Below are 72,089 nucleotides of genomic sequence, written 5' to 3'. Positions count from 1 at the left end.
CTGGTTTTGTCGAGGCAGTCCTTCCTGTAGAACTCTCTCTGTGGAAAAAGCTTTTTCCGTTCCTTTGTTTAACTTTTAGGCTCATCAATCTTCCGATTATCCTAATATCGGCTTTCACCTTCATCTAGTTTTTGTCAGGAGTTTCATACCAAAGTAAATACCACATCTAAGCCAACCTCGCCGTTGCGCGCCTGTAAATCACAATCACACACAGGCACACTGAGTCGTAACTGGGTGGCACGGTAGGAACATTGACCGTAAAAGGCAGGCTTCTTGGTTCAAGTCCCGGTGAGGCACTCTTTTGAAAATCTCCAGGACGTTTCAAAAAATTCAAATCGTTCTAAGCAGTATGGGACTTCACATCTGAGGTCATCAGTCCCCTAAACTTAGAACTACTTAAACCTAACTAACCTAAGGGCATCACACACATCCATGCCCGAGGCAGGATTCGAACCTGCGACCGTAGCACCATCGCGGCTCCGGACTGAAGAGCCTAGAACCGTTCGGCCACAGCGGCCGGCAGGACGTTTCATATTCTAGTCCTCCCCCATTAAGGGTACTCTTGCATCTACATATATATACAGCGTCAGTTAGTATACATTGCAAGGTAGGCGTGGGGTGAAGGACCTCGGAGTAATATTAGTGATGTCCTCTTGCTATGTAATCACGTATGAAACGACGGAAACTGACTCTCGGAATGCATCTCTGCGTGCCCTCCAACATGTAAGAGGTGTAATCGAGGCGTGAAACTGTCGCACAAAATCTTAGATACCAATGTCTCTAATCACCGGACTGGGTTTCACGACTACTAAATTAAATTTTCATCACCCTCAACAGGAACTGTGCTATAGTTTCATACAAACCATACAGACGTTTCAGGACTATAGCAGGATAGTTCCAACAAAACTTTCTATTCGCCTTGCCTACTAGCGATTGTATGTATTTGTACCAGTTCATACTGATTCATAGTCACACTCCTTCACATTTAATCGATATGCCAGCCTCTAAATATTTATCACTGACATGCAACAAATTACGATCTCTTCCTTCCAATCTGATTTCAAAGACATTTTATCTACGTCGCCCTTTGTTTACCAGAGTCGTCCAAAGGTGATACTTTCCAGTTGGCTCTATAGTTGTAAGCGAAACATCTGACGAGGTTGTTAACACTAACTGACAAATAATTTATGCTGAAAACGCCTATGGATCTGTTAAATTTCTTTGGCGTACACGATAAGTTACTTCTGGTTTTGTTGAACCTTCACTGTCCTCTACAACTAACTGGTTTTATCATTCAAATTTTCAAAAAGGTAATTGTATATCTCTAAACTTTATAGGGTCAAACCTTGGTTTCAGTCTTCCACATAGCATGTTTCAAAGAATTTTACAAATCAAGGAAGACGGAGTCTTCCTATTGACCTGTTTCTACTATCTGGCAGAAATAAAGCTTGATAATGTGAGCCGTATTCCACCGGAGTAGTTTTTTTATGAAGGTGGTATCTGCTCTTTCGGACATGTCCGAAAGAACAGATACCATCTTCATATAGTTAAGGCTAACCGGCCATTGACCTTCTTCTTCTTCTGCACAGGCATTTCCCGAACTCTTGCGGGACTCGGCAAGATTCTGTGCCGTGAGTAGAGTGTAATGGGCAGGGGCAAAACGAATGTAGCGTGTGGACATTAAGCTGGGAATGTGTCTCTCACGGGAAACGTGCAAGGGATAAATCTCTGCAGTCGCACTGTCTTCTGCACCCTCGGTGGCTCAGATGGATAGAGTGTCTGCCATGTAAAGAGGAGATCCTGTGTTCGAGTCCCGGTCGGGACACACATTTTCAACTGTCCACGTTGATGTATATGAACGCCTGTCGGCAGCTTAGGGTCTTCATTTAAATATCATTTCATTCGGATTAGTTTTTGGTGAATCCTTTACGAATCATTGGGAATTTCCATCCACAATAATCATGCTTACTATATCCTATAGAGTCATGAAAGAGACAGGCATTAGGGAGACCGTCCTATAGTGCTGAGCGACAGCTCTTTCATCCTTACAGCGCTAAAATAATTACAGATGTGGAACTTTCTCGCAGATTAATATCTGTGTGGCGGTCCGAGACTCGAACTCGGGACATTTGCCTTTTGCGGGCAAGCGCTCTAACATCTGAGCTACCCAAGCACGACTCACGCACCGTCCTCACAGCTTTACTTCTGTCAGTACCTCGCCTCCTACCTTCCAAACTTTACAGAAGCTCTCCTGTGAACCTTGCAGAACTGGCACTCCTGAAAGAATGGATATTGCGGAGACATGGCTTAGCCACAGCCTAGGGGATGTTTCCAGAACGAGATTTTCACTCTGTAGCGGAGTGTGCGCTGATATGAAACTTCCTGGCAGATTAAAACTGTGTACCCGACCGAGACTCGAACTCGGGACCTTTGCCTTTCGCGGGCAAGTGCTCTGGTAATTACAGATACTTCTGTACACACTACTTGATGTCCTTTGCCCTTCCAATGGTGAGGATTTTCTATAGGTCTGTTCCTCACCTATTCTCTTCATTAAGTCTTCGTTTCTTATTGGATCCACCAAGCAGGGTGGGCCAGGGGTTAGCACAGTGGACTTGCATTTGGGAAGACGACGGTTCAAAGCCGTCTTCGGCAATCCAGATTTAGGTTTTCTGTGATTTTCCTAAATTTTTCAGGCAAATGCCGGAATGGTTCCTTTGAAAGGGCACGGCCGATTTCCTTCCCAATCCTTCCCTAATCCGAGCTTGTGCTCCGTCTCCAATGATCTCGTTGTGTCTGCAGCTCGTGGTCGTGCGGTAGCGTTCTCGCTTCCCACGCCCGGGTTCCCGGGTTAGATTCCCGGCGGGGTCAGGGATTTTCTCTGCCTCGTGATCACTGGGTGTTGTGTGATGTCCTTAGGTTAGTTAGGTTTAAGTAGTTCTACGTTCTAGGGGACTGATGACCATAGATGTTAAGTCCCATAGTGCTCAGAGCCATTTGAACCATTTTTTGAACCTCGTTGTGACGGGATGTTGAACATTAATCTCCTCCTCCTCTTATTTGATCCGTCCGCATAATCTGTAAGAAACCTTTCTCCACAGTATCATATTTAGAATGTAGCTTTTCCTTCTCTGTTACCACAGCGAATCACATTTCGTTCCCGTACAAAGCCTTGCCGTATAGAAGTACTCTCAGCAACGGCAGGATGTTCGTTGTTCCGTCTGAATGTAAACACATTGTTTATTGCATCAGGGCAGGCCCACATAGCCATTATGGTTCTTCTGCAGGTAGAAGTCAGTCAGGAGAAGATCCTAAGGGTAAAATGATTGACCTTCAAGAACATATTCCTCGATTTCTCGTCAATATTTTGCATCTATTCCTACGTCTCCATTGTGGGTCTCTTATGGGGGATGCATTTCTTAGGCTGTGAAATCTGATATTTTCTTTGCTTCGGTCATACAGTGTAAGTATAGTTCATAAATAGGACAGTTATTTTACTTTCTAAATAGTATTTCATCTCTGGTTTGACCAGTCTTAACCCATACAATGTGCTGCATCTCCTGTCTATGATATTAAATGGGATTTTCACGCTTACTTACTTACTTACCAAATCACATCCAACATAATCAGATGCAAATTTTCGTGGTTGTGATTTAAACAAAATGGAACTATCACTTATTATGTAAATCCTAAAGTTCGCCTCAACACGAAAATTTGAAGCTTCTCGTTTCGTTCCCATAAAAAGCCTTGCTTCAGACAAGCACTGTCACAAAGAATACGATGTTCTTGCGTCCGAATTATAACATGTTACGTAAATCGTAAAGTACTCCGCAATCCGAAAACAAATTTAAACACTATATCGATTTATTAGCAAGTCCTATTCGAGGTCTTGTCTTCACCCGGAATTTGAGCTGTCTTCCCAAGCTACTTTAAGGGGATATACAGCTTGACTTGGACTCAGGAATCACCGTGACATTTTCCTCGAGCGCTGTTACGGAGAACGTTAAGAAGATTAATAAGTTTGTACGGCGGTTTGAACCGCTGTCGTCCTGAAAGCGATCCCAGTGTCTTAAGCGGGACTCCATCTCTCTCGTCAGTGTCTTTCCAGTAACCTCCTGTATTTCACGCGATGATCCCGTAAGGCGTAAGACATTTATTATTGTGTTGAGTAGCGCTGTTCGAATGACGCATATTAAAATACTACGAAAGGACATACCTGGAGCGTATCAGTATTACAAGTCGTTTTCAGTGGCCCAAATGTGACATCATGTTTTGTCATTACTACCAAATCTTGCATGAGAATCCACCATGTGTTAAAGTTAGTATATTTACCCTTATTAACGTACTAGTCAGTTTCAAAACATTAACCAGCATAACAGTGAGATAGTCACTTGCGCCCGGGCTACTTATAACCGGTGTTGCATGTACACTGTAAGTTAGAAGGGGAATTCTAGTACTTATCCAACACTTACTGCCAATATAGTGAGATTATAATTTGAATCACTGCCGTAGGATCTCGAGAGACCATCATATAACATTTTACAAAACTATATAGGTAGAGCCTTACAATGAATATAGAAAGAAATATTCAATGCATAATGTTAGTAGCAACTGCAGTCTTTTCCACAGGCAATAAATACAGTATTCTACCACAAAATTTTGATGTGGCAAAAATTGTAATCTTATTCAGTGAACACCGGCACAATATCAGCACGGCTCGAAGAATGCTACCTAGCTTTTAAGTGGAGAAATAGGTAGCAAACCCTCTAGCAATACTTCAGAGTGTGGTATCCTTTAATTGCAGTATTAAAGGTTCACATCTAGTTTCGGTCGTTTCAGGCAGACATTTGGGATTAGCCGTCTTTTGAGATGTGAAGTGGAATGACAATACAGCCCAGCTCTAGGTAGCACGAATGGCAGGGTTCGACTCATTCATAGGAGAGATAGGTAACAGAAATGTTGAAAATTTTAACTAGCGGACACTCAATCAAAGATGTTGCACACATCTCGAGCATCTGCTTCGGAAATTTTTAGTTACTTCTTTCAGGGTAGAAACTAAAAATACTCGTCTGTCCCCCATGATTCTATCCTAGGGATGTTCCAGTACCAGCCTTCTCGAGATGTTTGGTATCGAAACAAATACTTAAAACCGTAGTGCATTTCGATAAATATAAGAACTATTGTACCAATATTGACAGAACCAGAGGTATTTACTGGTTTTTCACTCATTTTCAACGTTTATTTTACACATAAGTGGAAATTTGGAAATTATTTTATCTTTAGATTTATCATCCGGAGGATAAAATAAAACGCAGACGTAAGCAGTAAATGGCAGCATTTCAACCATAATAAAATATAGCCTTTGGGAAACATTTTTTTTTCACCGCAATAGATCTTTGATGTGGAATACAGTTTTAATTTGTCAGGAAGTTTAAGTACTGTGTATTTTTAATTAAAAGTATATCACTAATATCGGAGCGTCGCTAATCCACCACATATAGATCAAGCAGACGAAATTAGACACGAAACACCTCACACAGTAGTGAAAAAGTATTTATCATCACTCTTCACCTGTGACTAGAATGGGAAGATATTAAAATAGATGTTGAAATACATCGCAACATCTGCCACGGAGTTAGTAATGATTTGCATACTATAGACCCAAGTGTGGAATTCTAATACAGAACCAACAGAGTCCTCCGATCATAGACATTTTCGCGTACACTTTGTGTGTAGTGGAATCACCATTATGGAATGCACACTGTGGTCTGAAGGAAGTGAGCGTTAGAACAGTGTTTATCAACTGAACATCTCTAAGAGGCGGCTGAAGATGACGTCAAGTTAAAGAAAGGTTCCTTGGTGTCAAATACATAAATGTTTTCAGTTGCTACAGTTGTCACATGTATTTGCGTACCAAATGCTACAACTGAAAATAATTATACATTTGAAGTAAATAAACTTTCGACTTCATATTGTGTTGATCCGTGGCTTGAAAGTGGTCGCCCGACCGAAACTGGATGTTTGTGATTAAACACACCGTTGTGGTCGAAAAGCCTATGCGTCACCTTAGGTGTTGCGACTGGTGAGCACCTCTCTGTTGTAATGTTGACGCTAGAAGCTGAGATGGTTATGGATCATAAGGTAGGGACACCTTAAAACGCCCCCTTAGAAAAATTAATGAGTCAATGCGCTGACAAACCTCTACGTTATTTGATTTTCAAACAGCTGAGCAAAACTGAACGTATTCAGACATTACTCTCTTTACTTATTCTGATCATCACTAAACTGACACACATATTTTTAGCGCTACGCAATCTGACTTTCAATAATCCCTAGAAAAGAATGGCCATGACTAACAATAACCTATACCTTTCATGAATCACTTACCTCACAAAAATCTTCGTTACTCGAACTACTGCAATACAGCGAGCGCCACTATTGGCAGCTAAACAAAAGATTCTAACTACTGAAGGCACTAACTACTGATAGGCATAGTTAGAAAATGAAAGATTTTGGTAGAGAACAAACAATGTATATACCTTAATAGTGTTCAAAACTCATTATATATATATAGATAGATAGATATATCAGTCCATGATATTCAGTATTAAAAAATTACTCTTTCTGTCGGACACACGACCAGATAGTCCGCTCTTAAAATTCTGCCATCTCTCTCCCCACATTCATCAGTGCTGGCGGCTCACCTCCAACTGCGCAACGCTATGCGCTGTTCACATCCAAGTGCCCAACACTACAATAGCGAATATTTCAACAAAGCCAACCAGCCACAGACTGCAGACAGCACAGTCTGTGATTTTCATACAGAGCGCTACGTGGTGTTACCAACATAAAAACCTAAACAGCCTACTTACAACCTGTATTGGAGTCAGTTTATTGAGAATATCTGGCAAAAGGGAGATCCCATGTGTAAAACAGTGAGGTTCAGTAGTTACTTATTTTTGTCTTTGAACATTAACGACAATACTAGAAGTACATAGGCGGTGGAGATGGTCTGCGTAAAGAAGCACTGTAATGGGTATAGTACTCCCAAGGGTACTCCGGAGAGGCGAAACGTCAAAATCCAGTTTTTCATTAGCGGTCGGTAATCGACAATCAGAGGTTCTGTGCGGTTGTGCCAAAGAATATATGGTTTTACAGGCTATGATCTTTCTTCTCCGCCGGCCGTTGTGGCCGTGCGGTTCTAGGCGCTTCAGTCTGGAACCGCGTGACCGCTACGGTCGCATGTTCGAATCCTGCCTCGGGCATGGATGTGTGTGATGTCCTTAGGTTAGTTAGGTTTAAGTAGTTCCAAGTTCTAGGGGACTGTTAACCACAGATGTTAAGTCCCATAGTGCTCAGAGCCATTTGAACCGTTCTTCTCCACTGTCGCCTCAGGTGGGAACAGGAGACCAACACCGCATTAAAAAATGTTAAGAGTATTACGGAACTATCGGATGTGTGCTCGTCTCTCTTCATCCGTCACCACGAGGGCGGGTACCTTCCCCTCTTATTGTATAAATAATATTAAGAATTGTGTTCGGTGGGGGCGCGGCTAACTGTTGGTATTTGTTCTTTGATGGAGCGGGATCTCACTGCTTGGATGACTTCAGTCAGTGCTCCCAAGTATAGAAGAGTGTCGTATTATGACTTCGCACGTGTAGAAACTATAGCAATCATATGCTTACAGCAAGGATAATGTGACTGTGTCACTCTGCATTCTCACCGTGACCAAAGGCCGATTGTTCAGGATAAGAGCTGACTTCAGTACCTCCGTCCAGCCGAGCCACTGAGGCAGTTCCTGCGATAGAATTGCAGTAGGTGGGACCCGCAGGAAAAGGGTTTGCGGCCCTACTCACTGCTCATCAGCATCAGTTCGCGCTTTTACTTCCACCTCTCCGTTTCTCACACAGTAACAATGGCTGGATGTACTCGCAAATCACAACACTAAATTACAATAGCGTTTGGCTGTTCTCTGCCGTCTATTAATACTCTGAAACTGTGCAGTAAAATCGAGACGTCTGAAGAATGTGCTGCACCAACTTGCAGGGAGCCTACTGCAGCGTGTACTTGTCGGCCCGCAGGTGTTCGCCGTGGTGATCCTGGGCGCGGTGGCCGCCGCCAGCGCCGCCACTGTGCCAGCGGTGCCCGCCGGCACTAGCGCCATCCAGCCGCAGCAGCAGTACCAGGCCGTGGTGCAGTCGCAGCCCCAGCAGGTGGTGGGCGGCCGCGTCGTACCCGCAGTCTACCAGGGCGTCGTCAGCCCGCACGTCTACTCCTCCGGAATCGTACCCAGCGTCTACACCCCTGGAGTCTACTCCGGCGTCTACCCGAGTGCCGTCGTTCCCTCTGTGGGCGGAGCCTACCCGTACTACGCAACCGTCTGAGCTCCCACATGGCCCGTCAGCTGATCAGTTCTACGACGTCTTCTGCAGTTATGTGTCTCTGAAGGGACGTGTCCAGTTTGCGTGAATAAATTTGTGTCTATGCCATCATAATGACGAATTTTTTTATTTAATTCATCTTCCATTTCCCAAAACCTACACTTTTTTCATGTAATTCTTCCTGAATCACGTATTCTAACATTAAAATAAGCTAAAATTTTAAAGTCACCAATTTGAATAAAGAGCTATCATAAAATTTTTCTTTCAACACCAAAACATGAAAAATGGCACTGATATTGTGTGCGCATGTGTATGTGTGTAAGTGCTACACCTACAAAAATAATATATACACTGCGCCAAACATGTGGTGTGTCTATACAACAGTGTACGAATCTTCATCGGATGAGAATTGTGAGTGAAAATTCCTTCATGAATTAACAGCACAAACGGATTAAAGCAACAACTGGCAATTACCAGTCCACAACTATTCAGTTGAGATGGTGATCATTGATTTGGTGCAGCATTCGTTGCTGCCAATTGAACACAAAGTCTGAAAATGAATCCATGCTAATACTGTGGCATTTTATTTTATAGGTCCGTCTGGATCACACAAACTTTTACACTTCCCTGTAACCATTTTCCGCTACTGCTATCTTCACATCATAAAATATTCTGATGTAGGGATCTACGTCAAATTATACATGTAGGTACATAGTAAGTGAGCACAATGTACTTACATGTATAATTTGATGTTGATACCTAAATCAGAGTATTTTATGATCTGAAGATTGCAGTAGCCGAAACCGATAGTAGTGAAGTTTAAAAGTTTGTGAGATCAAGATGGACCTTTAAAATAGAATTCATTGTTGTTTACATTGCGATCACTGGTCTTATTACCAAGGAATATCTGCTCACACTTTTCTTCAGAGATATGCCCTTTACCTCCCTTCTGTTGTACTCGACAGAGCCGCACACCCACTATATATATATATATATATATTACTACACCAAAAAGAAATGCAGATGATATACAGGTACTCATTGGACAAATATATTATACTAGAACTAACACGTGATTGCATTTTCACACAATTTGGGTGCATAGATCCTGAGAAATCAGTACCCAGAACAACAACCTCCCGCCGTAATAACGGCCTTGATACGCCTGGGCATTGAGTCAAACAGAGCTTGGATCGCGTGTACAGGTACAGCTGCCCATGCAGCTTCAACACAATACCACAGTTCATCAAGAGTAGTGACCAGCGTATTGTGATGAGCCAGTTGCTCGGCCACCATTGAGCAGACGTTTTCAATTCGTGAGAGATCTGGAGAATGTGCAGGCCAGGGCAGCAGTCGAACATTTTCTGTATCCAGGAAGGCTCGTACAGGACCTGCAACATAGGGTTGTGCATCATCCTGCTGAAATGTAGCGTTTCCCAGGAATCGAATGAAGGTTAGAGCCAGGGATCGTAACACATCTGAAATGTATCGTCCACAGTTCAAAGTGCCGTCAGTGCGAACAAGAGGTGACCGAGACGTGTAACCAATGGCTCCCCATACCATCATGCCGGGTAATACGCCAGTATGGCGATGACGAGTACACACTTCCAATGTGCGTTCACCGCGATGTCGCCAAACACGGATGCGACCATCATGATGCTGTAAACAGAACCAGGATTCATCCGAAAAAATGACCTTCTGCCTTTCGTGCACCCAGGTTCGTCGTTGAGTACACCATCGCAGGCGATCCTGTCCATGATGCAGCGTCAAGGGTTACCGCAGCGACGGTGTCCGAACTGATAGTCCATGCTGCTGCAAACGTCATCAAACTGTTCGTGCAGATGGTTGTTGTCTTGCAAACGTCCCCATCTGTTGACTCAAGGATCGAGTCGTGGCTGCACGATCCGTTATAGCCATGCTGATAAGATGCCTGTGATACGAGGCCATCGGGATCCAGCACGGCGTTCCGTATTACCCTCCTGAACCCACTGATTTCATATTCTGCTAACAGTCATTGGATCTCGACCAACGCGAGCAGCAGTGTCGCTATACGATAAACCGCAGTCGCGATAAGCTACAATCCGACCTTTATCAAAGTCGGAAACGCGATGGTACGCATTTCTCCTCTTTACACGAAGCATCACAAAAACTTTCACCAGGCAACGCCGGTCAACTGCTGTTTGTGTATGAGAAATCGGTTGGTAACTTTCCTCATATCAGCACGTTGTAGGTGAATGCTCTGAAAAGGTTATCATTTGCATATCACAGCATCATCTTCCTGTCGGTTAAATTTCAGGTCTGTAGCACGTCATCCTCGTGGTGTTGCAATTTTAATGGCTAGTAACGTAATATGTAACGGTCAGCAACAATTTAAGAGCATTATAATAGTTTTGCTAAATAAGTTAATAACCACAGATACAAATGGCGTACGCAGACACAGCATATGGATCCATGGAATATGAGATCCGGCTAAAACTGAACTCGGATTAGATCAGAAAAGATACTATGCACTGAAGTTGTGCCAGGATCAAGTGATACATAATATTTATGTTACCTGACATTGTTAATATATTTACATCAATTGCTCCTGATAGGAAGTTAACTAGTGGCATAAGGCAAGTTGGCAATTAATCAACCCTTAAGGATTAACTCAGTTTGATCTCTAGTAGTAGCTGAACTTTCTGTCGTTAGTGACAATCTACCAAAACTTATTTTCAGTTGTCCTGTCGAGTACGAAACAGTCGCCTAAGAAACTGTACGAAACTGCACTGTATGTCGTTGTCAGCTGCAGTAAAAGGTGGCAGTAGTGTTGTGGGAGAGAGAGGAGGGGACAAAGAGCATAGCTGTCTAACAGAGGATGAGCAGATGTCCCACAGATATCATTACGTAAACAAAAATTAATGCCAAAACAGAGATTGCTATCACAGTTAGAATGTTGTCGACGCGTAATTGCTAGTTTTTTATTTAATCCATTTCTACTGTTAATCAATAAAGAAATTTTCGCGGATGATAGCATGAACAGCTAGCAGTTGCTGTGTGGTGAAAAGTACTATTCTGTCGGGGAGACACAACTTCTCTGTAAATGTGTAGTGCTGTGTGGTCAGTAGTTATTCCTCGGGGGCTGTGTTACGTAACCCTCTTAGCGCCTATACACTTCATTTTGACTCTGTGGGTCATTCACCAGCCACTGTAAGATGGCGTGCTCCAATAGTAAAAATTATGTTAGTCAGTGGCATACGTGTGAAGATACTGTACCTGACGTAACTTGGCTATCGCTCTACTACGTAAAGCAGCGTCTAACACCTTTAGGAAATCTAAGAAGATGAAACATACCCATTCATCAGCTTCCACTATTTGCTAGACATCGTGTGTGAATATGGCGAGTGGCTGTTTTAGATTCTGAACCTCTACCAGCTCTTACAGAGGTACTTCTTTTCCTTCAACAATGTAGTAATGTAGGAGGCACGAATATACTCGATGATACTGCTACTGGTTGATGTTAGATATACTGGCGTGTATTTTGTGTACCCATTCTCGTACCTATTCTGTAAATAGTTATTCTGCAGTGTTCTCTGGACAAGATTTTCGATAAATATGTCAAGAGATGGGCTAGTGCCGAAGAACATTTATTTAAAAATAAACTAATATATGTCTACATACAAGAACCATTCTTGGAAAAACTAATTAGTTCAAAAATGGTTCAAATGGCTCTGAGCACTATGGGACTCAACTGCTGTGGTCATTAGTCCCCTAGAACTTAGAACTACTGAAACGTAACTAACCTAAGGACATCATACACACCCATGCCCGAGGCAGGATTCGAACCTGCGACCGTAGCAGCAGTGCGGCTCCGGACTGGAGCGTCTAGAACCGCACGGCCACCACGGCAGGCACTAATTAGTTATGCAGTGGAATTGTCCATAAGGAATAACGAACATAATGTTTTGCAGTAATTATTTCGTTCTTTTTTTACGTTGGCAAACACTGAACAATTATACCGCAGCAGTATCATAATGATTTTCCCCACATTTATTAAAACTGACATGGGCTTTTACTTGTAGCTGCATTGGAGAGGAGTGTGTCAGTTTCGGCACTAGATGTGCTGGAAATCTCCGGATCTTACACTACTGGCCATTAAAATTCCTGCACCACGAAGATGACGTGCTACAGACCTGAAATTTAACCGACTTAATTTGCTCGAGTATCATGTCGTTTTTGGAAACTCAGAATCTACTATGTAGGAATCAACATGGATTCCGGAAACAGCGATCGTGTGAAACCCAACTCGCATTATTTGTTCATGAAACCCAGAAAATATTAGATACAGGCTCCCAGGTAGATGCCATTTTCCTTGACTTCCGGAAGGCGTTCGATACAGTTCCGCACTGTCGTCTGATAAACAAAGTAAGAGCCTACGGAATATCAGACCAGCTGTGTGGCTGGATTGAAGAGTTTTTAGCAAACAGAACACAGCATGTTGTTCTCAATGGAGAGACATCTACAGACGTTAAAGTAACCTCTGGCGTGCCACAGGGGAGTGTTATGGGACCATTGCTTTTCACAATATATATAAATGACCTAGTAGATAGTGTCGGAAGTTCCATGTGGCTTTTCGCGGATGATGCTGTAGTATACAGAGAAGTTGCAGCATTAGAAAATTGTAGCGAAATGCAGGAAGATCTGCAGCGGATAGGCACTTGGTGCAGGGAGTGGCAACTGACCCTTAACATAGACAAATGTAATGTATTGCGAATACATAGAAAGAAGGATCCTTTATTGTATGATTATATGATAGCGGAACAAACACTGGTAGCAGTTACTTCTGTAAAATATCTGGGAGTATGCGTGCGGAACGATTTGAAGTGGAATGATCATATAAAATTAATTGTTGGTAAGGCGGGTACCAGGTTGAGATTCATTGGGAGAGTCCTTAGAAAATGTAGTCCATCAACAAAGGAGGTGGCTTACAAAACACTCGTTCGACCTATACTTGAGTATTGCTCATCAGTGTGGGATCCGTACCAGATCGGGTTGACGGAGGAGATAGAGAAGATCCAAAGAAGAGCGGCGCGTTTCGTCACAGGGTTATTTGGTAACCGTGATAGCGTTACGGAGATGTTTAACAAACTCAAGTGGCAGACTCTGCAAGAGAGGCGCTCTGCATCGCGGTGTAGCTTGCTCGCCAGGTTTCGAGAGGGTGCGTTTCTGGATGAGGTATCGAATATATTGCTTCCCCCTACTTATACCTCCCGAGGAGATCACGAATGTAAAATTAGAGAGATTAGAGCGCGCACAGAGGCTTTCAGACAGTCGTTCTTCCCGCGAACCATACGCGACTGGAACAGGAAAGGGAGATAATGACAGTGGCACGTAAAGTGCCCTCCGCCACACACCGTTGGGTGGCTTGCGGAGTATAAATGTAGATGTAGATGTAGATGTAGGAAGATGATGCTGTGATATGCAAATGGTAACCTTTTCAGAGCATTCACCTACAACGTGCTGATATGAGGAAAGTTACCAACCGATTTCTCATACACAAACAACAGTTGACCGGCGTTGTCTGGTGAAAGATTTTGTGATGCTTCGTGTAAAGAGGAGAAATGCGTACCATCACGTTTCCGACTTTCATAAAGGTCGGATTGTAGCCAATCGCGATTGCGGTTTATCGTATCGCGACATTGCTATCTGCGTTGGTCGAGATCCAATGACTGTTAGCAGAATATGGAACCCGTGGGTTCAGGAGGGTAATACGGAACACCGTGCTGGATCCCAATTGCTTCGTATCACTAGCAGTCGAGGTGACAGGCATCTTATCCGCATGGCTATAACGGATCGTGCAGACACGTCTTGATCCGTGAGTCAACAGATGGGGACGTTTGCAAGGCAACAATCATCTGCACGAACAGTTCGACGACGTTTGCAGCAGCATGGACTGTCAGCTCGGAGACCGTGGCTGCGGTTACCCTTGACGCTGCATCACAGACAGGAGCGCCTGCGATGGTGTACTCAACGACGAACCTGGGTGCACGAATGGCAAAGGTCATTTATTTCGGATGAATCCAGGTTCTGTTTACAGCATCATGATGGTCGCATCCGTGTTTGGTGACATCGCGGTGAACGCACATTGGAAGCGTGTATTCGTAATCGCCTTACTGGCGTATCACCCAGCGTGATGGTATGGGTTCCATCGGTTACACGTCTCGTTCACCTCTTGTTTGCACTGACGGCACTTTGAACAGTGAACGTAACATTTCAGATGTGGTACGACCCATCGCCATACCCTTCAAATGGTTCAAATGGCTCTGAGCACTATGGGACTCAACTGCTGTGGTCATAAGTCCCCTAGAACTTAGAACTACTTAAACCTAACTAACCTAAGGACAGCACACAACACCCAGCCATCACGAGGCAGAGAAAATCCCTGACCCCGCCGGGAATCGAACCCGGGAACCCGGGCGTGGGAAGCGAGAACGCTACCGCACGACCACGAGATGCGGGCCCATACCCTTCATTGGAGCCCTACGAAACCCTACATTTCAGCAGGAAAATGCACGACCGCGTGTTGCAGGTCCTGTACGGGCCTTCCTGGATACAGAAAATGTTCGACTGCTGCCCTGGCCTGCACATTCTCCAGATCTCACACCAATTGAAAACGTCTGGTAAATGGTGGCCGAGCAACTGGCTCGTCACAATACGCCAGTCACTACTCTTAATGAACTGTGGTATCGTGTTGAAGCTGCATGGGCAGCTGTACCAGTACACGCCATTGAAGCTCTGTTTGACTCAATGCCCAGGCGTATCAAGTCCGTTATTATGGCGAGAGGTGGTTGTTCTGGGTACTGATTTCTCAGGAACTATGCACCCAAATTGTGTAAAAATGTAATCTCATGTCAGTTCTAGTATAATATATTTGTCCAATGAATACCCGTTTATTATCTGCATTTCTTCTTGGTGTAGCAATTTTAATGGACAGTAGTGTACTTCGACTGTGTTTCTGAATAGACGGTCTTATTTCCGAACTGTGCGTTTTATGATCACATATTGCGACTTAACTGATTGAGGTGTGAGGGCATGGCACAGCGTCTTACCACTACCGCACCTTAATAGGTAGTAATCAGTAGCAGCGATGCAATTTCAGCCCCCATAACAGCATATATCGAGGAAAGATTTGAGAAACGGAATTAAAAAGTAGCAACAGGCCAACTACTATCAAAAGCAGCTAACACTAACTAACTGTTATGGCTGGTGACGTGTCGTGGTCAGCAAAATGCGTATATGATCTCTTCAGCTGATGGTTAGCAGCAAGATTTTATTTATCAGCTGTAATGAGCTAGTGAACTCCGAAGATAAAGGGCGCATCAGCATTAACCGGCAAACAGTATCACACGATTCCTAGAAGTGAAACCATGAAATATAAGTGTCAGTTGCATGAAGATCAGTTTAATAACTATCAATAGTTACGTGAAGTAATTCTTAACATTTTTGTCATGTATTTCTGCAGACAAAGAGGAAGATTAGCACGCTAATTGTAATCGAGCTGATACAACAAATTTCAGGTTACAAAACTGCTGGATAAGCGTCCTTTCTAGTCAAACAATAAGATATAGTGGTCTATCAAATCTTTTCAGAGTAAGATCCAGTGACATCGACGAAGTGCGATCGTGACAGCAATACGTGCGCTGCGCTTCTAACTAATACTGCCTACGCAACTACCCCGACTCGCACACGATAAAATGTTCTTCTCAGACACTACGCGAGGCTATTTTAACTCGTATTTTGCTCATAATAACAACATCAACGCTAGCAATAAACAGAGTACGGTAAGGAGTTTGGTTGTCACAGGCTTTTGCCACTGTATCCGTGGAAACAAAGTGATATTTGTAATATATCTACTTCAGCTATAGAACTACAAAAAAAGAAGTAACATGCTGTCTACGGATAGAACAGAAGAGGCTTCTAACAAGACCATAATTTTATAAGAATATGGACTTCAGTCAACAAACAGATCAGAATTCGGATCTTCTTTCTCTAGTGTGAATCCGGATAACGCCTAAACCTTTCTATGATACTGCTCTGAAATTCGTTTCCCTTGTCTACCCCTTCCATCTACTCCTTCCACTTTTCAGCTTTTCCTCCATTGCTTAGACAGGTTATCCATCTTAGTCCTCGATATTCATACACCTGCTGGCCTCCTAAGGTCCCTTTAATTTTCCTGCAGGAGGTATGTATGGTTCGCCTAGTCATATGTACATGGTTCTGCAGACTTGCATTTTTCCTCTAGCCATTCGTGCGTAGTCATTTTGCACTTTCTGTTGGTATCAGTTTTTGGACATCTGTTTCACTTTTCGTCTGCTTCAATTACTGTTTCTTTTTGTCCTGTCATCAATTACATTCAGTATCATCTGTCATGTCCAGGGATTTACATGACATATCATTCCTCAAGGTTACCGATTGATCTTCCATTGTACTCCTCTTTCCCGTTGCAGACAAACCTTACTAATTTTTGGTCATAATCTCTCAATAACCCCAGGTTCTGTCGACTTACCCACGTTCCATATTCTTGGTTTCCTACCGTTTCGCCAATTCATCACTTATAATCTACACTTCATAACCAATAAATAATGGTGAGAGTCCATATTCGGCATGGGAATGTCTTAGTGTAAAATATGGTTCCTAGCTCTCTGTGTTTTAATTATTTAAGCAGTCTGATAGCTTCCAGTGACTCCAGGTCTCTTAAACGAAGACAACTTTCTTCCATGATTCTTAAACCCTTAGCGATGATTAAATGATGAACCACGCAAAATTCTACCAGGTGACTTCCTCTTTCACTCCTTTCCCCGAATCCAGTATTCTCCAACTATTTTTTCTTCACTTCCTTTTCCTTCTATCGATTTTGAGCCACCAATCACAATTAAACTTTCGTCTACCTTAAATAAATAAACAATTTATTTCAACATACGTTCTGTAAATCTCTTCATGAGCTGCGCAGCTAGTTAGAATACAAACGTGTAGTACTGTACTGAGTGCTGACTTCGTGTCTTGGTTACGATAATTCATTCACTACGCTTTTTATAGTAGCTTACCAGCGTTCCTATTTTCTTGTTCATTATTAGACCTATTCCTGCTGATTATGTATTTGTAACCTTTTCTTGTTCATCCTGTGACCGAAATTCCCACTATATTTGTACTAACGTATTCACTTCCCTTTCTTCTAACCTAACTACCCGATTGAGGGACCTAACATTCCACATCCAATCCGTAGAAAGCCATTTTTGCTGTTGCTAATGACGGAAATCTTCAGAGTAGTCCCTACTCAGAGATGCGAAGGGAGACTATTTTACCTCCGAGATATTTCACTCAAGAGGATGTCATGATCATCTAACCATACCATGAACCCACATGCCCTCTGGAAAAATTACGGCTATGGTTATCCCTACCTTTCAGCCGTTCGCAGTACCGGCACAGCAAGGCTGTCATGGTTGATCAGCTACAGATCAGTCAGTCATCCAGACTTCTGCCCAACTGAAAAAGCTGGTGCAACTGCTTAGGATCCATATGCTTGTCTGGCGTCCCGACAGATACTCCTCCGTTGTGGTCACATCTACCTTATCGCTACCTGTTTCGCTGAGACACGCAAGCTACCCCACCATTTGGGGACGTAGAGATTAGAGGCTAGTTCAGTTTTGCATAGCCTTCAGCGACAATTATGTTAACTCCAGCAATATATACAGAAAATTTGAACGGACGAAGTAAACTGTGATATGACGATATGTGACAAGCTATTTGCCCCAACCCGGAAGCACACAAGACATATGTACTACATCCATTCGACGAAGACGTAGGAACCGGAGTATAAGCTTTGTTCTCAACCATGCCGCCCCATAACTGGAAGTGTTTCAGCGGGTCACCTGATTGGGAAGCACAGATCAAAGTTTTCCATCTTAATCAAGGTGCATAAAGCTGTGTTTTGTAGATATACGCTTCGCTAGCATACGCCTTTGTCACCGAAAGGGATTCTCTGAGAAAGCAAATGATCCACATGTGGCATGTTAGCGTGAGTAATATGGAACAAATTCCAAGCAAGAGCAGCCGTTTTCCAACCTCCTGAAGAGCAGATTATGTCAGAATTTAAGAGTTTTCAGTTTGCTCGATAATTATATGAAACATTGAAAATCTAATTTATATCGCCTCTGGAAGCTTTATAAAAGGTAACTTGCAACTTTTATCGTGTCATCATTTGACAGAGCGACGATATTGGCCATTTGCTAATATAATTCGAACAGTTAGAGAAAGAGATTAATTCTGAAAAGCTATACAGCTATGGAAATCTCCAGAATGAAAGCGCAATAAATGCAACAGTTAATGAGAGCACAGTTTGATCTTGGCTTTGTTAGGAAGTGTGAAGACTTGAAAAACTTAGTAGACGAAGTAAAACGATCTGTGGTTTTAGCCTTTCGAAACAAATTTGAGGACACTTGTGATTAATAATGTAAGGAGATACGTTTTCGTCTTAGACAACATGGTAAAATTTATTTCATCATAACCTACACACGTATGATCACTGCAGGGTTATGTGACATGAGGTAAAGGAGAGGTGACAAGCTGTACCAGTTCAGTGTTATAGTCACCTTTAGTAGACCGTGGTATGATTCTTGGCATATGGCTAGGAGAGACCTTATACTGGGAGTATACTGGTAGGTGCTGCGAAGAAAAAAATATGAACCTGTAGTTATATGTAAATATTTCATTTGTAGAATAATATTAGCTCGGAACGTAAAGCGACACACCATGTGACTCCGCTGTGACTGTCCGAAACTTAGTGGACTTTAGTTTACTGTAGTCACCATTTTTATTTAATTTTTTTATTCATTTTAAAATCTTTTTTATACCGTTAAATCAATAAAACTTACTTTCGATCACATCGTGAGAAAGGAAGAGTTCAGATTAGTATCGATTAGTAGCGTTTTTTGATATAACATGGGGAAGACGGCAGCTACAGAAGATTGGTTGTTCGCCGAGCATGGATGGAGAGTTTGTAACCGCGGACACGTAGATTTGCTTTCCAGTTTATTGTGAACTGTAAAAATAATGAGCAAAATATGTTTAAATGTTACACATCCGGAATAAATTTTCTGCACGATATTATTAAAGCTGCGATGTTGGATTAGTGCAGAGACATGTCTATTAATGGGACTCTCTTCGAGTCACTACGCTGACTGTTGTAATGGTACTTGAATTACGTAACCATTACGCCACCTCACCTGAACCTCTCGATACCAGCAATATACTACTGTGTTTCTGTAAAGTAGCTGACATATTTCTGAGGCAACATTCAGATTTGATTTCATTAATGTAGAAGTACTTTGATACATCGATATGTTTATGTTCCAATGATATTATTCTTATGTGTATTCTTTCTTTTGTCACTATGACCTTTGACATACTTGTAACTCAGATTTTTGGGCGCGTAAGCGGTTATTAATTAGTTGTTAGAGAGTCGGACCTTAAAATAGTCAAGTCTTGGACGTTATGTTGGAAAGACGGATATTGTAGCCAGTTTATAAAATGTGAACTTTAACAGTGAGGAAGATGTTTTCAAGTATGTTTTGTATTGTGAAGTGATGTTTTGTGTGTTACGTGCCATTGCAACAAAAGCAATAAAAAAGAAGTGTAACTTGAATTCGAAGTGCTGATTATTTTTTTTACATCACCATTGTGCTAACTTTGAAAGGTTTAATCTTCAAGAATGGTTTGTGAAGCGCATCTACAAAACTTTTGAATATAGCAGAATAAAACCTAGGTCTCTTTGCATCCGAGCTTGGAATCATCACCACCTAGATTTTCTACAATTGAGCCATGATTTTACAACGAGACCAGTGTGGGAAACACGAAAAGATGAGTGCCTAGTTTAATCATTATTACATGAAATGACTTTATTAACTGTGCTCTAATGACACCTGCCACATAATAACTTTGTTGTTGCCCGAAAATACAGTATTCAGCAGCGTGAGCAACACCACAATCATTATTAAATTTTGACCTTTGTTGTAATAGGGTTGTTAGACTGTCAAGTTAAAAGCCAAGGTGTTGAAGTGGTCTCTCACCTTAATCTAACAATCGTGGACTAACAGGTAAGCAGTGATTGAAGGAAGAGATGTTTACTTAGTGAACTAACTCCAATATATATCGTGAACTAATATGTTGTGGAGGAACTTGCAAATGATGTCTGTCGTGGATGGTACAGCTGACCTGCCAGTGGTAAGGATAGACTACGTGGTTGCAAAAGTGTGGCGGGTGGGTACCAAGCGACTGTGCGACTTGTTATACACTCCTGGAAATGGAACAAAGAACACATTGACACCGGTGTGTCAGACCCACCATACTTGCTCCGGACACTGCGAGAGGGCTGTACAAGCAATGATCACACGCACGGCACAGCGGACACACCAGGAACCGCGGTGTTGGCCGTCGAATGGCGCTAGCTGCGCAGCATTTGTGCACTGCCGCCGTCAGTGTTAGCCAGTTTGCCGTGGCATACGGAGCTCCATCGCAGTCTTTAACACTGGTAGCATGCCGCGACAGCGTGGACGTGAACCGTATGTGCAGTTGACGGACTTTGAGCAAGGGCGTATAGTGGGCATGCGGGAGGCCGGGTGGACGTACCGCCGAATTGCTCAACACGTGGGGCGTGAGGTCTCCACAGTACATCGATGTTGTCGCCAGTGGTCGGCGGAAGGTGCACGTGCCCGTCGACCTGGGACCGGACCGCAGCGACGCACGGATGCACGCCAAGACCGTAGGATCCTACGCAGTGCCGTAGGGGACCGCACCGCCACTTCCCAGCAAATTAGGGACACTGTTGCTCCTGGGGTATCGGCGAGGACCATTCGCAACCGTCTCCATGAAGCTGGGCTACGGTCCCGCACACCGTTAGGCCGTCTTCCGCTCACGCCCCAACATCGTGCAGCCCGCCTCCAGTGGTGTCGCGACAGGCGTGAATGGAGGGACGAATGGAGACGTGTCGTCTTCAGCGATGAGAGTCGCTTCTGCCTTGGTGCCAATGATGGTCGTATGCGTGTTTGGCGCCGTGCAGGTGAGCGCCACAATCAGGACTGCATACGACCGAGGCACACAGGGCCAACACCCGGCATCATGGTGTGGGGAGCGATCTCCTACACTGGCCGTACACCACTGGTGATCGTCGAGGGGACACTGAATAGTGCACGGTACATCCAAACCGTCATCGAACCCATCGTTCTACCATTCCTAGACCGGCAAGGGAACTTGCTGTTCCAACAGGACAATGCACGTCCGCATGTATCCCGTGCCACCCAACGTGCTTTAGAAGGTGTAAGTCAACTACCCTGGCCAGCAAGCTCTCCGGATCTGTCCCCCATTGAGCATGTTTGGGACTGGATGAAGCGTCGTCTCACGCGGTCTGCACGTCCAGCACGAACGCTGGTCCAACTAAGGCGCCAGGTGGAAATGGCATGGCAAGCCGTTCCACAGGACTACATCCAGCATCTCTACGATCGTCTCCATGGGAGAATAGCAGCCTGCATTGCTGCGAAAGGTGTATATACACTGTACTAGTGCCGACATTGTGCATGCTCTATTGCCTGTGTCTATGTGCCTGTGGTTCTGTCAGTGTGATCATGTGATGTATCTGACCCCAGGAATGTGTCAATAAAGTTTCCCCTTCCTGGGACAATGAATTCACGGTGTTCTTATTTCAATTTCCAGGAGTGTATAAACAGCACTGCCATGTTATTTACTTCTGTCAACATACAACGGTGGGGATTGTACTGAGTGGTTATAAGTAAAGTGCAACTACTCATAGAGGTCCAGTGTGGACTGTAATTTTTCTATAGCAGCGAAACTTGTTAGGTACTAATTGGTTTATGAGAACCCGATTTCAGCTGAAAAAATACTTACAGTTTTGCCCATCAGGTGCAAATCTGGTGTCGTGAATGCAAGAAAGACCTTTACAATTGTTTCCATGTGTAATGGATTATGATCAGGTCTTGGGCAGAAAAGATCAAACAAGTGAGGGAGTCATAATGTTGCTTACACTATTAATCGCGGTAGAACGACATGATCAATAGTTGCTCGTAGGAGTTACGGTGGAACCCGAGCAGCGTAATCCTGTGCAATGGTGTTCAGATGAGATAGAGACCGAACGTGTCCCTCGTGAATCCATTTTTTTAGGTATTCCCAAAGCCAAAGGCCACATGGATTCAGCTCATGTGATCTTGCAGGCCACGCATCTGGGAAAGCTCTGCAGGAAACACGTTCGTGGAAGGCAGCATTAACCTGATCTTCCACTGGGCGAGTGACATAAGTTGTTGCCCCATCTTGAATGAAAACAGTAGTTCCCATACACTTGCTCTGCTCCAAAACAGCTGTGAAAGAAGGACTCGATAACGCCGAGGCGTCACGGTACAGCTGACACCACCTCTGAGTGCATTCTCTTCAAAGGAGAACGGGCCGACAGATATGGTGTGTCCACACCACACAGTCACGTACGGGAACGCAATGGCTCTTCTTGCAAGACAAGCGATTTAACGGTACCCGAAATTCACCATTACCATAGAATACCGCCCTGCCACATTCATGAACTTAAATCGTTGCCAGAAAGCGAAGAGCGAATTCATAACGTTGCTGAGAATCATGAAGTATCAGTTGTTGTACAGTGTGGATCTTGTACAGATACCACTGCACAATATACCGCAGAACTCTACGTACTGTTGATTATGGGATGGACAATTCTCATGACACTGCACCTGCAGTGCACTACGTATTCACAAGTTATGGTCCAGCAGATCATATACTGTCTACAACTCTAGGAAAGGCCTTCCAGGACATCTCACAGTTTGACATAAATGAGAAATAGGTCGATACTTCGAATTTTCTTATTCTAGCCCAGTATGAACCATAATGGTCATTGGCTGCTAGTCTACAAATCTTTATTTCCTAAGGCTGATCAACAGAAGATATGAAATCTGTAATTGAGTCCACGATGGTTTTGTACTTGTAAAGGTCCGTTATAGTGACGAAAACTGTATAATTCACAATTAGCTCTTTCGAAGACTGCCATCTCCAGATGTGTGACAAATGAAAGAAAAATCAGTCGCTTGTTAAACTCAGTTCAGTTAGCTGCAGCTAAATCTACAAAATCGTTGGTATGCGTAAGAAATAGGAAATAAAAATAACCACATAACTAACATACCATAAAAATATTCTGATGTAAGTATCATCGTCAGTGTATATACATCCAGGTACAAAGTAAGTGTTGATGATGGCCTGGCGGCGTCTTGTTTCTACATAAACAACTGGTCCTGGTAGAGGGAAGTAATACAAGGACACATGGGTAATCAGTATTGATACTTCACAACTGGGGTTGGAATAACTTTAAGAAAACACACATGGAAGCTGGACCCACATTTGTTGTTTCATGGAATACACTTTATTGCCTAACCATAATATTACAATTACAATCAAAAAACCTTGTTAAAAGAATCCGAACGCTCACAGTCTTTAAAAACCTTGAACAGGCTCAATTCATTAAAACAAACTTAGCAAATTATACCATTAAGAACAGGGCTTGAGACTGGGAGTATACAGTTCCCAAACACAAGAAAGGAATCACCAACTAGGCGTAGCTACAAGCAGATTAAACAAACAATTTTATCAGAAAAATGAATTACACAAGAGGATAAAGCCCATCCAAAATACAGAAAGGATGACAAGTCATGTCTCTGATTGTGGCTGTTGGAAAGCCCTTAACAATGTATAAGTGACAGTTGGTATCTCAGGATGGGACAGGATAGGGTTATGATTGTGGACGGGGCTGTAATTAGCTACTCTCGGTTGCAAAACAAATACGTAATCTTTATTAAAAGAAATTAAAACTTTAAAATAGTCACTTAAAAAACGCAATTGACTGTACGATGGCTGAAGGCCTGGGAAGGTAACTCAAACTTAAGGTAAGGTGAGACAGGCAGCCAAGAGTTGTACTCACGTAACAGGATGGCAACCCAAGCTAGGGGCAGCTTAAGCGCCGAACGACCGTCTAACCAATCCGCCTAACGCCCGATCACCGGTACAACGATGAAATATTTTTGGCAAGGGCGAAGAGACAGACAGCACTACGTCTTCAGAAAACACCCAAGGCCGAAGAAAACACTAGAGCCAAGGTAGGCCTCCCAAAAGAATATGCACAGTACAATACAAGAGGCTGTCGAACTACACGCCGTGTCCGACAGCATCAACACGACGAGTAAAGGTACACTGCAGGAAGAGTACGCTAACCTCAAGGGCAGGAAACTAGGGCGTTAGCAGCCACAAGGCAGAAAAAACCACTGGTTGGACTTCACTAACAAGAATAATACTAAATTCAATGATGAATAACAAATAGAGAAAGACGCCTGCAATATTCCACCGCCTCCAAACACTTCATTCGTTGCCACCGAGCTCAGCGGCCCTGGGAGCAACAACACGCCGACCAAAGGCGAGATCTCAGAATAGTCGAGGTTGCATTATCAGTTAACTCTTCACTCAGCTTAAACGTCCAGGGTTCGGTGTGCAACGAAGTCGTCGCTGTCGCAGCTATCCCTCCTCGATCCGGCAGTGGCAGCACGGCGCCAGCGGCCCCGGCTTGCCCTCGCACTGCACGGACCTGCTCGCTGCTGCGCCCCCAACCGACCTGATGTCCATTCGCAACTGTCCTCCCAAATCCAGTACGCAGACAGCACTAAAATAACTGCCCATTCAAAACCACAAGATACGCACGGACCCGGAAAACAATTCCACCATCAACTCACTATACTAAACCAGTCATTGTGAAACATCAAGTACGAATTATAAGGCTAGGCGCGCACAGGCGACTTTTCAGTCGGCGCGACTTAACAATCGCTGTCGCGGAAGTACATTGTGGTGCGCACACAGCGGCAGGAAAATCGCAACTACTCTCAGTACCAGCATGGATTTCATCGAATCAGCTTGTTTGGTGGCGCTTTTACTGCGAAGAAGAGCGAGAAAACAGCGCAAATGTCGTTAATGGGTGCATCCGATTGTAAGTCAAAGACTAGTGAGCCTGTAGGAATAAGAGCTGATGCGTGTGGTATGGAGATAAAGGATTATTTTGCAAACTACTTTGTGACTCCACAAGGATCAGTATCTTGGCAATATGAAAAAATTTAAATTGTTATAACTGTGATTTCTACATGAATGAATAAAATAAGTGAACCATGAAATACCTCTGTTAGTCTTTTCTGGTCCAGGCAGTTCAGTCCAGTTCCGAATTAGGCTGCAGCATACTTCTCCCCATAGTTTCTCTTTCAAAGTGCGATCACTGTATTCTTTTAATTTCCTGTTGTAGAGAGCTGGTCGCTTTTCTACTTCTGCAATTAGTCTTTCTGAATCGACATCACAACTTACAATGTCATCCGTAGTGCAAGTCCCCTTATCAGATACGCTGCTGGCGCACTGAACTTGTGTGTAGGCAACACAGAGCGAGAGCGACTGACACAAATCGCGTCGCTAGTGCGCGCGGGCCCATGCCAGTGCCTGAGAATCATTCCACACCTGCGACAATCGCGTCGCGCGTGAAATAGGGCCGGTTGCGTCTTTCAAATCGCCGCTACTTTTTTGTCGCACGTGCGCGCGCTCCTATTCGAGCCACTGTGTTTCATTCTTGCGACAAATAAATCGCGCGACGGAAAATCGCCAGTGCGCGCCTAGCCTAAGTCGGCACAAACACAGACGTCGTCCGCTGCGACAACCGACTGAACGACCAACCAACGGTCGTCCCCAATGAAGTCAGGCAGGGGAAACATCCCAGCATAAATCGTCGACTGACAATTTATTGCCATGAGGTCACTCGACAGGCAGACACACACACACACACACACACACACACACACAAGTGAAGTTGCACTACTCGAATATCACGGTCCATCCAACTAAAACTCGCTCAATCCGGACCCTGACGTGGTCGTGCACTCTCGCGGCCACATCCTTCCGTCGGACAGTGCGTGTGTGTCGCCAGCGGTAGGGCGAGCACTGGCTGTCCGGACCTCACTGTTCCTCCGCCCCAATTCAACTAGCTCGACACACGACGATCCGGAAATACTAGAGGCCGCTCCAAAGATGGTAGCACAGTACGCGCTATCGAAAAGCGCTGCTGCTGCCACTCACGGACACGCAAGGCGAGCGGACGTAGTGGCGCCAGCAAACACACTAAGAAGACTCCACTATCGCAATTACAAGATGCCAAGCTATGGACGGCATCAATGCGATCCGCACACGCCTCAATAAGCCTTAATAAAAATCCCTTAAGCAGTAAAATAGGCAACCTCCAAAAGACAAAGCTGGGAAGGCATGCAATTTAAATGTGGCTCCCAATTAGAACAAACGAACAGCAATGTTGAACAATGACCCTTAAATAAATTACAGTTGCCCAAAATACGAGATAAGCTGGGAGGACATTCAATTTAAATGTGACTCCCAAGTGGCACACGGCAGCAGAAAAGTTGACAATGACCTTTAATGACTATACAATTGCTCAAAATTCTAAGTAAGCTGAGAACTACAGAGGACGGCTACCAGAGCCAACTTCTTCTTCCGTATCCGGATGCCCCAATTATATCTTCCCTTCCCAGTAATTAGCAACGTAGGTTGCTTTGACATTGACTTTGAAAATATCGTCTTTAGTGCATGTTATAGACATATCTGGGCAAATCTGTAGGTGGTCCTAGTCCTGTATTGCTCCGCATTCACACTTATCGCTATCATTGTAGTCCCATTTAAATAGGTTTGATTTGCACCCAGTTACTCCAGTGCCAGCCGGTTTAATGACCTCCAAGTTGTAAAAGGTATTTGAAATCCTGCAGATCCCTCCTCAAGTGGTTCCATTGTGGAGTGTGGCACAATTTCTTCCTAAAGAGATAGCCACCTTGCGACGGGATTGGTGGCGAGCTCTTCAGTAGTTTCAATGAAACTCCTGCGGGATTTCAGCCGAACACTTTGTTTTCGGTGCATATGCATCGGGTGTCGAGGATCATTCTTTTGTTTTGGTCTTTCGATCTCGGCGGCTATTTGTCTGCGGAGAGTGGGTAGTGCTATGCCTGTGATGGGATAAATTTTGTCTTTGGGAGTTGGTTTGAGGCATCCTGTAGCAATACGTACAGTTTCGTTTACGGCGACGTCAACTCGCTTAGTGTGGGCAGAGTTCCTCCAGACTGGCGCCGCGTATTCCGCTGCTGAGATACTCAGCGCCAGACCCCTGGTGCGCAAAACGTGTGGTTGAGCTCCCCACGATGAACCTGTTAGCTTCCCCAGTATGTTGTTCCTGGCACAGACCATTTTTTTAGTGTTGTGACAGTGCTGCTTAAAAGTAAGCGCTCTGTCCAGTGTTACTCCCAGGTATTTTGGGCTGCTTGTATGCTTCAGCTGTTCCCCTTGCCACATGACTCGGAGTTTCCGTTTGGCTTGTTTGTTCCTAAGATGGAAGGCGGATACTTGAGATTTAGTAGGGTTTGGTTTGAGATTATTGCCTTCGTAATAGGTAGCAAGGCTCCTGTGAGATTCTCCTCCACTTGTTCAAAGGTTTTATCCTGTATAGTCACTGCTGCATCATCGGCATAAATGAACATTCGTGTCTGGTGGCTGATGGGAAGGTCATTGGTACAGATGTTAAATGATGTTGGAGCCAAGACACTACCCTGTGCAAGTCCATTTTTCTGTGTCCTCCATTGGCTGTTTTTAGACTGTAAGCTTACATAGTAGCGTCTGTTCTGTAGTATGCATTGCACGAACATACAAAAGGTGTAGTCCTTAGTAACATTATACACTTTCTGGGTAAGTAACTTATGGTTATCTGTGTCATATGCGGCACTGAGATCCAGGAATGCGACACCAGTTACTCCTCCTCTCTGATATCCGTCTTCGATGTACTGTGTGAGATTAAGGATTTGGCCACAGCATGATTTTCCTGGTCGAAAATCAACTTGTTCGTTAATGAGGGCTTTGTCCACATAATCAGCTATGCGTTTGAGGATCATTCTCTCCAGCACTTTAAATAAATGAGAAAGCAGTGAGACAGGCCGGAAATTTTTAGCTTCAGGTGGGTCTTTCCCTGGTTTTAGTAACGCAACAACCCGAGCTTTCCTCCACAGTTTAGGAATTTGCATTGTTATAATACAGTTATTCATTAGCTCTAGGATCCATGCTTGTACTCTCGGTCCAAAATGTTTAATTTGCTCTCAGATCGTCGAGGCCAGCGACCTTATTGTTTTTCAAATCGTTGATGGAGTCTTGTAGCTCCTGAGTGTAGAAGCTAGGAAGCTAATCTCCTCGTTCAATTTTCTTTTGATTTTGCCATTCCTGATCTTATTTTTAGTTCTTCCGTTCATGAGCAGTTGGTGAGCTATCTGATCAGGTGTAACTTCACTGTAATTTGGTTGTGGTTCTGTTGGTTCGTTGTTGAGACTTTTGAGCAGTTTCCAAGCCTTCCTACTGCTGTGATTCATGTCCGTCTCTTGTAGGAGTTTGCACCACTTTTCCTTTCTCGCTTCGGAGATACCAGACTTCAGCATACGTCTAAGTTCGGTTTCACAAATATAGCACTTCCGTACCTTTCGTGTGGTCTCTCAAGAACTAATTTCATGCCTGTATATTTGGTCTATGGCTAGTTGGTGCTCTGTGTGTTTCTTGTAACACTAAAACATCACAGTTGTTTCGTCTGCACATGTCAGATAATAAAATTTCTTTATTTACAGGTAAGCCTTCAATATTGCAGGAAGTTGTCACTAGTGATGGTCTTGATAAAGGCCTTTTTTGGGGCCTTTCGGAGAGCTGTTTTGGCATCTTTGATTTTGGTGCTCCGGTGTTTGCAGGATTGCCCGGCTAGGTCGTTTCCAGGGGACGCCCGATTGCTTGTTTTTCGTGTGGTGAACGCTATCTTCGTGGAGGCTCCTGCAGTGTCCCCCAAGGAACAAGCTGGAAAGTTCCACAGTGAGTGGAGTTTGCTAATGACTGTAGATGAAAAGAAAGGCTCAACAGCTTATATTGATCAGTAAAAAGCCTCAACGAGCTCATAAACAGTAACACGGATGCAAGGCTTAAATGAGTAGTTAAAGAGGAGATACAGCAAGTAGGAATTACGGGATTGGAAAACACGTTTAAACCTCATGAGCTTACTGAATTCACCGAACAGGGCACTACTGGTTTCCGACTAATCAGCGACACTTCGCCGTGGCACGTGGCACGCATCAGACTTTCAACTTTGCTTACCTGGAGCCACCACGACACAGCTGGTAGAGGCACCAGAGTGCCGGCCAACGCACACGCCGTGTGATGACCGAAGTGCCGCTGTGGCTGAAACCGAACACGCCTCTGCTCTAGGCCCATGGAAGAAGAACGAGTCATCCGGTGGCAAAGTTATCCTGCCAACCGACATCAAAAGGAAACAGTTGTCTGCACAAATAAAGGCTACAGAGGAAAATGCCTAAGACGTACAAAATCTCAACGAATCGCGCAAGTGACTACACACACAAGTTATATGCTTAACGCTCCTTAAAGTTACTTGTCAGGAGCGGAAATATCGGCTCCTGCTGATGCAATTATTCAGGCATAGTCATATACAAAGGGTGCTTTGCCTCCGACACAGACTAAGTTACAAATTTAATTCTATCGAATTTACAACAGAATACTCCCACACACACGGAATATGGTCTGGGACACAAATTGCCATCAGTTACACTGCCCGAGGATCAAATAGAGAATCACTCTTAGTGATATAATAGGTCCAATAGCAAATAACACAAACGTGACACTGCAATATCAAGTACCCAAAAATAAGAAAACAGCATCTAACTCCACTCACGTGTGAAGGAGCCGTGACTTGCAGGATTCCAACCGGGATGTTATTGCCTCCAATCCGTAGAGGCAGTTTTCGAGGCCCCGCTGCTCTTCTCGCAACTCGCTTCTACCCATCCTTAAGCCAGCCGGCAACGCTTTCCCCCGACTGGTTTAACCATTCGTGGCTTCCCGAGGCCTGTCCCGGACAGCCGGAGTCCCTCGAAACCAACAACTTGCCAGCCACGTATCCTCCAGTCAATTGACTGCACTAGGCCTCGCCGAACCAAGAGAACACGCCTCGACCAAAGGCTGTGTCTTGCGACATACGATTAGATCGACATCAGTGGCACTCGTTTGTACTGGCACCAGCGGGGTGCCATGCTGCCAAGATCAAAGCCGTCACGGCTCAAGTTGTACAAATTAGTTGATTAAAATGCAATACGTGTGTTCATTAATTAAAATTACCTCATACGACAACATGAGCGTCTGACGAGAAAACATAAAGACACGTACATTATGTGAAAATAAAATACGTACTTAAATCCACATAAAACCTAGACAGGAAAACTACTAGCCTGGCAGAAAGCTTACAGATGTGCTGATAGACTTTGTATTAAATTTTGATAATAGGGCGGAATACGAGTCAATAAGAGCTTTAAAAATGTTAAACAGTGCTGGTCGTGCGCGTGCTGTGAGCAAAACAAAGGTTTAAGCGTGATGTAATCGTTTCTAAGAAATCACGAGTGCGCTGAAGATGAATAGCTCCCTGGATGCCCCAGCACATCACCAACCGATGAATTCGTGGATATGAGTCACTGATGGTGTTGGCATACTACCTGGTTCTTGCGATGAAATTCTTTTAGATGTTGTGAATAAATTTGTCTCAAAATTACCGAACTTTGAACAAAAAGAACGGTCTATATAAGTTTGTCAGTAGTCGCTAGATGAAGTCAACAACAACACATAACTACTGCAATGGGTCACAGTAGGAGAATAAACATGATTCGGCGGATATGACGTTGAAACTAAGGCTCAGTGTTCCCAGTAGAAACATTCTGGATCGACCAGATCGTAAAAACTCGTCAAGTGCCGCTATATGTGAAGATTATGTGTCGATTTTAACAATGTACTGCCAGGTGAAATGATCAATGAAGAGTATTACCAATAAGTAATGCACCTACTTGCACGTCGTTGCGTGTTCGTGACTTTTTGGTTAAAATCAATACTGCACTGAAGACCCCGTCTCCACGTTCGATTCATGTGACTTCATGTTTCCAAAAATAAAAAAGCTTAAACGTCAAATTTTACAAGTATAGATTAGACATAAATACATCGATTAAAGAGCTAAAGGCTATTGCAAAGATACAGTTCCAGAAGTGTTCCGAAAATTGGAAGAAGAGCTGGAATAAGTGAGCTAGAATATGTGTAAAGCATTTTGTCTAGGATAACGTTGATGTAAACTAATTAATAAACTCAGCATTGGGTCCAGTATTCAGCACAATAATGCTGTTGCTTCCAGCACCATTGTCCGTGTTGCTTGCTGTCAATGCCACGGCCTCGTCAACATTTGCCAAAGGTAATGTTGTTGTCCACCTAATATTCGTCGATGATAAACAAATTTCTGCACTGTTCTCTTAATTTCCTTATTTGTATGAAGTATGTTGATCGCCAGTCTATTACATTAGCTCATTCTAACAGAGTCATTCATTTACTTACAGATAAATCCCATTTCACGCAGAGTCTTGTGCAAAACATCTTTTTTCCAGGGAAAATGAATTTTCTTGTTTTACATTTCTGAGTAATTTGTGTACTTTTTGTTGTCTGTTGAAGTCCCCTATTGTTTGTCGAATTATTGATTTTATAAATCTGTTTATAATTACGGGTTTCCTCCCAATATTCCTCAGCGCTCCTACATGGTTTTTCCAGGAAACCATGTGGTTTATTTACGCGTCCTGTCGTGACAGGGCTGACAGGCTATAAACTGCAGCCCTTTCATTAGGACAGGCAGTATTGGCCCACTTTTACTTTTGCGGCGATTCCTTAATACAAAACGTAATTTCGTTAGAAACGACCGAATGCTCTTTTTTCCGCATATACGCCTCTTCTTTGAACTGTGCACAACTTCTTATGATGTGGCGTGCTTATCCGCCACTTCTGAGTAACTATGTGTATCACAATATACACTAACTGAACTGACTGACGCTACGAGCTAAAATCCCAACGGCCAGAATCCCGACAAATTATCGCATGCTATGCTGCACTGCTGAACATGAAACGGGCTACTGATTTTGGGTGTGCGTGTAGAAAGTTCACTCCCTCTTCCAAGAGTACTGCTCCCTCTTTAGTTTTCCGGCAGACTATATGTACCTAGGTGTACACATTAAGACGTTGACACATACATCAGAAAATTTTTATGGTATGTATGATTGCAATACAGGTATGTTAGTCACGTGATTATATTTTATAATTCCTTAAGTATTCCTAGGCCTCTTGTATATTTAGTTTCACCTACCCGAACACTGTTTAACACACCACTGTTTTTCTAATCGTATCAGATCTGAAGATATTAATAGGCGAAACCGGTAATTGTGAATTGTAACTTATCCTGACATAGCCCATCAACGCCAAATTTCGCCACACTGTCCTAATGTACACGTTCGACATATGTCTCACATTAATTTCAGCGGTTATTTCACACATTCTTGTCTGTTAGCAATGAAAACTCTTCAAAAACGCTACTGCTCTTGGTCACTAAGCCAAGGCCGTCACTAACTGCGTTTTCCTTGGTGAGAGTTAAACCTGAAATTTGGTATTCTCAGCACACTCTTGACACTGTCGATCTCAGAATATGGAATTCCTTAATAATTTCCGAAATGGAAGGTCGCAGGCGCCTAGCTCCAACTGCCGTCCCACGTTCATAATTTGTTAATAGCCGTTGTGCGATCATAATCACGTCGAAAACCTTTTCACATAAATCACCTCAATAAAAATGACAGCTCCTCCAATACACTACCCTTTTATTCATTATGTACGCGATACTAGCGTCATCTTTGTAAGCGTATATCGTTATTTCATGACTTTCGTCACTTCTGTGTACAAGGGACCAAATTTGCCTCATTGTATAGCTTTTCACGCAGATGTTCCTAGAAGAGACGTAAACCGTGGTACTCCTCCTGTCCCCTTACACATTTTTAACACTCATTTTTTCTTAGCTGCCGAGCTTCGAGTTACAGCGTCGAGGGCATCTCCTCCAATCTCTCCCCTTCGTTTCTTTCCTCAGACGTGCAGTACGTAGATCTTAGTGTCCAACAGTGACTGGTTAAACGACGTCTTTCGGTCTGGATAACGGTGCCCGTCTTTCCAGTCATTAATCGAACCACTCGTCTACCCTTTCCTCACTGAAGAGGCGTAGGAGAACTGCCAGCACTGTGATGCACTTCAAGGTCATCCTTGGTGGTGACGTTCCTGAGGAAACTAAGCTACAATTACTGTCCATCCCCCTTTTGAAAGGGCTACATTTATATCTACACTCCTGGAAATGGAAAAAAGAACACATTGACACCGGTGTGTCAGACCCACCATACTTGCTCCGGACACTGCGAGAGGGCTGTACAAGCATTGATCACACGCACGGCACAGCGGACACACCAGGAACCGCGGTGTTGGCCGTCGAATGGCGCTAGCTGCGCAGCATTTGTGCACCGCCGCCGTCAGTGTCAGCCAGTTTGCCGCGGCATACGGAGCTCCATCGCAGTCTTTAACACTGGTAGCATGCCGCGACAGCGTGGACATGAACCGTATGTGCAGTTGACAGACTTTGAGCGAGGGCGTATAGTGGGCATGCGGGAGGCCGGGTGGACGTACCGCCGAATTGCTCAACACGTGGGGCGTGAGGTCTCCACAGTACATCGATGTTGTCGCCAGTGGTCGGCGGAAGGTGCACGTGCCCGTCGACCTGGGACCGGACCGCAGCGACGCACGGATGCACGCCAAGACCGTAGGATCCTACGCAGTGCCGTAGGGGACCGCACCGCCACTTCCCAGCAAATTAGGGACACTGTTGCTCCTGGGGTATCGGCGAGGACCATTCGCAATCGTCTCCATGAAGCTGGGCTACGGTCCCGCACACCGTTAGGCCGTCTTCCGCTCACGCCCCAACATCGTGCAGCCCGCCTCCAGTGGTGTCGCGACAGGCGTGAATGGAGGGACGAATGGAGACGTGTCGTCTTCAGCGATGAGAGTCGCTTCTGCCTTGGTGCCAATGATGGTCGTATGCGTGTTTGGCGCCGTGCAGGTGAGCGCCACAATCAGGACTGCATACGACCGAGGCACACAGGGCCAACACCCGCCTTCATGGTGTGGGGAGCGATCTCCTACACTGGCCGTACACCACTGGTGATCGTCGAGGGGACACTGAATAGTGCACGGTACATCCAAACCGTCATCGAACCCATCGTTCTACCATTCCTAGACCGGCAAGGGAACTTGCTGTTCCAACAGGACAATGCACGTCCGCATGTATCCCGTGCCACCCAACGTGCTCTAGAAGGTGTAAGTCAACTACCATGGCCAGCAAGATCTCCGGATCTGTCCCCCATTGAGCATGTTTGGGACTGGATGAAGCGTCGTCTCACGCGGTCTGCACGTCCAGCACGAACCCTGGTCCAAGTGAGGCGCCAGATGGAAATGGCATGGCAAGCCGTTCCACAGGACTACATCCAGCATCTCTACGATCGTCTCCATGGGAGAACAGCAGCCTGCATTGCTGCGAAAGGTGGATATACACTGTACTAGTGCCGACATTGTGCGTGCTCTGTTGCCTGTGTCTATGTGCCTGTGGTTCTGTCAGTGTGATCATGTGATGTATCTGACCCCAGGAATGTGTCAATAAAGTTTCCCCTTCCTGGGTCAATGAATTCACGGTGTTCTTATTTCAATTTCCAGGAGTGTACATACTCCGAAAGCCCCTGAACGATGCGTTGACGAGTGTACCCTGTACCAGTACGGGTCATTTCCTTCTCTGTTCCTCTCCCAAGTAAAGTAATGGGATAACGATTATCTATAGGCCTCCGTAAGAGCTCAAATTTCTTGTCTCTTATCTTCGTGGTCCCTACGCGAAACTCAACTTGGTGGCAATAGAATCATTCTGGAGTCGGCTTCAAACACCGATTCTCTAAACTTTCTCAGTAGTGTGACTGTAGGCTTTCTCCGGCGTAAACTACTGATGAAGGTTTCTCCGGTCTCCAGCCGGGTGATAGCGTTGATACCTCGCGACGTTTCGGCAAGTGTCATACTACCCATCTTCTGGCGAAGATAACGTTCCTGAGGAAACTAAGCTACAATTACTCTCCATCCCCCTTTTGAAAGGGCTACATTTATATCTACATACTCCGAAAGCCCCTGAACGATGTATCTTCAGCAGAAGGTGGGTAGTATGACACTTCCCGAAACGTCGCGAGATGTCAACGCTATCACCCGGCTGGAGACCCGAGAAACCTTCATCCATTTCTCAGTAGGGTTCCTCGCCACGAACACCGCCTTCACTCTGGGGATTCCCGTTTGAGTTCCCGACGTCTCTCCGCAATACTTACATATTGTTCAGATCTGCTGGTGACAAATATAGCAGCCCGCCTCTGAACTGCTTTGATGTCTTCCTTCAATCTGACCTTCTACGGAGCCCAAACATCGAGCGGTACTCAATAGTAGGTCGGACTAGATTCCTCTATGCGGTCTGCTTTACAGGTGAACTTCTCTTTCCTAAAATTCTTCCAATAAACCGAAGTCGACTATTCACTTTCCCTACCGCAGTCCTCACATGCTCATACTGAAACGTCCCCTTTGAACAATTATACATGACTGTGCTTAAACTGACACACAATATTTTTAGCGCAACGCAATCTGACTTTTAATAATCCCTACAAAAGAATGGCCCTGACTAACATTAACCTATACCTTTCACAATTCACTTACCTCACAAAAATCTTCGTTACTCGAACTACTGCAATAAGGCGTGCGCCACTACTGCCAGCTAAATAAAAGATTCAAACTACTGAAGGCACTAACTACTGAGAGGCATAGTTAGCAAATGAAAGATTGTAATAGAGAACAAACAATGTATTTACCTTAATAGTCATAATACATATAGGAGTTCATGACATCCATTCTTACAAATGTACTGTTTCTGTCCAAAACACCGCCATCTCACTCCCCACATCCACCACTGCTGGCGGCTCACCTCTAACTGCCCAACACTACAATGGCAGACAACAATGCAAACTAGCCACAGACTGCACACAGCACAGCCAGTGATTTTCATACAGAGCGCTACGTAACGTTGCCAATAAAAAAAAACCTAAACAGCGTACTTACAATACCACTTCGTATTGCTCTCCAACGTAACGACCAGATATCAAACGACGTGACTCTGTCAAACAGTACACTACTAATGCTGCTTCCGAATATTATTGGTTTTTCCCTACTCATCCGCAATAACTCTCACTTTTCTACATTTATAGCTAGCGGCACACCAACTAGAATTTCTTTAATAAGCCATCTTGTATCGTACTACAGTCACTCGACTTCGGCACCTTGCCGTACACCACAGCATCATCACCAAACAAGCAGAGATTGTGCACACCCTGCCTGCCAGATCATTTACGTGTAGAAAATAATAGCGATCCTATCACACTTTCCTGGCGCACTCCTGACCATACCCTTGTGTCTCATGGACACTCACCGTCGAGGACAGCAGAATTTGGAAATTTGTGGTAAGCTCCTATGGGACCAAACTGCTAAGGTCATCGGTCCCTACACACTACTTAATCTAACTTAAACTAACTTAAGCTAGCGACAACATAGGACACCAATCCCACAGGGAGGACTCGAACCTCCGACGTGGGGAGCCGCGCGAGACGTGGCAAGGCGCCTCAGACCGCACGGCTACCCCGCGTGGCCGAGGACAGCATGGCCGGCCAGTGTGGCCAAGCGGTTCTAGGCGCTTCAGTCTGGAACCGCGTGACCACTACGGTCGCAGGTTCGAATCCTGCCTCAGGAATGGATGTGTGTGATGTCCTTAGGTTAGTTAGGTTTAAGTAGTTCTACGTTCTAGGGGACTGATGGCCACAGATGTTAAGTCCCATAGTGCTCAGAGCCATTTTTGAGGACAGAATACCGGGTTGTGTTCCTTTAGAAGTCTTCATGCGACTAACATCTGGGAACCTATTCCATGTGCCCATAACTTCGACAAAATTCTGCCTTGGGGCTCCGTACAAATGCTTTCCGAAAATATAGAGATTTGGAATCTATCTACTGGACCTCAGTTACAGCTCACAATATTTTTTGAGAGGGAAGGGTAAACTGAGTTTCGCACGAGCGATTCTTTCTGAAACATTACTAACATAGGCTTCTCGGCCTCAAGAAATTTTGTTACATTCGAACTGAGAATATATTCGAGGATTCTGCAGCAAGTAAGTGTTACAGATATTTGTTAGACGTTCGTGGTGAATACACGTAAATACACTATCAGCTTAATAAAAACGTCTGCTACATTATCATATTCCTATGCTATAAGTAAATTTCCAAAATAAACTTCGCCTCGTGTCTACCGCTAGTAAAACAAATGAAAATCGTCAAACTTCAAACTCCCTACGTTAAACAACAATACCACAGACAAAAGTTACAAGTACTAGATACAACCGTTAGCAATGACCCTCTTGAATCCCACACCCCCTGTACGCATAACTGGAAGCAAACAACACTCTCGAACAATATTTTAAGCCAAAAACCTTACACCCGAAACTGAAACTGTAAACAATCTGCGCAAAGTTGAACTTAACATAAAACATAACAGTCTACCCTTCTAGTTTTACTACCTCAATGCATACGGAATTTCCTGTGCTGCTTGCACGAGTGGTTTCCGATCTCTACTCTCATCCTCCCTTTTTCTCATGGAGTTTGCAGATACCTTTGGTAATGTATCTGGAGCACCTTTAGAAGGACGAAGACGCCCCTAGTGGACATTAATCATCCGTGCTTGCAACTGCAATCTGACGATGTCATTTCAACCTCCTTAGGAAGTGCGGGCTTGTTAAGATCAGACATTGACCCTAGTAAATTACTACAACGTTGCCCCATTCTCTCTTGACACTGGATGGCCATGGTGGTCGCTTTATACAGTGGCTTTCACGTCCTCTTCAACGTTCTAGCGAATTTCTCTAACCGTTCCTTATTCTTCTCCATCTTCGGCCTGACTACTTCAAATGGCAAATCCATTTTCCTATCATATTTCACCTCATATTGCGACAGACCCAAGCTACCATTTTTTTCAGATTTTACGGTGCTACCACATATAGTAAGAAAGCAACCCATTCATTATGATGCCTATCGGTAATAGCTCAACATCTTACCGATTGTTCGATGAACGTCTTCGACCCTTTCACTAACCTCTGCATATAACGGGCTAGTTCTTAGTTCATGAATACTTAACAAGTGACATAAGTGTTTCATCAGCTCTAACATGGAGCTGGTACCCTTGTTCTCGATTATTGTCTCAGAGGCACCGACTGGTACCAGTTACATACCATCGCATGCAGTATAACGTTTTACTGTTCATTTGGAATGTCGATCGTCAAAACATATCTTGAGAAATGGTCTATAATATAACATAAAAGGTTAAAAGGTGCTTAAAAATCAATTCTAGCTATTTCGAATGGTTTAGGTGCTTCTCGAGACCTCTGTAACGACACTTGCTAGTGACTCAACCTAATGTCGCTAAACCTAGCAACGCCACATCTCTAGTTCCCACTCCGCGCCATCTAGAATAAAAAAGTATTTAACCGCTTGTGCTGCAAGAAGTTAGGACGCCACAGACACGATAGCCCCTGTGTCCAATAACAAGCTATATCTTTCGTCTACTACGGCAATTAACCACAACTACGCCTCCGAATAGGTCTTCGTAGCATCCTATTTCACTGGGACCGCAGTGCAGACGATTTGAGTTCCCGTTCGTGTTTAACGACCATTACGAGTACTTAGTTCTTGCCCATTCTGTTTCTTATTTCCACAATCCTGCGCTCGGTGCAGAACCACCTCACACATTTTACGCTGTATTTGGCTACACTACCTCTGAAAGTGACACCAACATCCTCATCCATAACACCTTTCACCATTAGAGATGGTACTCCTTATATCCAGTGCTCCTTTCACTGTGTCTTATCACTTCGAGCCGTGAGGCCATACTGACGTCCACAACGAGGTTTTACTTCCCATACCCTCCCTGACACATTGCTAGGTATCCCCCCCCCCCCCCTTAGGGAACCATCCAATGCTCTATGTTCCTCTTCGTGCCGAATGACTGTTTGTTCCGTCATTCCCTTTCAGCTTTTACTTATTGACATTAATGTGATCGTAACATTGTCAGAAAGAAAGTATAACTCAGTAAAGTATGGAATTTATAAAATGTGCGAGCATTAAAGAAGGCACAGTTTGATGTTTCGTATTAAAATTTTTTGACTATTCGAGAAACCTAAGTTTAAAAGAAAAACACTGGGGGGAGGAGCCCAAGAACACTTACCCGGGACCTGTTTATCCTAATGCCGTCCCTGACAGTCTAGAAAACCTCCAACAACTGATCAGTCGTTACAAGTGATTATTATAGTAATGATGCTGATAAACATTACGTTCTACAGTTCAGATTACGTTTTATTTTTCTTCGACCGCCAAAACGTCAGTTGACAAGAAAGCGGAATGCATTTTTACTTTATCTTCATACATTCACTTTTAAGAGGAAAGCTACAGCAGCATTATATAAAAAGGATCACAACTATGGTATACGTCTGTGGGACACCAGCGTGGTATGACTGCCCGTCTCTTAAAGCTTACATTCTGTCACTGAACATTATGTCAGCGAACTCTCCTCTGGCTATATATTTTTTTAAATGATGTGTTAAAACACGGTAGTATAATTTGCTGTACTCAGACATAGCTTATCTCATTGTTGTTATGCACTTGGCGTAACATCGTCAAGTAATTGCGAAGAGTGCTTTAAAATGAATGCAATGGGTAATGCGCTTATAATAATATATATATATATATATAATATAAATGATAGCTGCCAACGTTACATTTTTGTGAAATTTTTCCGCCTTAGGCTGGTAAATTACGATTGCAATTTCCCCACGTGATCATTTTCAAGCTATGTGGGATATTGTAATCCGCTCAGTAATATAAAGCAGTGAGATGCTGTGTAAGAGAAGTTGCATGAGATGTGAATTTATCTGCTGTTCCATGTATCAATGAGGCTATAAAACTGGTGAAATAATGATATAAACACTTAAGTTTCAAATACATGCGGCAGGCGTGGCAAATATATGACAGAAGCGGTAAAATCGTAAACATGTTTATACTTGGTCCATCATATTTCGGGCTTGCAGCCGGATCACGTTGACATCTTGGCATCTTTGTGCCAAGATGTCAACGTGATCCGGCTGCAAGCCCGAAATATGATGGACCAAGCAATACGCCGGGAAAACTTCAAGATACATATGTTTATACTTTTCCGCTTTCGTCATGTATTTACCACGTCTGTCACATAAAATTGAAACTTAACTTTATTGTCATTATTTCATCAGCTTTATGTCACTGAGTAGTTTACAACATCCCACAATGTTTGAAAATGACAACGCGATGAAATAGGGTTTCGTTTTAGGCTGTTAAAATATTATTTATATCAGTTGATTTCATAGCAAAATTTCACGAAGGCTGTAGACCCATCATCTTCAAAAGTAAACTCATTTAGCGCTGGCGCACAAACATTTCTCGACGTCTTGCAATTATAAGAAGTATCTTACTTTTTTTTGTCTTTGTATACATTATGTTTGAATCAAATGTATAGTGGTGATGAATGACGTCACGGGGAACAGCTTTTGTTAGAGACGAAACATTCGCTGATATTTCTCTGCGACTTAGTTGTCATTTTGTATTCGCCTCCTCTGGACGCTGAGATTTCATGGGACGGGCAGGCTCTATTAACAAGGTGGGCTACATATCACCGGGCCCAGTAAACTAATAGAGTGATATCCAACAATAAAATCTTAAGAACGAGTGTCTCTAACGAGGGAAAGATATTGTAGAAACATATCAGGAACTTTGATTTTGCTGGGGCTACACCGTTTCGTGTAGGGCAGCTTACAGGACTATAGGCAACACACAAGGTATATGTACATCGCCCAGTGCCATAGAACTGCCGCCCTCAGGTTATAACCAATGTGATGCCTAGAGTAGTCGGGACGCCGATCTGTTGTAGAATTTTATAACATGTTTTTTGCTCGCGTATCACGTCGTTTTTGGAAACCCAGAATCTACTCTGTAGGAGTCAACATGGATTCCGGAAACAGCGATCGTGTGAGACCCAACTCGCATTATTTGTTCATGAGACCCAAAAAATATTAGATACAGGCTCCCAGGTAGATGCTATTTTCCTTGACTTCCGGAAGGCGTTCGATACAGTTCCGCACTGTCGCCTGATAGACAAAGTAAGAGCCTACGGAATATCAGACCAGCTGTGTGACTGGATTGAAGAGTTTTTAGCAAACAGAACACAGCATGTAGTTATCAATGGAGAGACGTCTACAGATGTTAAAGTAACCTCTGGCGTGCCACAGGGGAGTGCTATGGGACCATTGCTTTTCACAATATATATATATGACCTAGTAGATAGTGTCGGAAGTTCCGTGCGCCTTTTCGCGGATGATGCTATAGTATAGAGAGAAGTTGCAGCATTAGAAAATTGTAGCGAAATGCAAGAAGATCTGCAGCGGATAGGCACTTGGTGCAGGGAGTGGCAACTGACCCTTAACATAGACAAATGTAATGTATTGCGAATACATAGAAAGAAGGATCCTTTATTGTATGATTATATGATAGCGGAACAAACACTGGTAGCAGTTACTTCTGTAAAATATCTGGGAGTATGCGTACGGTACGATTTGAAGTGGAATGACCATATAAAATTAATTGTTGGTAAGGTGGGTACCAGGTTGAGATTCATTGGGAGAGTCCTTGGAAAATGTAGTCCATCAACAAAGGAGGTGGCTTACAAAACACTCGTTCGGCCTATACTTGAGTATTGCTCATCAGTGTGGGATCCGTACCAGATCGGGTTGACGGAGGAGATAGAGAAGATCCAAAGAAGAGCGGCGCGTTTCGTCACAGGGTTATTTGGTAACCGTGATAGCGTTACGGAGATGTTTAACAAATTCAAGTGGCAGACTCTGCAAGAGAGGCGCTCTGCATCGCGGTGTAGCTTGCTCGTCAGGTTTCGAGAGGGTGCGTTTCTGGATGAGGTATCGAATATATTGCTTCCCCCTACTTATACCTCCCGAGGAGATCACGAATGTAAAATTAGAGAGATTCGAGCGCGCACGGAGGCTTTGAGACAGTCGTTCTTCCCGCGAACCATACGCGACTGGAACAGGAAAGGGAGGTAATGACAGTGGCACGTAAAGTGCCCTCCGCCACACACCGTTGGGTGGCTTGCGGAGTATAAATGTAGATGTAGATGTAGACGTGTCAGTGAATATTTTGACTCCCATAAAAGCTATTCCCTTAGACGTTTGAGAGGATTTTGCAGTGGATTATGCAATGTTCCTCCCGAAGAATTAATAAAATATGCGCATCGAGAGACTACCGCCAGCGGAAAGGTCTGAGGAAAGGTCCGATGTGAGTGCATGGTTCGAAGAAGATGATGATGAAATCCGAAAAAGCAGCTGAGATTCGTGTGGCCCCTGGAAGAGGAACGCGTCCTGTCCCGGAGGTAGTTATTGACGAGGTTGCTGTTGCTGTTGCTGTAACTGACACTACAGCCCGTTTCCCCGGTAGTGCTAGAGCTCTTGCAGTGTCCAGAGAATTGTGCGTCCCATGGTCAACAGTAGGGACTGTTTCACACTGGCACGCGCACAAGATGCTGACGGTGGAGCAACCGATATCTCAGGGTCAGCAGCAGCGTTATGGATTTGCTCTTTGGTTTCTGAAACGGATCGAAGATGATGACATGTGACCGGGCAATATTCTATCGAGTCACGAGGCACATTTCACACTACCATATACACTGAATACACAGACTCGAGGAAATTAGGGTACAGTTAAACCGCATGTTGTGCACGGAGAGCCATTGTACTTGCATATGTAACTCTGTGGTGTGGATTCACAAACACCTTTGTTTACGGCCCGTTCCTCTTTTTATGAGAACACACCCAGAGAACCTGTCAAGTGCGCCGTTACGTCTGTACGGTATCGAGCGCTCCTTGTACAGAATGTGATTCCTTCTTTGGAAGAGCACAACTGTATGGAAACCATTGTTTTCTAGGAAGATGGGGAAACACCTCGTACCACTTGCCCAGTGAAAGATCTGCTTAATGCAACCTTCCACGATGCATAGCCTGCAAGGTCACCTGATCTGAATCCTTGTGACTTTTGGCTCTGGAGATATCTAAAAGACAGCATTTACCATGAAGACGTTCAGTCTCTACCTGATATGGAAGCCAGTGTAGACGAATGTGTTGCTCGGATTCCAGAGTAACTGCTGACTGCAGCTGTTGACTACGTCGTTTTATCGGTGCAGCAACTCGTCGACGTCTCCGATGCTTATATTGAACAAATTCTGTATATGGAGGTTAATAAAAAGATCAATATTATGCCTTTTCGCTTGTTTCATATATTCTGTCACATTCCGTTCTTAATACTTTACCATGGACGCATTTCTAAGCGTCTTTATTGCATTCATAGCATCAGGTTTACACCTGGTGGCTAAATTTGCAGCAATTTTCCCAGCGTAAATCGGTTCCGCATTAATACAGGGTGCATCAAAAAAATGTATACACGCTTTGAAGCGTCATAGAAAATTTATTTCATCTACATCTACATCCACATTTATACTTCCCAAGCCACCCAACGGTGTGTGGCGGAGGGCACTTTACGTGCCACTGTCATTACCTCCCTTTCCTGTTCCAGTCGCGTATGGTTCGCGGGAAGAACGACTGTCTGAAAGCCTCCGTGCGCGCTCGAATCTCTCTAATTTTAAATTCGTGATCTCCTTGGGAGGTATAACTAGGCGGAAGCAATATATTCGATACCTCATCCAGAAATGCACCCTCTTGCAACCTGGCGAGCAAGCTACACCGCGATGCAGAGCGCCTCTCTTGCAGAGTCTGCCACTTGAGTTTGTTAAACATCTCCGTAACGCTATTACGGTTACCAAATAACCCTGTGACGAAACGCGCCGCTCTTCTTTGGATCTTCTCTATCTCCTCCGTCAACCCGATCTGGTACGGATCCCACACTGATGAGCAATACTCAAGTATAGGTCGAACGAGTGAGAACGGTATTTCCCGTTCTACACTGTTAAATTTCTGGAAATGGGAAGCTTAAAGTCCAATTGGAAAAAAATAATGTTCAAACTGGTGGCCATGAGTATCAATACATTTCTGAGTACGAGTCACCACTGATTCCGTACATCGTACGAAAGTGTCCAATGAGATTTCTGCGCACACAGCCTGAATCTCATTCCAAAGTGTGTCCAGGTTACGTCGTTTAGGCTTCTACACCTCATCTTTTACTGTGCCCCATAAGAAGAAATCCAATAGCGTGAGGTCTCGAGAGCGTGCAGGAAACTCGATTGGTCCCCTACGTCCTATCCACTGGCTTGGCACATTGTGATCCAGGTGTGCTCGTACGTCCCTATGATAGTGCGGCGGGGCGCCATCGTGTTGGAAGTAAAACTCATCATTCCGTATAATGCACGAATGGCAGGGAATACAGAGTCAGCAAGCATTGTTAGGTACGTTTCTCCAGTAACAGTACCTTCAAAGCGGAAAGGCCCAATGAGTCCCCTTGCAGACAAACCACACCACACACTTACAACAGGCAAATTCACAGCCTTTTCAACTGTATTGTGATGATTATCTTCAGCCCAGTGCACACAATTATGCCTATTGACAGTTCCATTGAGTTTGAATTGGGCTTCATCCGACCAGATTATTCTACCCATAAATCCCGGTTCACGTCTGAACCCATTCACAAAATTCTAACCTTCGATTTGGATCGTCGTCACTTGGCTATTGCACCAGCGTTCGAATGTACACACGAAACTTGCCTTTCTTCAGGATGCGTAGCACACTACTAGCACTTACATTACTCTCACGTGCCGCTTTCCTTGAAGATTTTTGAGGCGAACGCTGAAACAGTTCCAAGACTGCAGTTGTGGAATCATCCCTTGTAGCTGTACGAGATCGCCCTGATCGACCTTTATGCACATAACACACTTTTCCATGAATTTCGAATTTGTCTCGTAGACGTGTAATCGTTAACCTTGAAGGTGGTTCTGTACCATACTCACTTCTCCACTGTCTTCGAACCGCAGCTACATTCTCAAACTTCCAGTACTACTTAATTATCTGATTCCGCTCTGCAAAGCTCAAACGTACGTCCGCCATGTTGCAGTTACTTCCTTGCCACTGCTCCCACCTGTTGAAGAAATGTAACATTACTTCCTCTCAGATATTTAACCTTGTAAAACGGGAAATAAATTGTCTATGACAGTTCAAAGAGTGTATACATATTTTTGACGCACCCTGTAGATTAGAATATCTACCAAGATTTGCTGCCACACGACAATTACAGTCCACAATAGATGTCTGTGAGTAGCTGCACATTCATTATAACCACTCGGAAAGTGACGGTTTAAAGAACCATTTTGCTGCAAATCTAAGACAAGATCTAATGCGTTCAGTATTGTCCAAGGTGGAAAGTTCAAACAGAGCATACTTTTAGCGTCGTCAGAGAGGTCACCTTGTAACAACAACAACGCTATACTATTGTACTTATTATAAATTTTTTCTTCTGAATTTCGATAAATTAGTATAATCGATGTTCTGATTTCATTTCTTTTTTGTTTGATGCCATTATGTTAAAGAAACTGTAAACAATTTTCGATGTGAATTTTAATGTTTATTTCAAATTTCAAGTAATGTTGTAATCAAAGGGAAGTGGAACTAATGTTGAAACTATTGTAAGATGTGAAAGTTGTAATTGTACGCCTGGTCCATACGGAGGCAATGTATTAGAATAAGTAGAATGCAAAACCTTTGGTGAATACCCTGTCTGTAGGGGAGCAGGAAAAGGTGGAGGCAGGCGAGCGCGGGAAAATGCACACGGGCGCGGTGCGGCATAACGGGCTCAACAGTAGTAGTCGGAGTTGGGCGTCGGTCTGAGAAACACGTTCTGGATCGAGGAGGCTCTCCTGGAAAACGTGATTTCGTTGAGCCTCGGATGCGCCGTTTCCGACGCCTATACAGTATAGCCATATTCCATTGGCACTAAACGGAAAAGCATTGCGACGCTATGAAGAAGTAAAGTGCCGATATTTCATGAGCCATTGCTGTAATTGCATGTGCACTTTGGGCTTCGCTATCTCGCCGCCTGCTGACCGCCGCTTCGATACGAACAGGTTGAAACTTTTAGTACTGTATTCGTGTGGACCAGTGTTACTGTTGTTCCATACTGTTCAATAACAACTTAAATTTTACCAGAACTGTCCTATCAGTTACTTATCCTCACCACTAACCTAGATAGGGTCCTTTCCACATGTTGTGCAATCCGAGTGTCCCGAGATGAAGATTTAAAGTTTATGTTAATAATAATTACCTGCAGACCCTTCTATGTTAGAATGATGCTTAAAGAACTTTGTTGTTAATGAATACATAGGTAAATAACATAGGTCTGACAAAGTTGGAAGATAATGTTGAAATTGGTTTAGTAATGAAGCTTAACTAATTTGAGACAAAAATAATGGTAGTTAATTGAGCAGGAAATAAGGCAAAAAGAGTAGTAACGCATATATTGGAAATCTTGAATGCTTACTGCTTTCAATAATCAAAGTTTCACTACAGTGATCATAACAGTTTCAGGGTCCTCCCCCCCCCCCTCCCCCCATTTTCTTTCTTTTCTATTCACTTGAACTCTGAAGTGTACTGAACTGATTTGACCAGCAAAGTTAAAGTCGAGATAAAACCGAAATTTATCAGTGTTCTACCTTTGCTAAAATTGACATTGTATGTGTGTTTCGAAAGTGCTATTTCTAGGGCAACCTATGCACGATTTCAATCAGATCAATATACAGTACGAAGTTTGTAGTAAGCATTATAGTGTATTGTTGTGTATTTATGGTGTGTCCATATTAGTACAGAAAGTGAGATTCTTAGTTCAGTAGATTTTCTGGTTCTAAATTTACCTTATAATGCCGTGTTACTACGTATTGTTATGCTTGAACGTACTTCCACTTGTGCAGGGAAGAAACTCAGTTAATGCCTAATTAGGCTGGCGACCGTATTATTAACAATTGGTAGCATCTGCTGTGTATGTTTCTTGTCTGTCCTGAAGTGTAGTTGCACTTCAGACTTGCTTGATGTATCATTGTTATTACTCAGTGGGCGTAAGTCTGATTTTGCCTCCATTCAGGTACACGCGGTCAACATATTTACTAAAATCCTTCCTTATAAGGTGAAGCCCGTCAACTTACCATAGTAGAGGCTTTAAAGAGTTAACGTGCACCCGAGCGTAGTCGATACAACCTGCCTTCAAAGCCCTGGATTTTTCTGTCTAGGGTCGTCTCCAAAGTGAAGTACAAAGCGCTCATATTTATACGGTGGAAGGACTCGAGCAGCGGATTGTACAATCTTGCCAAGGTTTTCGAGATGATCTGGGGACGTCTGAAAGAATTCTTCAGCGACGAGTGTAGCATGGCATTGGAGTGCGTGGACTACATGGGTAACACCTCGTTCAACAGGTTTCGGTGTGAAGCAAGTGGTTCAAAAATGGTTCAAATGCCTCTGAGCACTATGGGACTTAACTTCTGAGGTCATCAATCCCATAGAACTTATAACTGTTTAAACCTAACTAACCTAAGGACATCACACACACCCATGCCCGAGGCAGGATTCGAACCTGCGACCGTAGTGGTCGCGCGGTTCCAGACTGAAGCGCCTAGAACCTCTCGGCCACACCGGCCGGCGAAGCAAGTGGTAACGTGTGCTAAAAGTGAATAGTATTTCGTGTTAACACAGATCATGGATGATATTTAAGTCCAGTTAGATGGAGACTCGACCAAAATGTTTACATTTCAAATGCGTTTGCACAAACTGTTGCACCACTTCGTTACCAAGTAAGCTTCGGCTCGTATCAGCACGTTCGAAGTTATCTAGCAAACAATCCGTTTATTGATACAGTTTTACTGGTGTGTCAACACTGTAGTGTACTTGCACATGTCATTTATGCAACGAGCGGTCTAAGGCGGTGCAGTCAGAGACTGTGCGGCTGGTCCCGGCGGGGGTTCGAGTCCTCCCTCGGGCATGGGTGTTTGTGTTTGTCCTTAGGATAATTTGGGTTAAGTAGTGTGTAAGCTTAGGGACTGATGACCTTATCAGTTAAGTCGCAGAAGATTTCACACACATTTGAACTTTTTTTTTCATTTGTGCAATTAGTTATGGTAGAGTAAAACAGAGATAGATGGCCATCATTTTTTATGTTGCCAATATCAAATCCTAACCTGGAAAATTTACATTTATTGCTTTAATCACTGAAGCGCCAAAGAAACTGGTATAGGCATGCGTATTCAAATATAGAGATATGTAGACAGGCAGAATTTGGCATTGCGGTCGGAAACGCCTATGCAGGGTGATTCAAAAAGAATACCACAACTTAAGGAATTTAAAACTCTGCAACGACAAAAGGCAGAGCTAAGCACTATCTGTCGGCGAATTAAGGGAGCTATAAAGTTTCATTTAGTTGTACATTTGTTCGCTTGAGGCGCTGTTGACTACGCGTCAGCGTCAGTTGATGTTAAGATGGCGACCGCCCAACAGAAAGCTTTTTGTGTTATTGAGTACGGCAGAAGTGAATCGACGACAGTTGTTCAGCGTGCATTTCGAACGAAGTATGGTGTTAAACCTCCTGATAGGTGGTGTATTAAACTTTGGTATAAACAGTTTACAGAGAATGGGTGTTTGTGCAAAGGGAAAAGTTCTGGACGGCCGAGAACGAGTGATGAAAATGTAGCACGCATCCAGCAAGCATTTGTTCGCAGCCCAGGAAAATCGACTCGCAGAGCTAGCAGAGAGCTGCAAATTCCACAATCAACTTTATGGAGAGTCCTACGAAAAAGGTTAGTTATGAAACCTTATCGTCTGAAATTGGTTCAAGCACTGTCTGCAGCTGATAAGATTAAAAGAATCGATTTCTGTTATTTTATCCTTGCTCAAATGGAAACAGATGAATCTTTCGTTTCAAAGATTGTGTTTAGTGATGAAGCAACTTTCCACACTAACGGGAAAGTCAACCGTCACAATGTCTGTATATGGGGCACTGAGAATCCGCGGGAAACAACTCAGTATGAACGTGACTCGCCTAAGGTGAACGTTTTCTGTGCCATTTCAGCCAATAAAGTTTTTGGTCCCTTTTTCTTCGAAGGTGCTACTGTAACTGGACTACAGTATCTGGAGATGTTAGAGAATTGGCTGTTCCCTCAGCTCGAACAAGAAGCACAACAATTCATATTTCAGTAGGATGGAGCGCCACCACATTGGCACTTATCTGTCCGTAACTACCTGGACGTCAACTACACGAGGCGATGGATCGGCCGCCAGGTAGCCCGTGACAGAGCACTTCATCACTGGCCTCCAAGGAGCCCTGATCTTACCCCCTGCGATTTTTTCTTATGGGGGTATGTTAAGGATATGGTGTTTCGGCCACCTCTCCCAGCCACCATTGATGATTTGAAACGAGAAATAACAGCAGCTATCCAAACTGTTACGCCTGATATGCTACAGAGAGTGTGGAACGAGTTGGAGTATCGGGTTGATATTGCTCGAGTGTCTGGAGGGGGCCATATCTCTGAACTTGTTTTTGAGTGAAAAAAACCTTTTTAAATACTCTTTGTAATGATGTATAACAGAAGGTTATATTATGTTTCTTTCATTAAATACACATTTTTAAAGTTGTGGTATTCTTTTTGAATCACCCTGTATAAGACAGCAAGTGTCTAGCGCTGTTGTTAGATCGGTTACTGCTGCTACAATGGCAGGTTCTCGAGATTTACGTGAGTTTGAAAGCGGTGTTACAGTCGGTGCACGAGCGATGGCATCTCCGATGTAGCGCGAAGTGAGGATTTTCTCGTCCTACCATTTCACCAGTGTACCGTATCAGGAATTCGGTAAAACATCAAATTTCCGACATTGCAGCGACCGCAAAAAGATCCCGAACGTATGGGACCAACGTCGACTGAAAATAATCGTTCAACGCGACAGAAGTAAAACCCTCCCGCAAATTGCTGCAGATTTCAATGCAATGTCAGCCTGTGAACGATTCGACGAAACATCGTCGACGTGGGCTTTCGGAGCCGAACGCCCACTCATGTACCCTTCATGACTGCACGACACAAAGCCTTACTCCTATCCTGGACCTGTCAGCACCGACATTGGACTGTAATGACTGGAAACATGATGTCTGGTCTGACGAGTCTCGTTTCAAATAATATTGAGCTGATGCACGTTACGCAGACAACTTCGTGAATCCATGGATCCTGCATGTCAACAGAGGACTGTTAACGCTGCTGGAGGCTTTGTAATGGAGTGAGACGTGTGCAGATGGAGTGATATTGGACTCCTAATAAGTCTAGATACGACTCCGACAGGTGACACGTAAGTAAGTATCCTGTCTGATCATCTGCATCCATTCATGTCCATTGTGCATTCGACAGACTTGGGTAATGCGATGCGATTTTGTACGCCACACGTCCAGAATTGCTACAGAGTGGCTCTAGGAACACTCTTTTCAGTTTAAATACTTCCGCTGGCCACCAAACTCGCCAGACATGAACATTATTGAGCATATCTTGGGTGCCTTGCAATGTGCTGTTCAGAAGAGATCTCTACCCCCTCGTACACTTAACGATTTATGGACAGCACTGCAGGATTCATGGTGTCCATTCCCTCCAACACTACTGCTGCTATTAGTCTAGTGCATGCCACGTCATGTTGCGGCACTTCTGTACTCTCGCGGGGTGGGGGTGGGGGGGAGGCTACACGACATTAGGCAGGTGTACCACTTTCTTTTGGCTCTTCAATATATATTCATTAAAACAATGTAACACTCTGTTCACAAAGCTAGGACAAATTTCGAACGAAGTACGAATCGTTTTTGAATCGGTGCATATTAGTAGCGTCATTACCAAAATCACCACCTGCTCTCAATTCCATGGATTTTTCTGTTTGTCTTCCTTTCCAAAGTGAAGTACAAATCTGTCACATTCATACGACGGAAGGACTCGAGTAGCGGATTTTACAGTCTTGCCAAGATTTACGAGATGATCTGGGGACGTTTGAAAGAATTCTACGGCGACGAGTGTAGTATTGCATCATAGTGCGCGGGGTAAATGGACACCATTCCCTTCAAAAGGAACCAGTGTACAGTAAATTGTAATGTGTGCTAAAGCAGAAGTATATTTCTTGTTAACACATGCCGGTACCGTGGATGACATTTGAGCCCAATTACATGGAGATTTGACCAAAGACTTTATATTTCAAGTGCATTTGCACAAACTGGTGCACCACGTCATTGTAAAATCAGTTGCGGCTCGTATCAGCACGTTCACAGTTATCCAGTAAATATTCTGTTTGTGGATTCAGTTTTACTAGAATGTCTGTACTGTACTGTAGTGTAAGAGCACGTGTCTTTTCGCTAATAATTACGATAGTGTATAACAGATATAGAAGGTTATGATTTTTTCTGTTTGCAATATCAAACTCTAATACACCAAAAGAACATGGAAAAGTTACATATATTGCTTTATACATTCACACAAAAAAAGAAGGAAAGCTTCGTTCACAAAGTTAGAACAAATTTCAAACTAACAACGAATTGATTTTGAATCATGCAACATATAACCATTTCAACCATGTATCAGGTATAGATGGCCAGAAACGGGAAGTATACATAAGCACCTTAAAAATCACTTTTGAAACAAAGAGGAAATTGCACAAACACATCAAGAATAGTTTTGCATCATACAGTTCCCAGAACCCCGAAAGAGAAACGTTGTCTATGGATATTGTATCACAGACACAGTCCATTTGATTGTGTAGAGATGTCACTAAACCTGCCCAAAGATGTAAACAACCATGCATGGGCGTCGCCTATTAAACGGAAAGGGTCCGACAGCCGATCAGTTCCGGTCATTCCACCAGGAAGGAGGTTGTAATTCAACCGTGCCTAGACGGTCAATACCACGGTTCGATCGTGTCCGCATTGTTACATTGTGCCAGGAAGGGCTCTCAACAAGAGAAGTGTCCAGGCGTCTCGGAGTAAACCAAACCGATGTTATTCGGACATGGAGGAGGTACAGAGGGACAGGAACTGTCGGTGACATACCTCACTCAGGCCGCCCAAGGGCTACTACTGCAGTGGATGACCGCTACCTACGGATTATGGCTCGGAGGAACCCTGACAGCAACGCCTTCATATTGAATAATGCTTTCCGTGCAGCCACAGGACATCATGTTACGACTCAAACTGCGCGCAATAGGCTTCATGATGCGCAAATTCTCTCCCGACGTCCACGACGTGGTCTATCTTTGCAACCACGACACTGTGCAGCGCGGTACAGATGGGCCCAACAACATGCCGAATGGACCGCTCAGGATTGGCATCACGTTCTCTTCACCGATGAGTGTAGCATATACGTTCAACCAGACAATCGTCGGAGACGTGTTTGGAGGCAACCCGCTCAGGTTGAACGCCTTAGACACACTGTTCAGCGAGTGCAGCAAAGTGGGAGTTCCCTGATGTTTTTTGGTGGCATTGTGTGGAGCAGACGTCTGCCGCTGGTGGTCAAGGAAGGCGCCGTAACGCCTGTACGATACTGTAATGCCATCCTCCGACCGACAGTGCAACCATATCGGCAACATACTTGCGAGGCATTCATCTTCATGGACGACAATTCGGACCCCCCATCGTGCACGTCTTGTGAATGACTTCCTTCAGCATAACGGCATGGCTCGACTGGAGTGGCCAGCATGTTCTCCAGACATGAACGTTATCGACGTACATGAGATAGATTGAAAATGGCTATTTATGGACGTGACGTGACCCACCAATCAGTCTGAGGGGTCTACGCCTAATCACCGTGAGGAGTGGGACAATCTGGAGCAAGAGGGCCTCGATGAACTTGTGGATAGTATGACACGACGAATATAGGCATGCTTCGATGCAAGAGGACGTGCTACTGGTTATTAGAGGTACCGGTGTGTGCAGCAATCTGGACCACCACCTCTGAAGATCTCGCTGTATGATGGTAGAACATGCCATGTGTGGTTCTCATGAGCATTAAAAAGGATGGAAATGATGTTTATGTTGATCTCTCTTCCATTTTTCTGTATTGGTTCCGGAACTCTCAGAACCGATGTGACGCATACCTTTTTTATGTGTGTATTAAAAGAGTGGCAAATAATCTTAACATGTTGGGGGTACGTTGTGGAGAGAAATTTTTTCTGGTTCCCGTCCACATAGATAAAGCTGTCTAGACAAGGAAAGATGTAACCAGTCTTCACTTGCTTTATCCTTTACAGCATGATGTTTATGGTTTAGGTGAAGTACTAATGCAAAATTATAAACTAAACTCTTTAAGTCGTGCCTTTTGAAAGGAATTACGAGGGCTCGCTATTGTTTTTTTTCTTTATTTTTTTATGGCAGAACAAGTCATTCCTCATTGGCTAAGCCCAAACACCCAACAGGAACTGGACCCAAAGCAATTCCAGAATCACAGCTGGTTTTTATTTTTCGCTCTAGTGTTTTCCTTGGAAGCTTCCTGACGAGAAAACCATAATTTTTTTTTACTTAAACACTAGCAATTTGAAGGTCTACTTCTCTCTATCTGCATCTAGTATTGCCGACCGTGGTGGCCGTGCGGTTCTAGGCGCTCCAGTCCGGAACCGCTCTGCTGCTACGGTCACAGGTTCGAATCCTGCCTCGGGCATGGGTGTGTGTGATGTCCTTAGGTTAGTTAGGTTTAAGTAGTTCTAAGTTCTAGGGGACTGATGACCACAGCAGTTGAGTCCCATAGTGCTCAGAGCCATTTTTTTTCTTTTTTTTTTTGCATCTAGTAGAGCCATTCTTGGGAACACACTTAGTTGAAATTTATACAAAAATTAATTGTTGTCAAACTAAAAAATTATTTGGGGAGGGGGGGGAGGCTAACTATTCAAAAATAGTATGGCTGTATCTCCCAGTCGGCAGGGAAAGAGGGCCACAGCGCATCATGCTGAGAAACAACACGACGGTATGCACCTAGAACTAAAGAGACTTGAAATGTAAGTTTCCGAAACTACTCGAAGTCGAACTTACAGAAAAATGGAAAAGTATTGGCATGATATGTAATATTAAGGTGTACTAAAAACTAAAATCAATAATAAGACTTACATTTATTGAACTAAAGAGTGAAGGGAAGTATGAACGTGTCACTCGCGACACAGACTCACTATCAACTGACTGGCAGCACTGTAAAGCCGGTATCTGGGGAACTACTGCAGTTGTTCATCTCTCCCGTATGGCTATCTATCCTTGGTTTATCCTATATCCTGTACTAGAAAACGGTCACAGTTGGGGGAAAAACTATAACTGCACGGACTTCTTCTTTACACCAAATAATGTTTAAGTTCGTGACTTTACGGCTGAGCAATGCTTATGTCCGATATAGTATCACTCGATGATGTAGCAGTTTTCTGTTGATGTGATTCAGCGGTGCCTGAGAAAATATATTAAAAAAAAATCTTGTAATCCAGGTTAATTGTGGTTGGTATGAGACATGGTGTCACAATCCCCATCCAATAAAATACGAATAGGTCAAGAATGCAGATATCATTCCTCACTCATGCCCAAAGAGGCCCACTGATTTTCTTTCAGAGTAAAGACTAAACTGAACGTTTCCTGCAGTACCCACGTTAGAATGGATTTCCGTCGGTCCACAATCAAGGGTACTGCGGCACTGCTTTGCGGTGCCTTCGAAGGGTAATTATGAGGGAACGGTCAAGTAAAGAGTCACGAAGTGTGCTTTTGTATCAAAATAATGCAAGACGGCATACAGCAAATGCAGCGCACAACACACATTATTTGTCAAGATATTAGCTCATCCGATGCACCTTCCGGATATATAGTCCTGCGGTTGGTATCTACATCCGCAGGGGTTACTCTTTGTTATACCATGTACTAAGGTTGCATCACGTTCCATTCACGGACGGAGATTGGAAAGAATTACTTCTTGTACCCATCTGTGCCTACTATTATTTGCCTCCTTTCAGTTAAGGTATCGCTGTGGGAAGTATTTACAAAAAGTTGAAAAATATTCGCAGTTCATTATCTGAAAGAAGCTACTTGAAGTTTTATAAACATCTGTCGCCATATGTTCGGCGTATTTCCACCACTTTAAATATTTCTACACTTCCCTTACAGAATCTTCACAGACATACGAGTCTGACACAATTTAGAATTTCTTTCTCTGAATTAGCTCGATGTACCTGTAGGGGAAGTTGGACTATAATGGGGAACGGAGATGAAACCGGGAATCCTTATATTTCTGAGCTGGTAACATCGTTGTTTGACCGTTAGACCGTGAAGACAGCCGGCAACTTCAGTACCATCATGAGGCTTATTGTTGTGCAAAATATTTATTTTTTAGAGGTTTGTGGCTGTACATTTACTTTGTGATATTTCGCCTCCAATAAGGAACTTATGCAGCAATACAACGAACAATAGTTTTAACAGGCTTTATGAACATATGCCACCTTAAGCGACTCTTCATCTTCTCTCTTACATCCGAAGAAATTTTACAGATAACGTATATTTGGGGTAAAACCGGGTAGAAGCAATACCATAAAACCGGAACTACCTCACATTACTCCAAAACTGCGTTACATGTGGCATATGCGTGTGCCGTTAAGTACGAGGGTCGTTCAATAAATAATGCCCCACATATTTTTTCTCAGAACGTATTTACTGTTAATAGTCAGACTTTGGTGAAAATATATATGTCTTGTCTATGTCCTATTTTTCTACTTATTCTCCAACACATTCTATGGCCGCACGGCAACGTTGTGGAACAGCATGCATTTCCTGCTAATGATAGCTCTTGTCCTGTAGGCGTAGCCGTGTTTTCACTGAGTGACTGACACTCTTTTCGTCTTCAAAAGTGTGTTCCGCGAAGAGAATCAGAGACATGGAAGTCCAAGGTTGCCAGGTTTGGACTATAGGACGATGAGGCAATGGCTCCGAGCCTAGCTTGACGATGTGTTCCCGGCTTCTCAGACCTGTGTGTGGGCGTGCTTTATCGTGCTGGAGCAAGATTTCTGCTGGATTCTTGTCCGATTGAACACGTCGGAAACGGTTGTTGAGTTTATTCAGAGTCTTCACGTACGCCTCTGAATTGCTGGTTGACCCTCTTGGAATGACATCCACGGGAATGACGCCAACACAATCCCAGAAGACTGTCGCCATGACTTTTCCGGCAGAGGGGGTTGCCTTGAATTTCCTCTTATGTCGTGAATGAGGATGATGTGACTCCATGGATTGCCTTTTTGATTCTGGAGCGAAGTGGTGCACCCAGCTTTTGTCCCCGGAACGATCAGTGATAGAAATTCCTCTTCGTCGGTCTCAAAACGCTCCAACAATTCAGATGATGTGGCCTTTTGTTGAATCTTGTGGTCCACTGTGAACATTCGTGGAACACCTCTTTGAATGTCCGAGAGTCTGGATCATTGCGGACGCACTTCGAATGCTGACCGACAGCTGTAGAACCAACTGTCGACTTGTGATGCGCCGGTCGGAACGAATAACGGCATCCGCACGAATCAGCATGTCTGGAGCAGTGGCTGTGACAGGACTTCCCGAGCGTGGCTGATCAGGGAGCTCTGTTTCTGCATTTCCCGAGGCTGTAACTTTCTTTACCCACCGCCTAATTGTACTCCTATCAACTGCAGCGTCGCCATACAATGCACACAAACGTTTATGGATGTTCACGACGGTTTATTTTTCTGCACACAAGAATTCAAAAACAGCACGCTGCTTGTAATGTGAGTCGTATGTATACGCTATTTTGGTGCTGTACTACGGCTCTGCCATCTGCCAGGATGGCGCACGGAACCAACATCAGATGAGAAGCACCAACTAGGACGTTTGTCTATGTATAATAATGGCATTTTTTTTAAATGGAACATTTCTTATTGAAAGACCCTTGTATATGGTTTCAACAGTGCTGTACGTGTGTGTGCAAGTTTTAATAACTACAATTTAATAATTACATATAGAATTTACAATTACTTTGTGCCAAATTTTAGATTATTTTTGTTGCTAACAATCTGATTCATTATCCCTTATTGAAGAGGTATATTTTCATTTGAGATGGGACCCTTAAGAGCCGCATACGGTTAGGAAATTAAGACACGACTGCACAGCCATCCATGAAGAGTGGAAACCCAGTACCAAATAGCTCACTTGTGCGTACTTGCAAATACTACAGCAGCAACAACGCGAAATGACCTATCTAGGTTCAAAAAGACGGATACTTTCCCGCTAAATGCAGATGCATTTGGCGAAGAGGAATTTGCAAAATTAGATACAAAAGAAAGAATGATGACAGATTCCCAGAAGGCAACAGCTGTGTTTTTTCGACATCCTGGTCTATCGACTGAGGGGCAAACACGGTCTTCATTTTCTGTATCAGCGGAGAACGTAAAGCAAGTTCCTCATTACGAGAGACCATCTGAAACCAGCTGAAGAGCAAACTGTGCCGTAATCATGGAGTCTCCCCAGAGTCAGAAGAATCTGAAGATATGTGAGGCTAACAGCTCTCCTTAATATGAGAATGAAACGTCTTGTCTTCTTTGTAAAGAGACCTGCTCGTCAACAAGAAAAATCACGTGATTGGGTAAAGTAGCAAAATAGTGGCAATGTGGGGCCATGAGGATTGTACAGGGTGGACTGAAGATGACTTGGATGAGTATCGGTGTATCCCATCCCTCAGACGGGAAATATGATACTGCCCGTTTGTGCCATACAAAGTCCTTGCTTTTACCACAAGGCACGGAGTATAACCGTATATTGCGTAGTGCTAGGTTATATTAGATACAATTTAAACAATTAGAAATAAGTCCTCATAGATCATGTATGTTCTTTATGCCTAGATTACCTTCCGCCTAAATTAATTTGAAGGCGTAACAAAGAAAATGGTCATTTTCATCTAGTTTTCTCCTCAAATATACGGTTATGGCACAACTTCCCCTCTATCAGATATGATACTGGTCCCATGAACTTGAGCAGTAATCACGTACACCTACGTCCACATATATACTCCGCAAGACACCATAAAGTGCTTGGTGGAGGGTACGTTGTACTACTTCCTTCCCAGTTGTAAACGGAGCGAGGGAGAATCAACTGTTCGGTTCTGTACGAACCTAGATGTCCCTTATCAGTATGTCACAGTTCTTAAGGGAGCTGTTTGTTACTGGTACTAGTATCGTTCTGCAGTCTTACACAAATGTTGATTCTCTAAACTTTCTCAATAGTGTTGTGAGATAAAAGTCTTCTTCCCTGCAGTGATGCTCATTTGAGTTGACGTACTGTTCAAACTAGCGGACCGTACTAGTATCATAAAGCATTTTGTACTGTAGGGATACTGTAATTTTCCAGTATCGTGATTTTTCCAAATTCGTTAAGGCGAATATCGGGAGCGTCACTCTGAAAGGACAAAGCCGATTTGCTTTTGCTATCTCGCCTAGTCGAGCTTCAGCTGCGTCTGCTACATCGACGGAACGTTTCCCATTATCTTACATCTGTTCTTTTTTTCACAATAAACTACAACTTTAAAAAAGTCGTCGAAAGGTCAGCACTCAACTTGCGTTCGGAAGTTGCGTGATGCGGCGAAAGAGCAGCTCCATCATTGACCTGACTCAATCGCCCCCAAAATTTACAGAAAACTTATATCTTTGCGAGACTGTTGCCCGAGCAGTGGGAATGATTATTTGGCAGCTCTCTCGCATATCTCTTTCCTTGCACTGGGCCTCCTACAAAAGCGAAAGTGCGGCTCCATCATCGACCTCACTCATTCACCACAAAATTTACAGAAAACCTGTATCTTGGTGTGACTGTTGCCTGAACAGCTCCCTCGCGTGTCCTTTACCTTGCACTGGGCCTGCTTTAATGTTAGTTTCTCAATAAAGCATTTTCACAGTCTCGGACGTCATTCTGTGTTTCATTTGAAGGACTCTTCTAGTAACAGCAAGTAGATATCTTATTGGGTACCCGCTTTGCCACCATTGTCAGTCGCGCCATCCTATAGTCACGCGAGAAAGGAACATCTGGCGCCACTAAATAATGCCGCTGTCAACTTGCTACCATTCTCGTTCGTCCTGGTCCAGTAACACCAGGACTGGTTTATGCGGCGCAGCGGGAGGCAACTCGCATCTCAGCGACGCTACGGTAAGGACTTGTCTGAACAGCCGCCCCCCTCCAAACCAACGGCCGTTGCCGCCGGTGCTACAGTTTGGCATTACCTCCGGTTTGAGCGAAAGTATAAAAGAGCAGACGCCTCCAGAGGCAGACACACACGGCGACCCACCAGACTACAGTGCAGACCTCGTGTTCGCAACTCCACATCTCCTCATCATGAAGGCCGTAAGTATGCACAGCACTTCTTACGGAATAAAATTTCTGTTGAACTATGAACTATAGGAGGTTAACTAATACACATATCACTCCAAGCTGATTCTATCAGTTACTAAGGTTAATGAAAATTCATGGCAGATTAAACCTGTGTGCCGGACCGAGACTCGAACTCGGGACCTGGCGGAAGTAAAGCTGTGAGGTCGGGGCGTGAGTCGTGCTTGAGTAGCTCAGTTGGTAGAGCACTTGCCCGCGAAAGGCAAAGGTCCTGAGATCGAGTCTCGGTCCGGCACACAGTTTTAATCTGCCAGGAAGTTTCATATCAGGGCACACTCCGCTGCAGAGTGAAAATTTCATTCTGGAAACATCCCCCAGGCTGTGGCTAAGCCATGTCTGCGCAATATCCTTTCTTTCAGGAGTGCTAGTTCTGCAAGGTTCGCAGGACAGCTTCTGTAAAGTTTGGAAGGTAGGAGACGAGGTACTGGCAGAAGTAAAGCCGTGAGGACGGGGCGTGAGTCGTGCTTGGGTAGCTCAGATGGTAGATCACTTGCCCGCGAAAGGCAAAAGTCTCGAGTTCGAGTCTCGGTCCGGCACACAGTTTTAATCTGCCAGGAAGTTTCATATCAGCGCGCACTCCGCTGCAGAGTGAAAATCTGATTCATACTAAGGTTAATGTTTCTACTAATGAAAATTGCGAGATGCTTGCATTGTAAGATCCACATATCGATTGCACCAAGGTTTTATAGAGTAAGAAAACTATTAATAAGTAGCTTATACTGCGTACTAATCGCAGGCGTATTGTTGTTGTTCTCCTTTCTGTGTCGAATATTGACGACTGGTTAGGACTCCCAGAAATCAAACAGACAAAGAGTCCAACTATAAAGATGCTCCACTCTTTCAATTTTTTCTCTGTATTCAGATAGAACCAGTTCACCGGCACTGACAATTGTTGTTGTCGCTGTTGTTCACTTCAGTCCAAAGACTGGCTTGATCCACCTATCTACACTAGTCTGCCCTGTACTAGTCGAATCATCTCTGCATAGCTGCAGGGAGCTGCATGTATTTCAGATAGTTTAGTGTATTCAAGGCTTCATCTCTCTTTACAAATTTTTTCCTACAAAATTGTTGAGGCTTTCGTGGCCACTTGTTGACAAACTGCCTATTGGCTTCTGTCTCGGGTTCTTCGGCCGACGTTCATCTAATGATTTTTCTGACGTTTCGCCAGCACGAGTGGCTGGCATTGTCAAAGCTTCACCCTCCATCACCACCGGCAATGGAGGGTGAAGCTTTGACAATGCCAGCCACTCGTGCTGGCGAAACGTCAGAAAAATCATTAGATGAACGTCGGCCGAAGAACCCGAGACAGAAGCCAATAGGCAGTTTGTCAAATTTTTTCCTCCTCTATTCAGTACAGCCAGTTCATTATCTAAGAATTCCAGTAATGCAGGCCTCAAAATTCTACTATACGTCATGTTCCGACAGCTTCCGTCCTCTTTCTAAATGTACTGTTCCGGTACTGTTTCATATGCACGTATCGGTATACATAAAAAAAATTCTTTCTGACAACTGCTGACTAACCAATAGGGAGCTGTATCTTTAAACTCATCTTTATCTGGTGGTTAGTTACGTTAGTTGATTTCTGCCCGTTCAGTTCTACACGGCATCGTTTTTCGATATTTGCCGCTATGAACTTTAATACAAACGAAAACGTGAAACTAATTTTTGAAATAATTTCGTAAAACCTGAGTTTGAGTTTAAAGTCAATATGACAAAAGTTTCTTTCTCTTTGGATTTCCGGTGAATCTCATTTCACGTTCAGTAAGACAATGCTTCAGATGTACACGTTGAGGAGTTTCTCTTTCTGTGCCACTCGATATCTGAAACCAACAGATCTCGTGTGTTGAAGAAAGCAATATTCAACTGCGTCAGTTGACTTCTGATACCAAGAAGACATCGGATGCATGGCGCTCCACAGCTACCATTTCGTTGGTTTACCATTTTGTAAAATAAAATAAGGCTTCAAGATATATAAAAATTGATCATTATCCCAACGATGTTCAGAACTCGCCTATAATCAGAAGCCTTACTTGTAACTGGTCACATCGTAAATGGTATCGTGCACACTGCCTAGCAACTGCCAGAGTTTAATTTGGCCTCAGGAGACACTGTAAGATTAAAATCACATAAGTACACAGTTAATTGGTAAAATCATATGAAAGAGGTAACAGCTCATGTTAGTTTTAGCAGAAGACATGTTTTACTGGATTCACGAATACTGATGGTCCACGATAAACGTTGCCTACTCCTCCAATGACTAACTTCAGCTGGAGTAGCTACATATTTTCGAGTAGCTACATCTTTGCCCGTTTTGGCCATTCAGTTCCAACCGAAAGCAGAACCGTTCTCTGCCGATGGCATCATACGGATGTCAGTGGGATGCGGCATGGAAGGTACATGGGGTCAGAACATTGGTCTCCCGGTCGTTTCAGCTTCCCAGACGCTGGATCCGCTACTTTTCACTCAAGTGGCTCCCCAATTGGATCCACAAACCTGAGTGCACCCTATTCCAACCCTCTCACCAAGAACAACGACAAATCCTACTGAGGAAATTTAGAGAACCAGCATTTGAGGCTGACTGCAGTACAATTTTACTGCCTCCAACTTATATTTCGCGGAAAGACCACAAAGATAACATAAGAGAGCTTAGGGCTCGTACAGAGGCATATAGGCAGTCATTTTTCCCTTCGTTCTGTTTTGCATTGGAACAGGGAGAGAAGATGCTAGTGTGGTACGAAGTACCCTCCGCCAAACGGTATGGTGGATTGCGGAGTATGTATGTAGATGTAGATGTAGATAAAGAAGTCTTACCCTAGTTCTCCACTCACCAGTCATACACTATAGATAGTGAGACACAGAGTGGTCTTCTACTATAGCTACCAGGAGCTGTTCGCCCTGCCGCTTGTTTGTAACAAGGCTACAAATATTTACAAGGCTATATGCAGCCATATAAGAAATTGAAGCGTGCAAAAGACCTGATGGGATGCACAAATGCACGTAAACAGGGGGTATGCAAATGATGAGATTGCAGTTACCTGAGACAGGTAGAAAGTCCACCAGAGTTGATTAGTCCATTAGTCACGTTCGTGTTTACCCTTGTTACAAAGCATGAAAGGCTGTATAAGAGACGAGAAGAGCGTGAGGCTCTGATTAGTCACTGCGAAGACTGACAGATATACACTACTCGCCATTAATATTGCTACACCAAGAAGAAATGCAGATGATAAACGGGTATTCATTGGACAAATATATTACACTAGAACTGACACGTGATTACATTTTCACGCAATGTGGGTGCATAGATCCTGAGAAATCAGTATCCAGAACAACCACCTCTGGCCGTAATAACGACCTTCATACGCCTGGGCATTGAGACAAACAGAGCAGGTACAGCTGCCCATGCAGCTTCAACACGATATCACAGTTCATCAAGAGTAGTGACTGGTGTATTGAGACGAGCCCGTTGCTCGGCCACCATTTTCCAGACGATTTCAATTGGTGAGAGATCTGGAGAATGTGCTGACCAGGTCAGCAGTCGAACATTTTCTGTATCCAGAAAGGCCCGTACAGGACCTGCAACATGCCGTCGTGCATTATCCTCCTGAAATGTAGGGTTTCGCAGGGTTCGGATGAAGGGTACAGCTACAGGTCGTAACACATATGAAATGTAATGTCCACTGTTTAAAGTGCCATCAATTCGAACAAAAGGTGACCGAGACGTGTAGCCAATGGGACCCGATACCATCACGCCAGGTGATACGCCAGTATGGCAATGACGAAGACACGTTTCCAATGTGCATTCACCTTGATATCGCCAAACACGGATGCGACCATCACGATGCTGTGAACAGAACCTGGATTCATCCGAAAAAATGACGTTGTGCCATTCGTGCACCCAGGTTCGTCGTTGAGTACACCATGACAGGCGCTCCTGTCTGTGATGCAGCGTCAAGGGTACCACAGCCATGGTCTCCGAGCTGATAGTCCATGCTGCTGCTAACGTCGTCGTACTGTTCGTGCAGACGGTTGTTGTCTTGCAAACGTCCCCATCTGTTGACTCAGGAATCGAGACGTGGCTTCACGATCCGTTACAGCTATGCTGATAAGATGCCTGTCATCTCGACTGCTAGTGATACGAGGCCGTTGGGATCCAGCACGGCGTTCCGTATTACCCTCCTGAAGCCACCGATTCCATATTCTGCTAACAGTCATTGGATCTCAACTAACGCGAGGAGCAATGTCGCGATACGATAAAGCGCAATAGCGATAGGCTACAATCCAACCTTTATCAAAGTCGGAAACGTGATGGTACGCATTTCTCCTCCTTACACGAGGCTTCACAACAACGTTTCACCAGGCAACGCCGGTCGACTGTTATTTTGTGTATGAGAAATCGGTTGGAAACTTTCCTCATGTCAGCACTTTGTAGGTGTCGCCACCGGCACCAACCTTCTGTGAATGCTCTGAAAAGCTAATCATATCACAGCATCTTCTTTCTGTCGGTTAAATTTCGTGTCTGTAGCACGTCATCTTCGTGGTGTAGCAATTTTAATGGCCAGTAGTGTAATTGCGTAGGCATCCGCGGCCAGAGTCAGTAGACATAATAGTTTTCTGTGTATAGTACCGCGTCGCACTTAATAAAACCACTGCTGGAGAAAACCAACTTTTCGACCACGGTTGCAGGGGCCTTGTTCTGGGTCTACTGGTCAAGAGGAAGATGCAACGTTGGTTTTCTCCAGCAGCCGTTCTATACAATATGACGCTGTACCATATCCAGAAAACTTATATGTCGAAGGCAAACAGAGTTTGAAAACTACCTCATTGTGGGCGTCTGTTTGGTCGGTTGGCCAGATCGTGTAATATCTGGAACTGAAGGACATTCGGATGTCACAGCAACCTGATGTTCGTCGGCATGGAATCGTGAGAACAGCCATACGCGTCTTCAAGGTACCAGACCGTGTCTGACTACCGCACGAACACCATTGTGTCGTGTATTAAGAACTTCGTAACCCCTTCATGTCTGCCTCTACCATCCGAGAACAACGAATGGATGTCCTGCCACGTTCTGTGTAATCTCACACTATTCGTCGGAGACAGCAGCCGCTGGGCGTCTCATGGGTAGGTTGCTGTGGACGCTGCAACATAGAATGCTGCATATTGAGTGGTACTGTAAGCGGGAAGTATTAGATTTCAGCGATGACTCGTGATGGTGCACTATCTTGGACGACTGTCGTCAGTGAGTATGACAGCGATCTGGAGAGAAGTCTCAAGATCTAGACAGAAGTCTGATGTTTCCTATGTTAAGGAGTTGCACAGCAATGTTAGGCCTGATGACATGGTGAGGAAGTGAGGGCATCATGTATGACTCCAAATCATGCCTGTAGTGATTCAGGCAACTGTGATTCAGGCAACTGAGACGGTACGTCTTGGACATGCTGCGTCATTACGTTGCAGTGCTATTTTCAACAGGTCAGTGCTCGTCCACCTACGGCAGATGTGTCTTTGAAGTATACGCGTGATGTTGAGCTACTCCCATGGCCAGCAAGATCTGCAGTTATGAAGGCTGAGTGTCAATACCCAGGACCCCAATGACGAGTAGCTACAACAGTACACCAGATTGTTTCAGGAGAGGATACAACGAGTTCATGACACCCTTCGAGACAGAATTAGTACATGTATTGAATTACAGGGTGATTCAAAAAGAATACCACAACTTTAAAAATGTGTATTTATTGAAAGAAACATAATATAACCGTCTGTTATACATCATTACAAAGAGTATTTAAAAAGGTTTTCTTTTCACTCAAAAACAATTTCAGAGATGTTCAATATGGCCCCCTCCAGACACTCGAGCAATATCAACCCGATACTCCAACTCGTTCCACACTCTCTGTAGCATATCAGGCGTAACAGTTTGGATAGCTGCTGTTGTTTCTCGTTTCAAATCATCAATGGTGGCTGGGACAGGTGGCCGAAACACCATAGTCTTAACATACCCCCATAAGAAAAATTCGCAGGGGGTAAGATCAGGGCTTCTTGGAGGCCAGTGATGAAGTGCTCTGTCACGGGCTGCCTGGCGGCCGATCAATCGCCTCGGGTAGTTGACGTTCAGGTAGTTACGGACAGATAAGTGCCAATGTGGTGGCGCTCCATCCTGCTGAAATATGAATTGTTGTGCTTCTTGTTCGAGCTGAGGGAACAGCCAATTCTCTAACATCTCCAGATACTGTAGTCCAGTTACAGTAGCACCTTCGAAGAAAAAGGGACCAAAAACTTTATTGGCTGAAATGGCACAGAAAACGTTCACCTTAGGCGAGTCACGTTCATACTGAGTTGTTTCCCGCGGATTCTCAGTGCCCCATATAGTCGATTCACTTCTGCCGTACTCAATAACACAAAAAGCTTTCTGTTGAGCGGTCGCCATCTTAGCATCAACTGACGCTGACGCCTAGTCAATAGCGCCTCAAGCGAACAAATGTACAACTAAATGAAACTTTATAGCTACCTTAATTCGCCGACAGATAGTGCTTAGCTCTGCCTTTTGTCGTTGCTGAGTTTTAAATTCCTAAAGTTGTGGTATTCTTTTTGAATCACCCTGTATTTTATTTTGATGATCATTGCTACCTATGTAGGTTGGGCTGAACAAAATATTTTCGCATTCGTAAGGGAAAGTTGGTGATTGAAATTTCGTAAATAGATCTCCCTGCGACGAAAATCTTTGCTTTAATGACTTCCATCCCAACTCGCGTATCATATCTGCCACACTCTCTCCCCTATTACGTGATAATACAAAACGAGCTGAGCTTTTTTGCACCCTTTCGATGTCCTCCGTCAATCCCACCTGGTAAGGATCCCACACCGCGCAGCAATATTGTAACAGAGGACGAACGAGTGTAGTGTAAGCTGTCTCTTTAGTGGACTTGTTCCATCTTCTAAGTGTCCTGCCAATGAAACGCAACCTTTGGCTCGCCTTCCCCACAATATCATCTATGTGCTCTTTCCAACTGAAGTTGTTCGTAATTTTAGCACCCAGGTACTTAGTTGAATTGACAGGCTTGAGAATTGTACTATTTATCGAGTAATCGAATTCCAACGGATTTATTTTGGAACTCGTATGGATCACCTCACACTTTTCGTTATTTAGCGTCAACTGCCACCTGCCACACCATACAGCAATCTTTTCTAAATCCCTTTGCAACTGATACTGGTCTTCGGATGACCTTACTAGACGGTAAATTACAGCATCATCTGCGAACAACCTAAGACAACTGCTCAGATTGTCATCCAGGTCATTTATATAGATCAGTAGGACATCACATGGTTAAATGGACTTACACAGGCAGGTTCTTGGCGAATCTGGCTTGATTTTGTAATCACTGAAGTAACACCTCGTACTCTCTCAACCTATTTATATAATTCTTGCCCTCCTGAGTACTTAAAGTTATTGTTTTCTTGTTCATCATTTGTGACATCGTCCTTAATACCGCTATCCTGCAAACCTGTGTAGGAGAATCAGTAACAGCAATAATAAAATCATATTTCTGTAAACATCTTAACAACGTTAGTACAGTTTTAGTTGAAAAGCACGGCTGTGTGTCTTACCTGAGAACAGTAACTGTCAAAGACTAATAAGTGCTGTCTCTCGTCCCTCTCTCAGATGTTTGTTGCGGTGATCCTGGGAGTGGTGGCTGTCGCCAGGGCGACCACAGTACCAGCTGGCTCCAGCATCTACCAGCAACCTCAGTACCAACCACTCCAACCTGGGGTGCAGTACCAGGCTCTGGTGCAGCCACGGCCTGTCGTGCAGTCAGAACAGGTGGTGGGAGGCCGCGTCGTGCCTGGAGTGTACCCAGGCAGTGTGGGCTCGCACGTCTACACCTCGGGGATCGTCCCCAGTGTCTACTCCTCTGGAATCGTTCGTGGCGTCCACCCTGCCAACGCTGCCCCCACTGTAGGAGGGTCCTACCCTTACTATCCCACCGCCTAAGCTTCCAGTTCACAGATTACCTGAACAATTTCACGACGTCTTTCGCTGATCTATGAATGACTGTGTATGTCCAAATTTGGTGAATAAATCTTTTCTCAGTGTCACTATAATGAATTATTTTGTATTCACGTCTTTTTCCCCATGTGTCACACTTAATTGTACATTCTGAATTAAGTTTTGTTTTTACACTGTAACAGTAATTATATGCCGGATTTATGTTTGGGTCGTCAGTTTCGTAACTGACTTAATATGGCACTACCCTCTCCACACAAATTCATTTCATGTCCCAGCCTCTTTGTCTCACAGTAGGACTTTCAAACAATCCTAAATTATTTGTGGTTGTTGTTGTTGTGGTCTTCAGTCCTGAGACTGGTTTGATGCAGCTCTCCATGCTACTCTATCCCGTGCAAGCTTCTTCATCTCCCAGTACCTACTGCAACCTACATCCTTCTGAATCTGCTTAGTGTATTCTTCTCTTGGTCTCCCCCTACGATTTTTACCCTCCACGCTGCCCTCCAATACTAAATTGGTGATCCCTTGATGCCTCATAACATGTCCTACCAACCGATCCCTTCTTCTGGTCAAGTTGTGCCACAAACTTCTCTTCTCCCCAATCCTATTCAATACTTCCTCATTAGTTATGTGATCTACCCATCTAATCTTCAGCATTCTTCTGTACCACCACATTTCGAAAGCTTCTATTCTCTTCTTGTCCAAACTATTTACCATCCATGTTTCACTTCCATACATGGCTACACTCCATACAAATACTTTCAGAAATGACTTCCTGACACTTAAATCTATACCCGATGTTAACAAATTTCTCTTCTTCAGAAACGTTTTACTTGCCATTGCCAGTCTACATTTTATATCCTCTCTACTTCGACCATCATCAGTTATTTTGCTCCCCAAATAGCAAAACTCCTTTACTACTGTAAGTGTCTCATTTCCTAATATAATTCCCTCAGCTTCACCCGACTTAATTCGACTACATTCCATTATCCTCGTTTTGCTTTTGTTGATGTTCATCTTATATCCTCCCTTCAAGACACCATCCATTCCGTTCAACTGCTCTTCCAAGTCCTTTGCGGTCTCTGACAGAATTACAATGTCATCGGCGAACCTCAAAGTTTTTATTTCTTCTCCATGGATTTTAATACCTACTCCTACTTTTTCTTTTGTTTCCTTTACTGCTTGCTCAATATACAGATTGAATAACATCGGGGAGAGGCTACAACCCTGTCTTACTCCCTTCCCAACCACAGCTTCCCTTTGATGTCCCTCGACTCTTATAACTGCCATCTGGTTTCTGTACAAATTGTAAATAGCCTTTCGCTCCCTGTATTTTACCCCAGCCACCTTTAGAATTTGAAAGAGAGTATTCCAGTCAACATTGCCAAAAGCTTTCTCTAAGTCTACAAATGCTAGTTATTTGTGGTATGTACTCTAATCTCTGTCTTCCCCTACAATTTTTACCCTCTGTGCTTCCATCTAATACAACGGAAATGGTTGTGTGATATCCTTAACCCTTAACTCACGAAGTGACTTTTCAGTAACGCAAGCTATGAGGTGTCGTCTCTGATACCCCTAGCTTCCAACCAAGTTTTAAGCTAAAAATCATTTGGAACCTTAATATATGTTGTATAACATTTATGGTTACAACTACAAAAGTGTTGTTTAAATACTGCTTGTTGATTTTATTGCACGAAATAAAGCCAACAGAATTTTATTTTAGTATCACGCAAAAATCACATACTTTTGTGGAGCTCCTTCAATAGTACACATAAACGAACTGTTAGAGAATTGAATTTTACGTGCTGAAAAATTATGGTATCCCTGGAGAAAGCAAATTTAGAAAGTTAAAGTAATTTCCGGGGTTTAAACTTGCATACAGAAACTGAACTCGATGGCCAGAGAAAGAAAGGCTGCAAAATTAATAATCATACTGCGATCTACATCGTTCTTTACCACCATTCAGAACACATTTAATTTTAACTAACACTGTGAGTATTCTGTTGGAGAAGCAGAAAGGTGCTCATCACCATTGTCCTGAAGTTCTTCCTCTAATTAGTCGTCTTGTTCGCTAGCAGAATTCTGACCACTGGCGGTTGAAAAACCTTAATTCTCTTTGTCTGCTTCTTGTTCTATGTGACTGACATCATTCTCCATCCATTGACTAAAATCTTCACCGAACAGAGTGCGCAAATCTGTCAGATGCTTGCTAACACATTTTGTACTGAACTGACGAAAAGAGAAGCGTAGTTCCCGAGGCGCGATCTGGAGACCCCACCACGTGTCGACGGCACAGGTGAGTAACAATCAAATAAGGCGGTGACGCAACTGACAGTAGTAATTTGTGGGGTTTGTGATTAAAGGAAGGTAGGTGGTGCATAAGACCATTCCATCATAACTGACCTACGAGACCGACTTAGAAAATTCTGACGTGGTGTGAGAGACCATACCTCGTGAGTTAAGGGCTAAACATATCCTATGATCCTATCTCTTGTACTTCTCAATATTCTTCAAGTATTTCTCCGTCGATTCTTTGGAGAACATACCCACTCTTCACCTTAGCAGCAGACATATTTTTCGACATATTTCAGTAGCACATCACAAATGTTGTGGCATTCATCTGTCATGTGTCATTTTGCTTCCAAACTACCAGAAACCCTTAACTTCATTTGCTTTGCGAATATCAGTTTGTTATATTGTGTATGGTTGGTTTCATTTGTGTTACCCTCAATACATTCGACTTCGTAGTTTTATCTAAAATCTATATTCTGTACTAGAGTGCTGCAACGCTCCATGTTTGACCGGTCACGGCTCGCCTGTTGACGGGGGGACCGAGCCGCTCGTGTCCGGCCCCATACGACTCGGCTCGGTCACGTACTCGCGCCATGTCTGTTGTCCGGATTCCGGACACGCGGATAACCGAGCATGACCGGTCACCGCCGACGCCTCACCTCGCCTCGCCCCGGCTCGCTGCTCTGTACTTAACTGTACAAATCCAACGCCTCTCTCTCTCTCTCTCTCTCTCTTTTAATACAAAAGTTACATTTCCAAGAACGGGTACGTTACTCAGCTAAACTCATAGAGCACTTTCTTTTATAATATTTACTCCCGTCTTCCTAACGTCCGGGAATTTTGTTGTAAATAAAACATTGATCAGAAGAGACCAATCTGTGTTAATGTAATGAGATGTAAGCGTCAAATAGTGCACCTGATTATGCGAATCAGTCCACATATCAACTATCGCAGCACATGTTTTATTAATAACTTCCGCAATAACAGAAGGCATTATACTGTATTGCATCAGCTTGTTCTTTGACATGTCTGCTTACAGTAGAGGGATGTGGCATGACATCTGCCACGTTAACTTTTCCATAATGCGCACCTAGATGTATTAATTCTTGGCCTAGTTCTGTGAAACCTTCACCGCAAACAGCATTAAAAGGTCTCATATCTTTAGCACACATTGCAACACACTTTGCTGTAATCTTATTTTTTATTACTGCCGGTATTTCTGAAGGAGCTGTATCTTTGTGAGGTTTCTTGCAACTGTGTTTCTTTAAAATAGTGGTTCCCGATTGCAAACACAATAATGTGGAGCAGTTTATCCACGATACGTATCCAGTAGACGCACTGTTTTCGTCTACAACCACCAAAAATATGCTCCGTACTTGGCTTTTTAGACCTTCCCGTCTCTTCAATGTGTAAACATTGATTTCAATCCTTCGTCTTACTGCACTGGTTTCCTCGCACTGCATGATTGCAGAGAGAGAGAGAGAGAGAGAGACCACAAATAAGAAGCCCGTACTGGCTGCAGTGTCACACGGATAATAACACGTGTAATGTGTTTGAAGTTGCGTGCTACGTATTCGGTCACGGCTTCTATGCTCGGTCACAAGAACTAGTGCGGGCAGCCTATCCAGTTAGGGTGTGCTCGCCCCGTCTCGTATTTTGTGCTCGCTTACTCGGTCATGCAGGACTCTATTCTATACTCACCGCACTATCCACTTCACTGAACACATCTTGTAAATATTATTCTCTTT

The 72,089-nt window shown here is 43.9% G+C and overlaps 2 protein-coding genes across 2 annotated transcripts in view; both read left to right on the top strand.

Annotated features, from left to right (window-relative positions):
• The window catches only part of LOC126101621 (cuticle protein 9.5-like), an 8,704-nt gene extending 212 nt beyond the window's left edge, over nucleotides 1–8,492 (top strand). Inside the window, exon 2 of the mRNA XM_049912306.1 lies at nucleotides 8,079–8,492. Coding sequence (XP_049768263.1) covers nucleotides 8,079–8,381 — 303 coding nt within the window. The 3' untranslated portion in view covers nucleotides 8,382–8,492. The remainder of the gene's footprint in view (nucleotides 1–8,078) is intronic.
• Nucleotides 8,493–59,705: 51,213 nt separating this feature from the next.
• Nucleotides 59,706–68,147, top strand: LOC126100772 (uncharacterized). The gene is made up of 2 exons (XM_049911391.1): nucleotides 59,706–60,005; nucleotides 67,708–68,147. Exons 1-2 carry the CDS (start codon nucleotides 59,706–59,708, stop codon nucleotides 68,035–68,037), a joined length of 630 nt encoding a protein of 209 aa, XP_049767348.1. The 3' UTR covers nucleotides 68,038–68,147.
• Nucleotides 68,148–72,089: the final 3,942 nt, after the last annotated feature.

This window comes from Schistocerca cancellata, chromosome 9 (assembly GCF_023864275.1).
Source record: "Schistocerca cancellata isolate TAMUIC-IGC-003103 chromosome 9, iqSchCanc2.1, whole genome shotgun sequence".
Lineage (NCBI taxonomy): Eukaryota > Metazoa > Arthropoda > Insecta > Orthoptera > Acrididae > Schistocerca > Schistocerca cancellata.
This window is presented reverse-complemented; position numbering and strand designations above follow the sequence as displayed.

What these genes read in the sequence shown, in the direction of transcription:
- LOC126100772 (XM_049911391.1), top strand. Translation starts at nt 59,706, where the DNA reads ATGCCGCTGTCAACTTGCTACCATTCTCGTTCGTCCTGGTCCAGTAAC. An exon ending in ATCTCCTCATCATGAAGGCC is followed by an intron (nt 60,006 to 67,707) that starts GTAAGTATGCAC and finishes TCCCTCTCTCAG; the next exon opens with ATGTTTGTTGCGGTGATCCT.